Source organism: Lepisosteus oculatus, chromosome 1 (genome assembly GCF_040954835.1).
Source record: "Lepisosteus oculatus isolate fLepOcu1 chromosome 1, fLepOcu1.hap2, whole genome shotgun sequence".
In the NCBI taxonomy this organism is placed as follows: domain Eukaryota; kingdom Metazoa; phylum Chordata; class Actinopteri; order Semionotiformes; family Lepisosteidae; genus Lepisosteus; species Lepisosteus oculatus.
The window spans coordinates 4,488,484-4,560,572 of NC_090696.1; the positions used below are offsets into that span (position 1 = coordinate 4,488,484).

The 72,089-nt window shown below is 37.5% G+C and overlaps 1 protein-coding gene and 1 long non-coding RNA gene across 2 annotated transcripts; one reads left to right on the forward strand and one right to left on the reverse strand.

The window, feature by feature from the left end:
- Positions 1-2,700: 2,700 nt before the first annotated feature.
- LOC138237878 (uncharacterized) lies at positions 2,701-38,231 on the reverse strand. The gene is made up of 3 exons (XR_011189204.1): positions 38,147-38,231; positions 15,113-15,328; positions 2,701-3,247 (listed from the first exon to the last, which is right to left on the reverse strand). It is a non-coding gene; the product is annotated as an uncharacterized lncRNA (long non-coding RNA).
- A 10,925-nt stretch (positions 38,232-49,156) lies between these two features.
- nanos1 (nanos homolog 1) lies at positions 49,157-51,840 on the forward strand. The gene has a single exon (XM_015343803.2). It carries the CDS (start codon positions 49,350-49,352, stop codon positions 50,028-50,030), a length of 681 nt encoding a protein of 226 aa, XP_015199289.2. The 5' UTR covers positions 49,157-49,349; the 3' UTR covers positions 50,031-51,840.
- The last annotated feature ends 20,249 nt before the right edge of the window (positions 51,841-72,089 follow it).

Genomic DNA, 72,089 nt, shown 5'->3' on the forward strand with positions numbered 1-72,089 from the left:
GAAAGATGGCCTCTCAGAAATGTCTCAGGAGTTAAATGAGTATCTTGTTCATTCACATGTGCTGTGTTTTTTAAGGCGCTGTGTTGACATACTGTAACAAAACAGCAGTTTGAGAAAACAGTCTTATTTCTCTCTCAGGCCAGTATAAGGAATATGTGGTCATTTACAAATTTGAGTTTAAGAGGTTCTTGCCCAAAGTATATTTAGCAAGTTTATAAAGTAGCTGTTTACTGGTATTCATGCATGGCCTGTTTTACTACAGGTGTTACATTACGGAATGAAAATGTAACCTGTTATCTTAAGAGAAAAATGCTAAACTCTTACATGAATGCTGCTTGCAAAGATACAGTATTTTTCCAGGAAAGGAATACAGTTTAGTTCTTAACAGGGTGATGTTCTAGATTCATAACATACTTTAAAATAGTAAATCAGATATTAAGTAAAATAGCTGGACAGGAGTTATTGAAGACTGGGCTTATTAAGAAATCATTGCATATTAAGTAATTTACAAATAAATACTGAACAGTCTTAATCCATACAGTATACTGCTTCATGCAGTGGCAAATTGTATACAGTACATAGCTCTTCTAATGACAATGCATTCCAGAAATCTGTTTTATTTTTGGTTAATTTGAAGGTTAATAGCTTTCATAGTGACGAATGTTTTGGAAGATTGCACTATTAGATTAAACCCAATGACATTTTACCTGAATCAAAAAACAATTCTAGAATAATAAAAATAGTCCCAACCTACTAATTTATTTTGAGATAGTTGATTTCAATTAATGGAAATTGAAATAAATTTCATTTTAGAAATATAGTAAAGATTAACTTTCAGAACCTGGTTAGTCGGTGAAACACATTGACAGCTGTGTCCCCATCTCTTACCTGTGACTCTCTGGAACAGGGACAAACAGTCCTTGTCTGGAAGGGGGAAGAATTGGCAGGTATTTTTCCAGCTCAGCTCTTATCATCCCAAATCAGCTCTCCATTGGCTTAATGGCTTAACTCATCCTGGCTCATCAGGTACTGCTGCTTTGAAAACACTTGGAAAACCTGCCACAGGCACACCTGCCCTCCAAGACCGAGACCAAACTTTCTGCCTGCAATCCAGGCCCTGTGGTTATACAATTAACTCCAAAATAACTCCTGTACTGCTCCTGGGTCTTCTGCCTGGTATGCACGTGTGGCTGGAATGAATTCAAGCCATTTCAGAAAGTCTGTTCTCTACATAGCATGGCAATGAGTGAAGATGTACTGTGCAACTGTTTAGCACCATTAACTGTTGACTCAAAGCAATATTGCTGTTCCAGTTTATTTACATACTCCTACATTTTGCTCCTGTAAAGACCATCTTGTCACAGATGACAGACAAGCCGTGCGTGCCAGTTTCTTAGCACCACAGCTCCTCAAAGCCACAGCACCAAGGAAAGCACACAGCCCTAGGCTGCCTTATGCATGCTAACCATTGCCTGCATTTATCAACAATTCAATTATATTCATGAAACATTCATAGAACACATAGAAGTGCTGTTCTTTGCCAGACTGTAGCACCGCATTATCAGAGAAAACATACTGTGATAAGGGGCTAATCTGGCCAGGCCCTAAATATTAAACTCTTAATATTGTTGCTGACTCCAGAGACATACGGTAGTATCATATGTTGTATCATACTTTTCATACTTTCCCTTGCTAAGGAGGTTAAGTGCCTGATAACAAAATATTTGTCTTTGTATTCTCTTCACTTTCATGAACAGGTCTTAGCAGAGCTATCAGTTACCACATGTTAGATTTAGACATGAATATGTAGCCTAGCACCAAGAATAAGGCCAGCAAATTTGATAAATTACAAGACGTTGATCTTTATATAGATATATTTCACAAAATCAAAATTTAGAATTAAATATTTTTGAAAACCACTTCTACTGTGCTTTTGCTTTTGGAACAGATATCAACTTTGACCACAGATGTCACTTTCTTTTTTCACCTTGGGAAAAACACTTCCTTCTTCAAGTCTTTTTGCCCGCCCTGCTCTAGTTCTTTCAAAAGAAGTGAAAAGGCAAATGAACTCATCAGATATCCTCCTGAGAGACAGTACACAGGACTGTATAAATCTTGATCAACATAGAAATGCCCAATCTTAACATGACTGGCACATAAAAAAGCCATCTTTTCAAGGAGAACCTGAAATGGCAGAACAAAGGGTGATGTAATGTTGAAAAGGCGGCTCATTAGAAGGTTGGAACATAGGAACAGTTTAATCCAGACCATCTTCAAGGAAGTAGGCAGCCAGCAAAAGTTGCTTTGTATCTGTTGGTGAAGAACTATCTATTTCAGTGGCTCTGAAAAAGGGGTAGGTATAATGAAATGATTGGTGTTCTGAAGACTCCCCTTCAGTATTGTTTAGGTCAATGTGAAATCTAGGGCAGAACAAAGACTAAATGTAATATTTTCAGTAGTGCTATTTAACACGACTTTTTAACATGCAATTAGGGTACTCACGAGGCTCACGTACAATTTTTTCATTGTATTACATACACTGCATTATTTACATTTTTTTTTTTACATTTTAATATTGTTCATTGAGAAGATTACCACAGGAGCACTGCAGTGGCACTTCAAACCTATCTTAAAGAAATTGACAAATGTATAAGTAATACATAAATCTATAAACTGAACAGCCTAATCCATGCTGACCTAAACACTACAAATAAAAGGCACTTTAATAATAAATTAGGCTACTTTGAGAAGAACAAAAATTCTATATTACAGATCACCAGAAATTGCTTTTCCTATCATCTAATGAATGATAGAATAAAAACCCACAGTTTATTAACAGAGAAACACCAAAAGCTTCAAGTAGAAACTAAATGGAAGTAGTAGACTGCATATGAGGGAATTAAGCACTGCAAGGATGAGGGTCCCCATCATAGCCCTGCTCCAAGAAACAACCATGGATTTTGCCCATCGCTGGTTTTAACACATTATATCCTTCCTCTTAAAAAAAACTGAATAAGAAGCTCTAATTTGGAAATTAACTCAGCTTTACTGTTCAGCCACTAGAGACATGAGGACTGAGTGTCCATTTGTTTAGATGGTGTCAGGGAACCAATAGCCAGAATAGGAGGATCCTTCTGCGTAGCCGTGAATCCTGCAGAATGTGGAGCAGCACAGGGACAATATCCAAAACACGTAATTCAGGGGCTTGGTCGATTGGAAAAGCAATGAGTCTGGTAACCAGGGAAATCTGAAAAAGACAATCCAAAAAACAAAATCCAAAGATTAGGAACCAGGAGATCAGTCAAAAGGTTTAGAAACACACAAGAAAATACTACAGGAGGCTTCTCAATAGTGAGCAAGGGTTGGTGTGTGATTGAACTTTAAATACTGAAGGTAAAGGGATGTGGTTTGATAATTGGTCCGGGACTGAGAATTTGTGGAATCTGGTGCATGTGGGAATGTGATGTGTTTAATTAGGATTGAGATTGTGAAACAGTGGGTTTGGGAATGTAATGGCATTTGTGAGGGAGAGTGTGGGGCGTGACAGATGGAGTTCTCACAGTAGAGCTAGCATTCATTGGAGAAATGCTGCAGCTCTCACCGATAACAGTGTGAGCTAACAATATTATGATATTTCATGAATTGGCTGTTACACAGCTAGACAAGGATCTCTCAGCTGCCGTTACACAAGTGGAAATTGTAGCACATAAGACTGTTAATTTGCAAAACATTACTAACAGAGGTCTTAAAATTTAAAGGTAATCAAATTCATCGGTGGAAGGAGGTTATCCCAGTGAGTGTCACAGTCTCGCAAAACCTCAAAAGCACATAATCCTGTATCTCAGTTCTTTTGCAAAAGAATACAGCTGTTCATTATTCTACATAATTGTTTTCTATGCAACTATTTGTAGTTACATAGCATATCACAGTATAAGTATCTGGTAACTTACTTCCTTTTTCCAGAAAGTTTCAGTTTGACAAGACAAAAATGCGTCTTGTCAAACTGAAACTTCCAAGCACTTGTCTTTGGAGTACTTTCACATACTCGTCCCTTTGGGAAGCCTGGTTAACGAGACAGCAGTGAATTTCATTACTGGGCACACGAGAGGTGGCTTGGCATCGCTGTGCTGTGCATTCAGAGGCTGTCCCAGGATATGGAATGACATACTCAATGATCTCCTGGGAAGAGGACTGAAAGCCGTTTAAAGAAAGAAAAGATTTTTGCAGCAGACAGGATCAAGACTATATAAAGCATAGATTTGAAGATCAGATCTCTCTATCACTGACTTTCATTTAATGAATTCAAAACTGCTATGTGCTGCTCTATCATCTACCTAATCTAAGAATCTTACATGAAAAAAACAAATTAGCTGAAATCATTTCTCAGCAGTTCAGTACATGATTTATAGATCCGTGTTGACATACTGTCGTTGAGTGCTGAGTGAAAATTCCACAAGCTGGAAATATTGTTTAGTTTTGGAAGGAAATTAGTGAAAACCCAGTTAAGCATGTATTAAACAGAAATAAACCAAATCTTTCATTTACATATTGGAACATACATCAGCTGTAGTCACACCACAAGGAAGATTGATATGTTCAGCTATTGAAACCTTGTATCCATGAGCCATGGAATATGTAGCTTTATCTTATGTCCTAATTTCTGTAATTATCATTAACTTTGATGCATACTTGGATTGTTCTAATAAAGATCTGTTGCTCAGCAAAATGAAAATTGCTAAGGAATTAACTGGGACCCAATGGTTTTTCCAGGTTAAGGAAATTGTTGAACACAGATGTGTATTCCAGATTCTCTTGAAAAATAGTTTTGGAAATTTTGGCCTCTTTTCTCTCTTCACAAGGGAAAAGCTTGTGAGTCTATTTCCTCTTCCTATTTTGTGCTTGCTTTCAGATCTCTATGCCTAGAAAATGAATGTTCATTACATGCACAGGGGGAGAGTATTGAATTATTGCAGTTACAGTTATTGCAGTTCACTAATTGAGAATTAGCAAGAGCACACTGCCCAGTGCTAGTCTCCTCTGAGTGTGACTAGTACTGCACTGAAAAGCAAAATAACATGGTGTTTCTTTTCAAAAATGCAGGGGCAAGGTCTTAATTCTCTGACTACTCTAATCACTGGATGAGCCCACCTACCATACAATAATGAGACAGAATAACTGATATTTTCAACTGTATTGACTGTTGTGTTGTGCCCTTAATATGGATTGTCACAGATATACTGTATAGAAATACAGTAATGGATGTGCCCTTAAAGTACAAAAATACAGCCACACCAAGTGAATCGACTCTTTTGAAAGTATAGTATTGTGTGTCCACTACTGTCCAGATGTCTTTGGACATTACAATGCAACTCCATATCACATATACTATAGTATAAAGCAATGATATTTTATTAAAAAGATTAATGAATGAATTGGACAAAATATTCTATCCATATAACAGGAAATTAGTCTGCTTTGTGCTTTTTTTAGTTTAGTTTTTTTTTCATTTGAAATTGACATGATGTGGGCACAATAACCTTAATACAGCAGCATGCACTTACAGTACATGTACAGTACTAGGCCTGCACAGGTTTGCTTTGCACCACAACTGCATCTAGAATTCGCAATTCTTCCAAATAAAAAACACCATGTAACACCATGTTCTATGAAAAACACATTAAGTACAAACAAAAAAAGTTCAAAATGACACCAAAAAAGTCAGATTTGAAAGCACTGTTCTAGTCTTGTTCAGTTCTTTCCTCATTCCCCTGTTGTGTATCATCACACATAACATTTGAATCTCCTTTTCACACACTCTCTTCCCTGAAGAGCTCTAAAACCTAGCATGTAACAGTAATTCCCCCTCTTCTTATTTGTTCTATGGGAAATATTACCTAATGTAATTGTACACACAATCTAATAGGTATAGATAGGTTCAACCCAGGGGACTGTTTCTCATTTAGTAGGAAACAAGGACACATCATCACAATTGAAAACCTAAGGGGAGTTAGTTAAAGGCTGAGAATAGGAAACTTCTTTGTTCGTTGTTTACTGACAGTTTATGTCTGAAATAGATCATCTTGTTTTATACAACAGCCACTGGAATGGTGTTATAAGTCTCCAGCTAAACGATTAAACAGACATTCCCTTCAGATGGGAATAACACAAGACAAAAGAGTACCCAGGATCTGCCACTTCCAATGAAATCATTAGGTTCTGCTTAAACCAGCATCTCGGAAATATCACACGTAGCTGCTAAAGGTCAGTCATTTTCAGGTAGTTATTTTATTTGTAATAGTCTTCATCAGAATAAATATTTCCACTATGTAGGAATTCTACAATAAACAATGACAAGGGTGGCTGTCATTGCCGCACATACTGTAGCATCGTCTCCTCAGGAGAGGCCATTTTTCACAATTTGAACTGACACAATGTACATGGCTGGTGAATACACTTAACTATATGACTAGGGCTGTTATGAAAATTAATTTATTTTCATGTGGTGCAGCATCAGCAAAACTACAAAGTTACTGCACTGTTTATCTTGGTGAATGACCTTTACCCATACCACAAAAACTCTCTTATTCCCTACCTGCTTATTGTTTATTACACAATAGAGCTTTTGCGGTTTTATTCTGTGTGTACATAATTCTGCCAAGATGACAAATAAATGAACATAACCACATTTTTGCCCTATATGGTCACCAAGCCTTAAACTTTTCTTGTAAATATCAGGACACTTTATGTCTCAGATTTACTGTTTCTTGCTACAATGAACAAAGGTAATTGATTTATAACAAGGTTCCATTGATTCATGTTATGATGTTTTGGTCACTCTATATATTTTAAGATTAAGTAATAAGTATTTCAACTCTGTGAACTCTGAACAGCAGTTGTGACTTCACTGAAATACCACAAATGGATTGGGCTTCAAAACAATTTTTTTATGCATAATGGGCTTTACAAACAGCTAATTTTCACTCCTTTAGCCTTTACTTCTTCATCATTTAGCAAATTGGGAGTATATTTCATCAACTGGCTATTCAGCACAGACTGGTGTGTGTGTCTGAGGTGCAGTGTTGGTTACAGTGCACTATAAATCTCAGGTGTTATATTTTAGGTTTTGAATGTGTGAAAAAAGGAAATGAGGTGAAATGCAAGAAAGAATAACTGGGACTCAGGGAGATGTAAAATGCTTGTTGCACTGCTTTGTTTATTTTAGTTATATTTGTGCTGGGATCCTTCCTGTATATGTCGATGGTATTAATATTTTGTGCTTTTTTAAAAACGCTTTTTAAGTTCAATGTTTTCATTCACATAAGTTTCTTTGAAGTGGATTTCAGTACTTTGACATGTGTCAGTGAATTAAACAAGTGTGCCTATTGGCTCAAAAGATTCCATTAAATTTGCATTTATTAGGGGTCACAAAACTAATGTTTTCTACTACACTGTTTACAACATGTAGCACATTCATGTTGGACTTTTTTTAGCATTCAGAAAATTAAATCCCAGATACTGTATCACACACACTTAACAAAAACTTTATTTCAACAGGGCTCAATTGTAGGAGTTACTGATTACAGTACATATGCACGAGCAGGCTAAATATCTGGCAGTATCAGTCACAATGGCTCTAGCACTTAGGTTTATTTGACTAATTCTTAATAGTGCATCAGGAGGCAAACAATTTTTAACAAAATTAACGTCAGCAAGGTAAAATGAAAACTCAGATAAATGTAATTTAACTTACTGAATACAATAGCCCCAGTATACATAGGAGTAGTCTACTACCTTCTAGTTTGATCCCAGAAGCAAAGCAAGGAGGATCCTGGTCAGCACTGGAATTAGAAAATTCCACAGCAAACAAGGCTGCCTTTGAAAGTGGTGTTGGTGGACCAGTAGGTGGCGTTCCTCACAGGGTATGGCTCTGGTTAAACTCCACACTGTGCTTCAGCAAACTGGCTTCCCTAATTTTCCCCAAAATTCAGCTGGTGAAGGAATTTCTCACTTTTGCACTTAATCTGCAAAGGTGAGGCTGCAGGCACATATCGGCCTCTTCATACCACTCAGGTGGAGGGTAAACTTCAGTGGTAGATGAAGAGTTTTCCTTTTGTAAATAAGCAAATAAAACTGTATAAAGCAAAATACAGTATTGATTTCTAAAAAAAGAATAAAGCCAGACAGTGAAATTCTTCATTTGAAAAACTTAGATTTTATTAACTCGGGAAATTTGAAAGATGTGATTCAGATGCTAGACATTTACAGTTTTGTGGAAGATGAAGAATGCACAAGTGTAAAGAACAATATGAATCAAACCACTTCCACAGGTACCTTAAAAATGTTAAGTACCTTTAACCTGAAATTTCATCTTGTAAACACGTTTGGTAAAGAATGAAAGCAGCCTGTGGGAGATTCCCATTTTAAATCATATTTACTTGCAATTCTAGTGACTCAATAATTACAATTAACTGCTGTTGTTGTTTATTACGACCTATGGCTGCTATAGATGCAAACAATGCAATCCTTGAGTTGCACAAGATGATGGCAGGAGACCATTTTTTTAAAGTTCCTCTGATTTTAGATGTCCTTGAGTGACATGTATACATATGCAGACAATAGTTCAGTGTTTCTCAAATCTTATAACCTTTGCCTTGCCTTATTTCCAGGAGTGTGTTTTTGCAACTTGGATGTTTATCCAAATGTTTTGCTTTCAATCACGTGATCAGCATCATAAGGAATATTTTGCTCTGGTCAAAGCAGAGCAGCACTAGAAATGACCTAATAAACCATGTTCCCTGCTAGAGTACACAAAGTATTATATTACAAGTGTGATAGTCAAAATGTGTGTGTGTGTTGATGTTGCAAGCTCCTTCTGCTTCTGTGCTAATGCACAACATCAGTTTATCTGGGATTGCAGACTAGATATCTCTACTTTCAGTGGTTTGATACCCACCCAAGCACACAGCGTCACAGACATTTATGTTATCATATTACTCATGAGCATCTTTCACAAAAGCCTATGTAAATAATACTGCTCTAAAACTATCTGTTGCCCAAGCCTCTCCTAAAAAAGTCATTTATAACACAACACTCAGTTACTCCATTTACATGAGGTTTCAAATGTCAACTCTTGAGCTGTTCACAGGTTTTGACATCAGTCCAAAGACATCTGTTCGGTTTTCAGCAATGCTTAAGCTTGCCTTCTAAATGTCTTTGTTTTCTCCAAAGTCAGATAAAACATTTCTTTGTAAATTTCTCTCCGTGTCTTTTTCCTTTTGTGTCACTATGAATTATTGGACCTCTTGAAAATGATCAGACAAGGTGTTTCGTTTTGCTCATTGTTTTTAGAGCTTCAAATATTTTTCTATACATTTTGATGAGATAGAGTGTTGCAAAAAATACAAGTAGATCATTTTGTAAGTCTCTGTGTGCTAGTAATTAATGAATTAGTCATAGAAGATGAATGAGATAATATGATATGAAGATTAATATGATATTCAACAGAAATGCTTTATTGTTGAATCAAGGGTAGACAATTTGATCAACACTAGCATTAATCATATGTGTGGATAAAATGTGAAACACCAGGATGGAGAAGAAACATGATAAGATAATAAGGTGTTCATAATGAAATTGCAAACATTTCTAAAATAGTAAACTAAATGGAAGAAAAAAATAAAGGATCCTTTGTATACATGTTGCCAGTACTGGACAGTATGCTCTGTTTCTCCATTACAGCCCATGTGCTCTCCTGAATATCACAATGACCATCATTGGATCAATACGACTGTACTTCAGTATTTTCCCTGTGATGAGGTTTGGGCAGGTATTTACATGTACGTCAGCATGCATAGGCTGCAAAGGAATGAGTAAAGGTTAATTTCATGCCGGACATCAAAGAAAGTTGAAGAATCTCCATGGCCGAAATGTTGTGTTGTTTACCTTTCAGCAAGGAATGGACCTCTACCTGTTCCTTTGCCCTATAATGTCCACAATGAGCAACCCATCAAGCTCATTTTTGTCGGATGCCTAAAAGTGTCAGGTAATGAGAAAGGCCTTGCTTGGAATATCTATGACTACGTACAATATTACTACATACTTACTAAGTGTTCTAACTTCCTGAACCATCATAATGCTTCAGAGGCTGGTATCCTTCATAAGAACATACGAATAGACCTGTTACAGACAAGAGGAGGACATTAGGCCCCTTTCTAGTCTGTCTGGTAATCATAGTTAATTGATCCAAGGATCACATCCAGTTGTTTCTTGAAGGAAACCAAGGATTAAAAAAAAGGCTGGGAAACATGTTCCATAATCCCACAGCCCCACAGTTATCCCCATCTGGACAGCCCTGGGCCATCTCAGTAATATTTTCTTACCTTCTGAGAAAATTTTATTTTAGGGAACAGTGCTAAAAAAACATAGATGGGGGAAACAAAGTCAGGTATCGAAATTTGAACGTCACTACTATAATAAAACAAAACAATACTAAGATAAAACAAAACACGTTGCCCCCTAAACCCCCGAATCATTCAATGAAATGGCAGACATGCAGCTGGTTTCACTGGAATTAAAGTTGCTATTGTAAAATGAGAATGGTTGCTTAAAAGTATAGAAGTGGTTAGTCATAGCTTGGTCCACAACCCCACAGGGTCTAAACATTATATAACAGCCATGAATCAGCATATGGGCTTTATGTTTTTAGAAAATCTGTTCAGTGCATTGTTGGGGTCTTCAGTGGACTAATCCCAAGGTATTAGTCCATTCATCAATTACTTCACGCTTGCTAAAGCCACAGCCATCAATGTGGTTACTAGGAGATTGCCTGAAGTGTAATGGAATGCTTTGCTTTTCTTCTGTCTGAGAAAGTGTATAAAGACTGAAAGGGAGCCCTGGAAGCTGTCTTTTATCAGCTCCAGAGCAAGAATTAGGTCAGGATTAATATAAGGTATGGTATCTCTCCTCTCTGCTTAGCACATAATTATGTGTCCAGAGAACTGTAGGATAGACCGAGTCTACTAATAATCTTTCTGGAAAAATAAAATATATTAAATTATACAGCATATACCAAGATAATTTTGTTGTTCACATGGCTGAGCAGCCCATTTTGTCAAGTCCTATTGTTTTAAACGTATCTCTCTTATAAATTATATTACAACTGTGTCAGGTTTAAACCAATTAAGACAACTGCCAGTCTCAGTTCAATTTAATTATCTTTTGCTTGTATGTTTTAATTAAGCTTTCAAATATGGTAATATAATCAAAGGGAAAATGTGCAGAAGAAAATATCTTTACAGTGGCAGGGAGAAATTGTTTAATTATGCCACAGAACTGACTTATTTAGTCTGTGCTAAATCATGATAATAAATGAATAATTGTGTTGCATTATTTGACATGTCAATGTATTAATGACATAGAAGACAAATAGATAAAATACCAATGATTGCATACAATGCAATTTAAAACAAATTATATTTTTATTCTCTTGGAGAAACAATGACTCGTTTCAGCATTTTTAAAAACAAGATTAGATGAAGGCAAGGCCAATGAGTTTTTAAAATTTTAAAGGGGAATCTTACTGCCAATGTGGGAAAAATAAAAGAAAAATCCAATTTTGAATAAAGAAACAAAACAGGAGCAGCATCTGTTATGAGCCCTTGAAACCACCACCCTCCTCTTAGGAATCCATGTCTTATCTGCTGCTCTGTGATGAAGATTCTACACTGCTCTGTGCAATAAGTACAGACATTTAAATACCTAAGCCTCTGAAAGCCTACTGTATGTGCAGATCATTTAGTTGTAACATGCATATGCGTCATCAGTCAGAACAAATTTTAGATAGCAAGCACCTCATGTATGTTAATCATGTTTGATAAATGCACATTAAAAAAACATATGGTTTAAGTTAATAATGTTTATTTCTGTACTTCCTTTGGTTAAAGATAATTTGTTATACAGCTCTTGATATATAGCCACCTGAAAGTGTACTTTACATTGGAAAACTAGGCACATTCATAATAATATTTTTTTGCATTTGTACATATGAAGCGCAATGGTTTGTTAATCATTTGAGTAATATTGTCCCTTGGTTTAGGAAACTACTGAGCTCATGTCATGATTTCAACTCCATGTGTTCAGTGTTGGAGGTATTTTAGTTGACTTCAGATTGCAAAAATTATAGTCTAAGAATCTATATTAAGTACCAAAAAATGGCTTTAATGCTGGAACAGCAAAAGATGTGACTACATCCTAATTGTGCAATGAGAATCCCCTGTTTGCTATTGGCATGTTTAGAGGTGGCTGGTCTGTGAGACAAGCTACGCAAATAATGAAATGTTCTCTGTGAGGGATGACCTATGTCCTGGAAATACTGTACACTGTACAATGGCCCAGGAACATTAGAACCACCTGATCCAGCTGCATAATTGTTTTCAGACTACAGTGGCTACAGCACAAGAAACTTCAGAAGAAATAACCTGCACTCCAGCAAAATTACCTCAGCTTGCCGTGTGCATGACAATGATTTGCATGCTTAGCGGGCAGTTGTGGGGCAACAGTGGTAACTGAGAAATGAATTCACAGTCTTGTGTGGGCCAGAAGACATCTGAAGTGGAGCCAACCATTTTTAGGTTGCATGTTTAGGTTTGTAATGTCAAAAGGCAGAACCCATTAACAATGTTCAGCCCTGTACACCTAGGGGGCGCTCTATTTCTGTCCTGTTCCTAGTTCCCTGTGATTGTTCATGTCTTTCCGGTGTGTCTTCTTGTGGAGCCTATTTACTTCCTGTGTCTGCTCTGCTCTTTGCTCAGCGTTGAGGGTACGGATGTCCTGAGACCCGCCTAGCACCAGGTCGCCCCACATCCGTGGCCTGAGGGCACAGGATTCTATACCGACATCGTCCGACCCCCTGAGCCTGGGCTAACCTCCGTGTTGCCCCTTTTACCCCTACGCATAGGGTCTCTACTGCTCTCCTGGCCTTTCCACGGCTTGCCCTTTCCGACATCTGTGACAAACAAACTGTGAATCCAGGGAAGGGTCATTTCCAGAATGCCCAGCAGAGTAGAAGCTGTTCAAAGACAGACATGTAGCAGGAGCAGGGGGTAGCATGTTCTGAAGAGAGCCGTATCAATAAGATGTCCCAAATACTGAGCTCAAGTAACAAAGAACCAACAGCAGGAAAAGCAACTGCTTCTATCTTTCAAAATCAAGCGTAGCCAATTACTAAGGTGAAAAATGTTCAATTATGTAAGAAATGATAGCCTTTGAATGTTTAATAGGTACATTTGTCGATTTTTGAAATGTAATAAATTCAGCAGCACAACATACGCTGAGACCAGGTTTCTTTCTTTTCATTATGTAGAGCCCTGCCACTGGCAGCAGTTTGCAAGGTTTTATGTTACTCCTGTGACAGGCTGTGCTGAAATCTGTCTCTTACAGGGCTGATATACAAAATCCGTCAACCTGCTACAGATTCAATTCTAGCTCTGTAAGAATAAATCAGGAATTTGAGAACATCCATAACACCTGTCTATAGCACCCAGCCTTTCAATGGGGAACATGTGCTCCGTAAGTATTGTGTGGCATTTGGAATGAACGTGTGCTTTGCTCATACTTTGTTCAATAGTACAGTATGCCCTGTACCCAGTCATATTATTATACTATGAGGTAATGTGATTCATGCCTTTGATTAGACAGATGATTAATTCTGTGTTTCTACCTAGAAGAAGGAATTAGTTGAGCAATTGGATTTTAGCTTCACAATTGGTTGTATCAATTTCTATGTTGTCAGGATAGAAAGCATTATGAAAGCAAATGTTTCCAGCAAGCATCATGGCACACAAATCTTTGTTTTCACAGATTAAGGGAACAACTAAAACTAATCCTGCTGTCCCGAAAGCCACATGTAATTCTCATGCTGGTTTTAAGCGTATGAAAAGAAGAACATTGCAAGAAAAAAATATTATAATTTGTATTCCAAAGAATATAAATATACTGTATATAAGAATCAAAACAGAAATGCTTGTGTTGTGTTTCTGTACAGAACTCTTTCTAAAATCACTCACCACTTTCTACGTGTGAAATCCAAGATCCGTCTCTATAAGCATATGGAAAAAGCCCTTCGGTTTGATGGTGATAAATAAAGGTGATTTCAAATTGCTTCAAATCATTTTCATTATGAGGGAGAGATGAGGTATACTCTTTTTACAAAACAAGTGGATGTCCTTGTTACATGCATTAATTTCATTGAGAACTATGAAACAACAGTGCCCACCCTTAGCCACAGGTGCAGTGGCTCTGTGGCTCAGGATCTGTGGCTGAAAGGTTGCTGGTTCGTATCCTGAGCCCGGCAGAGGAATCCTACTCCGTTGGGCCCCTGAGCAAGGCCCTTAACCCCAACTGCTCCAGGGGTGCCGTATAAATGGCTGATCCTGCTCTCTGACCCCAAGTTTCTCTCTCCCTGTCTGTGTGTCTCATGGACAGCAAGCTGGGGTATGTGAAAAGACAAATTCCTAATGTAAGAAATTGTATATGGCCAATAAATCTTATCTTGCATGCATTCAGTATGTGAGATTTTCCAGTATAATCACCATTAAAAACTACTTCTATAACAGTTTATTTGGCACGTCCGTCATCACTGAAAATGTGTTGCTGCAAAGCAACATATTAAGCCTGAACGTCTTAAATGGGTGAAGAAGCCCCTTACTGAACTTTCAGGTTGAAAGATTTGGTCAGTTCAGACAGGTGGCTGCTACAATAGTACCAGTGGAGTAGGGATTTAGCTCAGGTTCAAAGTGACAGCTTTTAAAATCCCTGAACTGGAAACACAGCCCTTTTGAAAAGGGCTTTTAGAAAGAACAGCCTTTAACATCCCAGCATATCGAATTCCCCTCTTTGCCAATGATTGTTAAAACTGGACAGACAGTCTGCTGTGTGCTGTTCGCAGTTTGTGATACTGCCCCCTCCATACACTTAGGAAGGATTTTAAAACCAGGTAGTGGTGTTCTGCTAGGAAAGTGTCACGATTGTAATCCCTTCCCCTTAAGGGCGCTCTGGCTCGTTCACATTTTAGTTGATTTTGTGCACCTGCTCCCTTCAAAAGCCAGATGCTCACTCTGTTCCTGGCTGTGCGCTGAAACATGGACGCCCGGTGGATTACGTGGCTCTGGACTTTGGCCTGTACTGGATTCCCTTCGGACTCCTTTTTGGACTGTTTATCTGGACCCCCGAGCACCTTTGTCAGGGCCCCCTGTTCGTCAACCATCCCAGTTCCTCGTCTCCTCCCCGTGTCTGTTCACTCCCTTCTGGATTGTGCTGTCTGCATAGGGTCCTGAAAGAGAAAAAGAAACAAAGTGTTGAAAACATGAGTGCCACAACACATGATCAGGAATGAGAAACTTTGTGTTTAAATCTACAATTTTAGATAGTTCCCTGCTAGTGTACACTTGAAGAAGGCTCCAGAGCAGAAACATTGTGTTTCTGTGCTGTTTTCATCCCTTGTATGCATAATTGTTAAAACTACATTTTTGTCAAATAATTTGTAAAATTATTACGTCCTTGACTGATCAACAGAGTTATAATCACAGCTGTTGTCCAGCCTTTGTAATTATTTTCCTTTTACTTCTTGTTGATTTCAACATACATGTGGATTGTCCCTACTGCTTGCCTCTCTTACTGCTCCCTACCATCTCTTCCTTTTGCTTTTTGGATTGCTGTGGTTTTACTCAGTATTTCCACTGCCCAACACATAACCATGGTCTGACATTAGACTTCATTAATTCATGTAATAGGTTTATTCCATGAAAAAAAAACACGCTTTGGCTGTGGAGCCTTCTTCTGGTATGAAGAAGTATCTGGTGAATCCACTCATTTTGGAGGAGGAGATCAGGAAGACTCCATTTGGTGCAGCTCCACCTGTTTTGCTTCAGGATTGTGTTGCTCATGGCAATGAAACACTGGCACAAAATATCAATAATTTATCTCCTACTGAAACTCTTCTTTTGCTCATTCTTCCCTCCGGTAAGCAAACAAGCTACGTAACATGAAGACAGGGGGTCAAGACAATCGTTAGAAGTGTTTGTGGAGAAAGACAGGGACAACTGCTCATATACAGGATTATGAACAATATCACTTTCTCTCTAGAAATATACTTCACGCACTCCGATCATTAAAGTAAAAACACCAGCCTTATACAGCTACTGTTGTTATGTAAAAAAGTGAGGACTGATAATGGAATTTATTTTCTTCAACTAAAAACAGAACTTGAGTAAACAGTTTCTAGCTCTTTAACTTTCTAATTTGCAAATTAATATATTTGAATGATTTTGTTACAATTTCAGGATCGGCAGTGTTATTTTCTGTAATTGGTCTCAACATAATCACGTGATGGAAAGGATGAAAGCTCATTTAATAGCGTACCTATAACAACATCACAGTGCTGCTAATTTGTGTTATTCTGCTTTTATGTTCAGTTTTGTTTTTGCTGTTTAGTTTTTTGAAGTTTGAAGTAATTTCTTAAAATGACTGCAGAGTCCAAAAAGCATGGGTGAGGCATCTGCAGTCACCATTTTGTAAGTACACCTGACTTACAGAGGAAGAAAAAAATGTTTGTGGTCTTGGCACATAAATATCCAATAAACCTCAACAAACCAAAGTCAAAATGCAGCTTAAGCAATCAGGATGCAGTCCTTTAGTGAAGATGGTGACTGATACCTTAGTCATTGCACTTTTATTCTATCAAGTTCAGTACATTGATACGATCTGTGAGCTGTTCATGCTGCCGAAGATGCCATTTGAGTTACTGCATCAATTCACACATACAGTGAGTCTGAAATCACCAGCCCTGTGCCTGGTGTTTGTGAAAGAGTATATACAGGTATGATATATAATATGTATAGAATGGGACTATACAGTACACGTAATGTGCATTTGTTTGAATCACTGTGCCATTGTTGTCTACAGAGTATTGCTAAATGTGAACATGTGAATTTAACATCTAAAAAAATATTATGTCCTTTACGGCTCTGGATAAACTGCCATTTTTATTTTCTTTAGGTGAACTTAGGTTAGGTCATTATTTTGAAAATGACCTTTGTATACTGTACGCTATAATACAGTTCACTGGAACACAGTGCAGTCGATGGGATAGGTTTCTTTGTGTGGATATTTTCTTCCGTGTTCTTATGGAACAGTATATTGCGCAAATAAAAATTATGACGTTTTCAGTTTTTCTTGCAATATTTACCAGCAGGTTATGTTATCATTTGGGTGCCAAAGACTCAGTCACTCACAGAACATAATTTAGAACTTGAAAGAAATAAAAACATACTTGCAAGAAAGGTTACTTACTGTATGTTATGTTTTTTATCATTTAATAACACAAACATGTAAAGGTAATATCGTTATATCTCCTTTGTATTTCTTCACAATCTTCACAATCAGAAACCAAGTGTTTAATCCAAAATGTCCCTGGAAAGTTGTGACTTTCTGTACTGTATGTAGACATACGATTGAGTCTAATTATTGGATTTTGACCCTGACACTATTAGAAAAGCATAGATTGCGCAGGTGAAACTGAAAGCTTTTTGTAACTTACTGGGAGCTCTATAGTGATTTCTATTGCCACTTAACAGTGTTTATTCCAATGGAGAATATTCAAAGGAGAATATAATAATTTTGTGTTGCTTTTCTGAACCATTAGATGACTCACAGATAGAATCTCAGTATCAAGCTTAAAGTAAAATGTCCCCTAAAAATAAAAAAGGAAACCAATTTATTTTTTTAGAATATACAAAAAATACAGCAAAGTGCATTACAGCGATTAACATACAGCATTTCTCAATATGATTCTTTATTAAACAAAATGTCCTTCTTTCAAGGTTAAATGTAATCATTTGATTTATAAGTTCACGTTCTATACGTTGCTATTTTTGATCACATCAATAAAAAGAGTCTTACATATTTCCTAGATTCTTACATATGTTTCCAGATGGTCTGGGAAGAAACAATCATGTTTGTCTGACATAAATTAGTACACTTACACACTCTACACAATTCCAAACATATATCAGTACATTACAATCATGGGAAAATTCAGATAATATAGTACAAAGCCTCTGTAACTGCAATGAAAAAGATGGGGTCACTAGGTGCTTGCTCTTGGCTTTCAATTTTCCTATCAATGAATACGTAATCCTTTTCAGTATTCCTGTCCAGGCTTCACACATAAATATCAGACACTGTGAGATAGATGACAGGCCTGGCCTAAACAAATCAGAGTCATGCACAGCCCCAGCTTGCCCTTTTCCTTGAGCTTTCAGTTGAGCAAACCAGATTTAAGGTTGCAAAGGAACAAGCATGAGGTTTATTCCATACTGAAAAAAAGAAGAAAGCAAACACAACGTTTCGGCCGTGGAGCCTTCTTCAGGTGTGTGCGTGGAATAAACCTCTTACTTGTACCTTTGCAGCCTACGCATGCTGACGCAGCTACCCACCTGAACTACTAAAGATTTAAGGTTTACATTAATACCTTAAATCAGATGAATCACAATCCAAATCAAAGTGTTGATTGGGCAGCAGACTAACTAAATGAATTAACTCAATGAATAGCTCATGTCACATGACATGATGACCTTTCAAATCAGATCAAATCTCTCCAACTCACACAGCCTGCAAGAGAGCCATGGGTAGAGAGCCACTGCGTACAAAGAACAGCGTCACATTGAAGTGAAAGGATCACAGTTTGCCGAGCGTTTAGATCCCACCACCCAATTTATTTTTAATTAGATGACTGATATTTATTCGGGTCCATTCTCGAGCCACAAGGGGAGTTTCTCAAACTGGCTGCTGACCACTGGAGGCAAGTCCATTTCCACTCTGCACCTGGGCCCGTGGAGGAGAGTTCAGACAAGTCTACGAGGTGATTAACCGAATGTAAGCCTTCTCCAAACGCAGCCTATCTACAGCTATTTCCATGCACAGCTCCACTCCTGCACTGTCTCTTTTAACAGACATACACTTCGAAGCTCCCAAGAATTAGGGCATGAGCAAGTTTTGAACAGTTTTTACTGTGTCAGCAGCACAGTAGAAAGTGGATGCAAGGTGATGTTGCCCTGACAAACTGCTATTTGGTAACAGGAGAAGAACAAAGATGAATCTCTAATCTGTCTCCAGTAGCACTGTTGCTGTCAATAATAGCAGCAGCAGAGGCAGATGCTGTAGTGTATTTGAAGAGCCCCCATTAGCCGACAGCTTAGTGATTATCCAGACCAGATATCCGAGGTACAAATATTTCCCTGTGACTGCGAATGTCAGACACTCCAGCAGCATACAAATGGTTCTTTCTTAACGGAGCTGTGTCCCGGCTTACTCTGAAATATCCCTATATAATCTTTGTCTTATTCCCACTGACCTCCAAACCGAATCCACCTTAAACCTGTGGAAGACTCCTGCCAAATACCCACCATCAATCATGTCCTTCCAGTCCCCAGGACACTGGCATTGACTACACCACAGTGCGGCACATACCCACATGTTGACACCTGAGAACTGGTCCCGAAAGAACACGATTTACCCTTTTCTCCCAGAAGGCATCATGGCATGCTTTATTACTATTACAGGATAACTGCTGTTATGGTTTGGAGTTGTTTTTAGCAAGGGCAGTAGTATTGATATGGTTGCTAGGCCATTTTTTAAAGGATTCACAGCCAGCAGAATATATCATTTCAACACTATTTGTACGGGAGAAAAGGCAGAAAGATTGCATACTATTGATTGCACCCATTATCATTTTGGAAACAGAACCCATTGGAATTATAAGAAATTCTGGAATGGCTTTGAGAACAATACTGTGCCAAATCTGTAGATAGCAGCCATACACTTTCCAGATTTTTCTCGGCATTAAAATATACATATGCAATATATAGCTGCCTTAATGTTCTACGGTTCATTGCATATTACTTTCAATTATACAAACAGAATAGAAGGGAATATATGAATAGTTAATGAGTGATATCCACATTACAAGCAGTCATAACAAGATATCTGTGACATGAGATTATAAAATTTCATTTCACCGAAACTGTATATTAGAAAGTTAAACTAGCACATAATTGTTTTTTCTAGGGCTGAATCTCTTTCACCATCAATCATGAATATGAAATTAAAAATGTAGGAGATGTTTAATTAATTGTTATATACTTCTGTTTACATGACAACAGCAATATCCGTTCAGTTCTCCCTGGGAGCAGTTAATCATTTAAGGTTTTACACAGGAATTCATTCATGCCCCCTTGGCTCCCACTCCCCTGGGTGTACTCCACAGGTACTGTATGTACTGTACTAAAAGAAACAGTGTAGGTGTCAAGGAATAAATACATCAAAATATTCCTCCAACCACATGCTGCAGTAAGAAGAAGAAAAGTGGAAAGGCCTCTTTGCAAGAGTTTAAAATAAATTCATTATATGATCAGTTTATTTAATTTTAATTGATCTTTTAAAACTCAACCACCACATCTCTCTCTGTGTGTGTGTTTGTGGTTTACTGTATATGGATGTCAAAATCAAGGGAACATCCTGGGAAACTTACTGAAATACAACTAAATAGGTGAGAGAATTATCTTTAAATATTCATTCACATGGAAGCCTATAAGAGTCCGGAAAAGCACATTTTGTTAACATTGGTTGCAGAGGGTCTGGACGGCCTTAGAACCTTTCTAATGTAATTTGGCTGCAATTTCTTTGGACCAGATCTCACCTTACAGTAAGTAAAAGCACCAATGCCCATTCTCTGGGCATCGTGTCACACAACCTTCAGTGTATATTACAATTACTTTATGTTAAGTTATTCCTAGACAATTTCCATTACATATTTATACTAGTAGTATTATTCTTCTGTACTCAACTGAGCATCTCATCTTATAGCATTCAGTGAGGACACATGCTCTTTTTTTTAGTTTTAAGTAATTTAGCTGTGGGTTAGGGTCATTACCATAAGGACATTACCATAAAGAAAAATATACTATTACTTTTATTCTGCAACCTTAAATGTATGTTGCTAAAGCTCTGTGCTATTTGTAGGCACTAGATAAGGGAGCTTGGTTAGTGAGTTATCATTGTTCACGAAAATTTACAATATTAGAAAATATTTCCACGTTTACTCTTCACTGGCAGGCGTTTTTAGAAAAGTTAGTTTCTTCTAATCTGATAAACTAATATGAAGAGCAGAAGCTACAGAAGTAAATGTTTCTGGGACAGGAAAGCAAAATGGTGAAATTTATAAACCATTATAAATCCTTGTACATTTTTTACCACAGTAAATTCTCACAGTATTTTCCAGTTTTACCCATGTTTTTGGATGACCTTCATCAATCGTTAATTTCTGTATACACACATCTAAATGAGTATATTTTACTTGAACATGATAATGATTAATATGGCTAACAAAATGCATTACTATAGTTATATTAACATCCCTCTAGTCTCTAATTATGACAATACCAAAATACTGTATTTTTTAGTATTCTTTCAGTGTTCTTTTTACTGATTATATTACCTAAAAGAATTCTCTCCCACAATGCAGAAATATTAAAAATATTTCTTTATGAAAACAGCTGGTTGAACTGAGGAAGGCAATGCTAGAGGAGTGCATCCTGATTCAAACAATAGCTGTGTACAACTCAGTTTAAACATTCGCTTTTCTTTAATATCCTCTCCACATTCCTCTCAATCAAAGAGAAGCTTTCAAGCCTGTCGAGCTCACAGAAGTCTTTTCAAAAGGCCAATGTAGAATCCAACCCAGGATTTATTCCAGCACAGATCAATCTGGTTTACAATGCTTATTAGTTTAAAAGTGCTTTCTGTTATTTTAAATTGGTAGCTCACACAACTACAGAAAAAGTGGAACAGGAATAAAATATTGTTTTACTACAGGGGCATATTTATAAAAATATTTATCAAAGAAGTCTCTCAAAATCGTAATTCTCAATCATTATTTGAGGGTAAACACTAATACATTCCATTTATGAATAAATAATGAAAAAAGACTAAGTATTTTCTTATGTATGAGATCTTAGCAATATTTTTTCTATCTCCAAATAATACAAATTTAAGAAAGGTTACAAAAAAAAAACAGGGCAGTTGGCTCAACTAGTCGATTTGGTAGTTACTAGCCAATCGAACCAAGAATCAATCAGTTTCAACGACATGGCTGGGAAGCCTGTTCTATATCCCTACAGCACTGTGTGTAAAGATGTGGTCTTGATTTTAAAAGTTTACATTTGTGTTCTCGGTTTCATGCTTCAGTGTTAATGCTGAAGAATTCCATTTGCGGACATTGAACACCGTGAATCAGGTCCTGTTGTAGACTCCTCTGTCCGTTAATGCTCACGTTTTCAGTCTTATCAGAGTAGGAAAATTTTATAAACCCAGGAATTTGCCGGTTACTCTTCTCTTTACTGATTCCAGAGCAGCAATATCTTTTTTTTGTTTTGTTTGGAAGTGACCAAAGGTTATACAATATTGTAAATGTTTTACTAGTGCATTGTACATTTTTAACATCTCTTGATTTCATTCTGAACAAAATAAGCAGGATACACATACTATGATTTACAAATATATACACTCATCATTTGTCTACATTAAATACCATCTGTCAGGCGTTTCACCTGTCTTGAATTCTATCTATACCTTTTGGATTTTTTTTTACATCTCTTCCTCATTTGCTAGTCCTCCCTGTGGTATTCCAGCTATACTCATAGTGCTTGTGTCTTCTTTCCATTAACCAGAAGTGAGACATAAACATACACTATCTTGAATGTCTGCTGAATGCAATTTCAAATTGAATCTTTTATGAAGACCTTTGTCAAAAGCCTTCTGAAAATCTAAACATATCATATCACATATTCTGTGTGTCCATTACTGTTTTTGCTTGTGTCAAGAACCCTGCTTATTAATTTTATAATCTGATATATAATAGAAGTAAAACGTATTGATCTGTAATTACTCGGTTCGGTTTTGTCACCCTTTTCTGGAATGGGCACGGCATTTACAGTTTTCAGTTTTCCAGTCAATGTGTATTTCTTAACAGCCCATGAATAACATCTCGTTTCTGTAAGTACCATTGATAGAACACCCTGTGATTGAGGCATGGTGTGGATTTCTGTAAATACCTCAGTGATTTTTTTCAATACATCGGTTGTTTCCCTTTATGTATTTTCCATTATTATCCTGGATCTACTGTACTTCACATTTGACTGTTGCTTTGCTTTTATAGTACTGAAAAAAGCATTTACCTATTAATTCTAACCATATGCCATATTCTAATTTTTCTTTCTGTCTCTCTATCACCCTTCCTAAAATAGTTTTTCTTTTACACTTGCTTCATTATATCCCTGTTCTTTAACTGGATCTGCATTTGCATGCAAACAATCTCATACTGTATATGATTTACACAAATCTCTAAACTTACACAAAACCTTGATTGGATTTTTTTAAAGTCTTGTTTGTATGAACACGTTTAGAGAGCAACACAAAAGACGAGTTTCAGCATTGCTGCCTCACAGTGCTGGGGCCCTGTGGTCAGTTTGGGACTTCTGTGTGTTCTCCATGTGTTTGCATTTGTTTCCTCTGAGTGCTCCAGTTTCCTCCCACAGTTGGAAGATATACTGGTAGGTTCATTGTCTTCTGGGAAAATTGGCGCGAATGTAAATGTGTGCATGTTTGTGTCTGCCTGCCCTGCTATGGACTGCAGTCCCATCCAGGGTGTCTACAGCCTTGCACCAACAGCTGGTCGGGATCTGGCTCCTCTGTGATCCTGTATTGGATGAATCAGTTAGACAATGGTTGGATGCAATGTTATGCAAATTAATATCGAAGGAATAGATTCAATTGTAAGCCTTCAGTTAATATTTAAAAGCCATACCTTCTAAGATCTATTAAACGATAAAGAGAATGGAAATACAAAGCACATTGTACAAAGTATCCACAGCGGCCTCACTATCAGGCCAGGATTACAGACTACTCAAGAGACAGGAAAATAAAGAGTAAGCAGAACATTAACAAAATGTTATATGTTGTCACTTTTCTGAAGGAAAGAATAGTCATGTTGTTAAAATAATTTCAAAGAATAGGGAAAATCTAAATGTCTTTTTACAAATGACTAGCAACTATTAAATCTTATAACAACAGAAAGCTAATCTTAAAATGAAACCATTTTAGATGCTAGAGGCGATTTTGAATGAATATTCTAAGATACATGCATACTCCTTGGCTTGTACCAGAGCAGGAAATTTAGCAAAAAATATTTTTTTGAATCATTTAGTGGGCTAAAATGGACAAGTGGACTTAGAGATGCTGGCACTTTCAGAATACAAGGACTCTCAATACATAAAAATAAATCCAAGTTTGTTTTATTGCAACCCTGTCATCTTCAAGAAGCATGGTAAGATGTATGTCATGGTCCAAAAATAACCACTTGGCCAATCCCCCCTCAAAGTTAATAGTAGATTCTCCCCCTGCAGCAACATGTTACAGTGTCAGTCTGCAATGAAAGTCTCCCTGTAGCTAACATGGTACGTGCCACCTTGCAGGTACCATCTCTTCTGCTCAGATAATATTAATACCAGCTGAACATTCCAGCCATCGTTAGAAAGGGATGCCAAGGATTACTGATCCCACTGATGTGAACTGGCAGCCAACACCAGTTTTTCTGAGAGCAGACCTCCAAAGGTGACAGTCTCAGATGAGCCTGTAAATATCCAAATCCTTTTGGCTCGGAATCAAAACCGAATTAATTTAAACGGCATTCTACACCCTGTGTTTGTTGTATCTTCATTTTATAGTGTAGATATTATATACAATTACAAAATTGATGGTGTAAAAATGGTATAAGACCAATTTAAAGAACAAGGATAGCTACAGATAGTATACTGATATGAATACTTAAATGTGTAGTTTTCTCGTCTTTCTCATGTATATTCTAATTGCATGAGATCCTACAAAACTGAATGCTTTATTATTTTACTTTCTGAAAAATTAATTCTCTTCAGAACGGAACTCATTGCATGCCAAATCATAAAGGAAGTGATTTTGCGTGAATACTCTTCCGTTTTGTAGCAAATGTGCCGCCTGATTGACAGCAAAGGAAGCAGGAAAGGTGAGTTCAAAGCAAAACAAACGTTTTTTATGTCAAAGGAAAGCAGCTTGGCAGCTGAAAAAAGCACAGAGTTGTTCTTCTGTTTCACCCTCACACCCCTGCCTTCAGCAGGGATCACATTCCTACTTGCACAGTCGGACTGACTTCGCTGCTTGAAAATACAGCCAGTCTCAAAAAGTAGCAGGTCATTTGCAAAATCGGATCTAATCACGACATCCTCTCTCTTAAAGGCCTCTCCTTCAATCAAAAAGGAAAAAGAGCTGTTTGCTGAAATAGGTTCCCTGATTTATGGTGCAATAATTGAAATAAAATTAAGGGCTACAGTTACGATGGTTAGTGTGGACGGTATGAATTGCATCTCTATATTCAGGTACCTCGGGCAGCACAAACACTTTCTTAAAGGGGAACTGCAGTCCCAATTTCTCAGACCGGTTATTAAATCTCTGTAACAAAATAAATTCATTGACGGCAACGCAAAATCTAAGCATGTTTACAATGTAATGGGGTCAGTTTCTTGTCACCGGAAGTTTTGTTTCCTTATTCTGAATCGCGGACAATGCTGGCAGTATAGCCCTGCACAGACATTGAAACTTTGTCTCTTCTTTGATGTAAATTGGAGGTTGTACAAGGTACTAGGTAGTTTCATTGTAGTGTGAAATACACTCATCACTACCAATTCATTATAACCCCGAAATAAAAAAAAAGCATTGCAGTTCCCCTTTAAGTCCAGGAGAGGAAAATGAGGGTGGAAGTGTTAAGGTCTGGACCTCTGTTGCTGGTTTATCTTTGACAGCAAAAAATGGCAACAAGAAGAGTCATTTAAGGTGTAAATCCAATCTTTTATTTTCTGCTTTGTTGCAGGAATATTTTATAAAAGGAGCTTTTCACTGCACAGAGGGAATTATGCAGAACCTGGGGCAGGTTTTAGTTTCAGCCTACTCCCTTGTTATTCAATCTCTAAGTGCATTCCGTTTGCATTAAGGAGTTGCAAGATTTGTCGACAATAACAAGGAGTACAAAGCATGACATGAGGACCTCATCCCTTTTCTTTAGATGCACTGAGGGAGAAAGCAAAGACTGATGGGACTACAGAGGTAATGCTGTGTTTGCCAGAAGTGTTAATTGGGCATGCCAAGAGGAAACAAATAACAGAATGTCAGGCATATTTGCCAGTTATACACATAATGATCTACACAGAAATTTGAAAACATTTAAATTAGCATGGAAGGAGGGAGAATAAAAAATAGAAAAGGAGAGACAGGGAGGGTCTCCCACCCCAAGGGAAATACAAAACATCAGAGTGCCAGATAATTAGGTGTTTATAAGTAAATGTCAGGAATATTAGGACACATAATACACAAATTAGAAGCTGCTGGATTGGCACCCAATAATGATGTAATTAGAATCACTGAATCACAGAATGATGTTGATGAATACAGCATGAGTAAATGTACAGTATTCAAGTGGAAGAGAAGAATGTGTAGTACTGTGTGTCAGAAAGAGCATTTGGAGACAGGTACATAAATCAGATAAACAGAAGTTTCAGAATCTATATGGATCTCGCTTACAAAACTCTTTAGAAATGCATAGTGTTCTGAGTGTGCTGTAGACCACTAAATCCAGATATCAATGCAGTTTGATATATTGACATCAGGAATACAAATTTGTTCCTCTCTACTCTTTCATAAAATCATAAGGCTACTGTTCATACAAGTTATTAGTGTAAAGAAAAAAGCAAAAATATTTCAGGATTATTGTAGAATTTTGTTGCTGCATAAAGAGTAGAACAATGCAGAATTTCTAATACTGTTGACACAGCAGTACAGTATATGTGTAAAGAATGATGTGGAAATAATGGGGGATTTTACTTTTTCTTACATTGATTGAGAAAAACCATCAGGAATGTCTCAATTGGTAGACATGGCTAACCATGACACCTGCTTTCTTACAAGGCTTGAAGGATAACAGTTCTGTCCAACACAAAGGTTTATTTTTTGAGGATAACACATTAGGAAGAGAATCTAAGAAAATCCCAACAGAGCAAGATACAGCAGAGAATGGATAACAGCATTTTAAAAGATATTCTGCACAGAACAGCCACATCATAGGTATGAGTAAATCAAAGTAAAAAAAAGCAGCAATCTTAATGGTTTAATCAATTAATAAAGAAAAAAATAACAAGAAAGAAAATTTAAGAGTTAAATGTCTCAAGGATATTACTGGGGAATTTTTAAGACAATTAAAAAATTCCTACTCCACTAAATTAATGTATTATACCCAGGAGCAATATCTAATATATTCTTGGTTCCATCATGTAAGCAATCAACAACATTCCTGAGAAAATATTACATTCTATATCAAGTGAAATTTCAGATACAAGAGAGCAGCTGAGCTAACAAGTAGAGGCCACTGGTGGAAGATTTTCAACATCTGATGCAAAAACGAACCCTCAAGATTCAAACAGTAGTGAGCTGTGGTCCACTCAGAGAAGTTCAGCAGGCCGGATTTGGCCCACGGACCGTAGTTTGCCAACCCATGAACTAAAGGATCTAGAGTGGCCAAATATGCTTCTGAAATCTCACTCTCAAAATCCATCATCCTGTGAAAGTCTCAGCTAGTGCAGGATTTGTCCTACAGATATGTCACCTGCATGATCCCCAGTTAGGAACATAACAGACACATATCTGTGGCAGGGAACCTGCACAACAAGGTCTTCTCAATGGAACTTGTGATCATCCTCCCATTGATCATAAAGTATTGATGCTTTAGCACTGCTCTCTGTTCAGAATTGTAATATGAGGAACACGCTGGCTTAGACTCTTGTACCGAGGCATGTGTACAGAAGATAACTCTGTCTAAAATGGTCTATGGTATGAGGGACTAGACAAGTTGAAAAATGATTGTTACTTTGAAAAGTAGAAAACAAATCCCCAAATTCTACATTTATCAAAGCAAAACACTCAAAAGGATAAAAAATTAAATTACTGAGTACATTACTGAGTGTGCCAATGAGGGAAAATGGATCTCAGAAATAATGAGTAATTTAAGCTGAGAAAACAGACCCAAGTTGAAGAAAATACACGCTAATTACCTGCAAGCACAGATATACTTGGTATATTATCATTTCTCTACACATCTATATTAAAGCTTGAAAATGTTTCAGTTTTAAATCCAAAAAGTCATCAATTTAACCTGCTCAGTTCCACTTCACAATACTATTTCAGTTTCAAATAAAGATTTTATTTTACAAAAGATGAAAGGAAAAAAGTACAAGAAATGTTGATTCACTCCCATGTGGTTTGCAATTCCTGCTACAGTATTAAATCGCTTATCATTTATTTATCTGAGTTCCATTATATCATGGCAAATTATTTTTCCTTGATGTTCAAGAGAATAAGTATACTAATCTTCATTAGTTTCTTTTGATGTGCTTTCCTGCACTCATTAGTGAGTAGGTACACATATTATATTTGGTTTGATTCTTAGCTTGCTTGTTAGTGCATGGTCAAGGGGTAAACATAGATTGTAAAAAATCACCTCTTGGTCAAGATATTTGTAATTAGCTAACAATAGACAGAAACTTTAGCACAAAATGTTGTGTGATGGTTCTTTGATTAGACAGAACCTTTCATAAAATTACAAATGTTTACAAATGCTTACAAATTCTTGTAAGCAAGAGATTGATTCAAAATGTAGCTTTGATACCATGCTGAGATCTTCCAGGTCCAATAACTATTAGCATAAATAGATACAAAGTACAAAAACAAATGTAGTTTTGGAAGCCATTGGAAGATTTTCTTAAGATGCAGAAAAGAAAGATGTACTGCAGTATGGTCACAAAACAGCATGTAAAGTATTTGCAGTAATACATTAGAATTATAAATTCAAAACAACACTTAACAGAAAAAAGAGATGTTCTGAATATTTGTTTGATTCTTGTTTAATGAATGTTGAATTGGAAACACAAGAAAATACGAATAAACCTAAATCAATCAGTGAATAAATATTAGAATTTGCATTTCTTGTTACTTTTATGAGATTCATGGAACAAACAAGGCTTAATCAGTCTCTTTATCTTAAAACAGAAGGCAGTAATTTCCCCTCTCCTCTCAACTTCTCTTCTAAACTCTGTTTATGTTGTTAAATCTTTCTTTAAGTATTAAAATACTGGACAACTATTATTTGCGCAAAGTAAATGTGAGTATTATGTAAACAGGTCTACTGGACAATTTCTCCCAAAAAGCTTACATTAAATATTTCTGTGTGATTGATTACTACGAGACACCAGATCTCCACATATGAGCCCCAGATCCACATATTTCTTAGGCAGATGGGCAGTGTTGTGGACATACACAGGGGAGCCATTGTTAGGGTAAGGTCTCAGTGGGGACCAGGGAATAGGATTGATAGGTCAATGAAGTGGGGCCTTTGAACTGCAACTCCCTTCCTTACACTTGGCCTTGAGACCCCATTATTCTCCTGCAAGTCCGGAATAAAGGCAAACCCATTCCATATATCTTCCTCGTCGGGGTTCAATCAGGTCAGGAAATGAGGTGATGTCTTTTGGAGGTTTGATAGGGATTCACGTATATTTGTGCTTACTAACAGAAATGCATTTGTTTGTATTGAAATGAGAAGCATATCCAGTTAAAATCCTGTGGATGTGTTGATCCTGCGCTTCACTGATCCCCACACTGGGTAGAATCAGTGTCATTTGCCAATGTTTTAAATGCTTATTTGTGAGGTTAACAGAAAGTTCACAGAAAAAGCAAAATGATTTACATGGTATGCACACACATGCACTTTATATATACATTCCTGAAAAGGTCTCATCATCGAAATTTGTTTTTTTTTCTCCCTTTTTACTTTTTGGCATGGAATTAACCTCTTAATTTTGTTAAACATATACATTACTGTGTAAAAGTCTTAGACATCTTATAGACTACGAAAAGCTACAATTTATAGGATGTGAGCATCACAATTTGTTTAAATTTGTTTAAATCCTCCACCAGTTGTTGGCTTTTCTACTGTAACAGATTTCACTGTTATTAATCCAGCTCCGCCTGGGTGAAAAGAAACACAGCTTGTTATTTAATCATCTTTCATTCACATTGATCAGCGTCTTCAAAACTGTGATCACCCTAACTCGGTAATCAAAGTAAAGTATTGATGAGCTGCCAACATGAAGTGTTTTAATGTTTAGACCACTGTCAGATGTTCTTTTTCATTAACATAATTTGTCCTTCTGTACACATTCATAAAGCTGTGAGGCTTCTTTTGTCCTACCAAAATGAAGATTTATCAAGATTAACTGTTACCTTACAAAAAGTCTAGCATTTCAGTGGAAACCACAGAATTATGTTTACTGTAGTAAAAAGACGGAAAAGCTTTAAATGAACAGAACAATGCAAAATGTCTACATATTTTTTCCATAGCAAAAGTGTATATATTAAGATTTGTATGTATATATACTTGTCACTGAAATTTGTCACCAATATGCACATTATATATTAGTTAGTAATAAAAAAGTAGTTGTTGCTTGTAAAAGACAGGAGCTCCAGAAAGAAAAGATACTGTATAGATCTGGTGCTAATGGGCTTGCAATATCCTGCTTTCATAACAGGCAAGGTGACTTTACACATGAGGTATTCAATCACCTCAGTGTTGCAATGTCTTAAAGTACTCAGCCGCTATGAAGCTTGTTCCAGCAGCACTGTCCTTCAATTTAAGTTCCAAGAAAAATCATTTAGAAGGTAAGCCTTTCCTCACCGTTTCAGCCAAGGCAACAAAGAGGCTATTGTGTCAGCGTCAGATTCAATGTGTATGATAAAGCATTTTGTGAGCAGCTAAGCTGCAACAAAGGTAGACACAAACAATGTATTAAAACAAGCACATCTTTCAAATACTTCTTTAAATTGGGACTTAGACATGTCTATGCAGTGCACTTCCAGAATGTGGAATGTGTATATTGAATACACTTTACACAGCATGTAATTATCCCTACACTTTTAGCCTAAGAGTACAGCAAAGCAGAACATGCTCTGGATGTGATGTTATAAAGGGTGCAATTGTGTAACTGTGCATCTGGCTTTATGCAACAAATTGATAAATTCTGTAATAGGCTTTTGGGTATTTTACAGGATTCCATGCATTTATTTTGATGAAAGAAGAGATTACTCAAATTATTAAGGTTCACTCTGGCTTTTACAGTTTATTATCCACTGTACTGAAATATTACAGGTTTAGAGCTTTATTATGCTGTAGTTCAGATGAACCAGCTTGAGAGCTTCTTATAATATTGTTTTTAAGGTTTTAATAAAATAATAAATGCTTTTCAAAGAAGAAAAAATCTATAGAAAAGAAACCAAAGAAACATTAAAACTTGTTCTTGCTTTTCATATTTGAACCCATTATTCCCCAAGACTGTTTTGGGAACATGACAGAAAATGCATTTAAAACCTATATTTAATTAACTTACTGCAGGGAATGAAATATGTGCTACAGGTATTATTACTGTACATAGGCACTGTTTATACCACATACAGTAAAAGAATAGGCTATGTTTCATAAAAAGAACACCCACGGATAGAGGCCCATTCCAATCGTAACTGATGCCTTAAATACATACAGACAACTAATCAATGGATTCTGTACCCCGGGAAGACAATCATGTGTATCTGGCTGTGTTCTGTGTTGGAAAAAGATGGACACAAAGAACAATGGGAAAGTTTGTTCTAGCTGATCTGTCAGCTGAACCTTTAATTGAATTAATTGCATTGCGTTGTATAGATTCATACTCAAATCCAAGCACAGGAAGGCAAAGGAACTATTCCTGAAAGCTCTCTTTGTCGTGGAACAGACAGTTTAATGTAATCTAATTTAAAAAAATTGTTTTCAGAATGATAACTTCAGATAAGTAATTGAGAGCTCAGTTATGAAGAGCCATTATGCCAATGTTGAAATGAAAGCTGAAGGTATTAGGGTTCTTAATTTGTATGAGTTATGCTGTAAGGCTACTGTGCTCTGTGTGCATATTTGAAAGAGTTGTTTCATACCGATGGGTATACTAAGATGAAATAAGACATTTGCACATTTTCCAATAATCAAAATGTACACCTGAGGACTCTAGTTACGTAAACATGTGAGAGGTAGCAATAGCATGTTTTAATTGATATTATTCTTTTGAATGGCTATTTTAAAATTATTTTCTTATCATCTTCAAACAACTTGTATCTTGGTGACACTGATGTAATTCCAAGCATATGAAAATGTTTTATACATAAACTTCTTTGGGTTAAATGCAACAGATTAACTAGCATTTTTTCTAATTAAATATCCAATATTATATAATTTATAATACAATATTATAAAGTACAAAGTATAAAAATGCCATTTAAAAGATGGGTTGTTATTAAAACTGACACAAATTTAAAGCAAATGGCAAATTGATGGGTTTGGAGAAATAAAGGAAAATATATTTAAAAAAATCAATAATTCCTCACTGCTTATATTTTCATATTAAACATTGTCAAGGAACCTGCGGTACTGATCAATCATTGTACAATTAGTATTCATTTTAAAGTAGAAGGTGTTTTTTTCTTTCTCTGTACATTTTTGCAAAAACTTCATCCATCCATTTACTAACTGCTTCATCCAATTTGGTATTATGGTGAAGCCTAAGCCTATCCTAGCAAGTAACGGGCACAAAGCAGGGTACACACAGACATCCTTACACTTACAGCAGGACGGAAGCCAATTAACCTAAAGCATGTTTCTGGACACTGGAGTACTCGGAGGAAACAGTAGACTTCAATTAAATAAAATAATTATTATGTATATAGTAACTTAATCTCTTAAAATGTACTGATTTTAGTGGCCTTAGCAAGACACAACCTTAAACCCACAGGCATATCAAGTACATTACAGGTTAGATAGAGAACTGTGCTGATGCATGCAAGTTTTAAAAATTGAGTTATTCTAAAAAAGAGTTTTTGCTCAGCAAAGTCTTACAGGAGAGCTGGGAGAGGTCTCTGAAATGGAATTCAGAGTATATCACAGAGTCTACATCATTCCCCTTGACTAGCAACAGTTCAGTGTACAACACGTACTGCAGCAGATAGCCTCTTTCACCTTTGACCATTCGGATGCCCAGTTACCAGAAATGCAACACTTCAATTCAACCATCAGGTAAGTAAAACCTCAGCATATTGTTACTGCTATTCTGACATATTTTGTATGTCTTTAGTTTCAATTATATCGATTTTCAGCCTGTAAAGAGCTTCCCCCTATTCTTAAAGTCAATGTCTCCACTCAGACAATTTTATAACGCTGCTAATTCAACGGTTTGACATCCCAGGACTAGTTTTGGTCAAAGGTGGTAGGTGCTGCCTGATTTATGACCAACACCTAAAATGAGGGCACGTGTGGGGTTTCCCCAAGAACCCCGACAGCAAGCTGACCTCCGGTTGTTGCCCAATTTCATCTGCTAACTGAGGCTTGTGTGGTCGGTCGCGGCACCCTGTGACATCAATCGCGCCAGTGCAGAGGGCAGATGGGCGGACGGTTGCAGGCTGCTCTCCACAGCCAGGCAGATGAACCTATCCCCAGGGGAGCCGCTGGGGTGGCCCCCCTCATCAATGAAGTGCTGTGATCCAGAAATAACTAGTGCAGAGTCAGACACATTCATTTATATTATGCAATTAAAGCAGGGGAGGGGTTGAGAGAAGCATGTGCCAGGCTGTCAGTGCACGATACAGCTGGCACGTGGCTGACCAAAAGAGATCGTTTAATTAGGGGATTTGTTAATTCGCCATTCTACTTGACAATGATTTATGGGGTGAGGCCCATGATAATTGCTGGTTCTATGTGGGCCATTAACTCTATTTTGAGGTAATATTTTAAAGTATAATTCTTTTTGTTTGTGCAGCCATAGCCAGAAATGATTTGCAGCCCTGACGGCTCTTTGTCTGTGCAGGATACTCTGGAGATACCTTAGGCTAAAATAAAGTCTGCACAATGTCTAGTATGGTATATTGTTTCTGTGTTTCTATTTCTCGCTGTTTTGCTTTACAAAATCATATATATGCAACAAATATTGTATAGATTAATATACAATATATATTTTCTGCATACTACCCAGGCGAGGACAAACACAGAAACTAGCATAATTCCAAGGTACCATTTGTAAGGGGCACTAAGAAAACAGGACAGTACATTGAAGTAAACCTCCTTAGGAGAAAACTGAGCAGGGCAGGATGATTCATAGATATACAAAGGGATCTGTGCACATGGTTTGTAGATATACAAAGCCATATGTGCCATTATTTTGGACATTTCCCTTCACAGGGTAATGGTGCCTGTGTGTTATTTGTTACATTGGATTGAATTATTGTTGCTGTCAGTACAATTCAATATTCCCATAATTCAGCAAAATCAAAACGCGCATTTATATTTCAGATAAGGTTTAGCATGTCATTGCCACATTATTTCAAAAGTAAATAGGCATACCATTGCCAGACAATTACAGAAAAAAATCTAAGGGAAAAGAATTTTGAAACTTCATATTTTGAAATGCATTTGGTATAATGAAATTCTACAATATATCAGAGAACAACCCAGCTGAAGACAGTCTCTATCAAGTAGAATTCAGAGAGAATAAAATCTTGTAGAATATACAACAGTACAATACAGAAACCATCTCCATTTGCTTTGAAACAGTTTTCTCCATATTGTAGGATAAGGTCATGTATAATACATAGTTTAATTTGTCAGTGTATACAGAAAAAATAAGTTGAAGTACAATAATGTTGCAAGACACACAGTATGTCCACGCAGAAATAAAAAATGAAAACTTTATTGTACATTGTGGGCATCTTTTGTATCTTTTTTATTTTAATACATTTTTGTTATGTGGGACACCTTACCACATCGTGGAACCCAGGCAAAGAAATAACTTCATTTTCACATTAAAAGCAAGTTCAGCAGTAGACCTGTATTCTAAATATAGGTAGACCTTTGTGGGGGTCCATATCCAGCCAATACAGGGTGGTATCAGAAGCTGTACCTTGGGCTATTTACTGGAGTGCCATAAGAACATTAGGGAGGTTGCAAAGGAGAGAAGGCCATTCTAGCCTGTTAGGTAGATGGTGGCTAATTGATGTAATGTTCTCTTCCATCCATTTCTTGAAATAAGCCAGTGTATTTATCAACATCAGAATATGTTTGGCATATTTATTTACTGTTATTTATGATGTATTGTTTTCTGTTTTGTAAATGTGCTGTCTACATTGTGTGGCGTTGTCTGCTGTACAGTGTTGTCTGCTGTACTGTGCACGTCCGGAGACACAAATAGGAATTCCAACGTACATGTAATGGCAATAAATGTATGTAAGGCAATAAACTCCTTTCTCTGTATATTGAAAGTGCACTGTCACATTGTTAAGGACATTATTAGATACACCTACACAAGAAATGGTTAGTAACCATTAAGCCCAATGCTACATATTCTTTAAGTAACAGTGTGAGTAGAGAGTAGAGGAGTTTACTGCCATATGTACATGTATATTGGAATTCTTATTCGTGCTGATCTCTCAGGATGCGCTCAGTACAGCAGATGACACAGCACAACAGATAACGCCACACAACGTAGACAGTACATGACACAATGGTACATAGTAAATAGTAAGAACCTCTCTAGACTTGGCACAGGCACACTTTTTCTTTCCAAAACATAAGGGCAGTCGGGGACTAGAGCATTTCGAGATGATCAAAGACAGGACTTCTCGCAAACCAAGAACTCTTGTTTTCTTGGAGGACCTCCCCAAACCTGAAGAAGGTAGGCGTAGGCTGCATTAATATTGCATGAAATCATGTCAATAAACATTAGGTGCATGTAGAGTAATGTGAAGAGTTCCTGGTTTAATTACACAGTATATACTGTATATATTCTGACAGTCAAAACTACTGAGCCACCTGGACAATTTAATGGAAAATACAGCAAGAAAGAAAGAGCTGGTATTAATTTGTTTACCTTCTCTCAAGTAGAATACAATATATTATATGTTCTTTCAGCTTTCACAGCCATACATACTACAGGTAAACATTCTGTCAAATAATTTTACCAGAGTACCTCTTGTGTCTGTTCAGTCCTAATGACCTCCCAAGCTCTTTGATTTTTCCCTTCTCTCTGCTATTAGGCACAATGCATTTCAATGGGGATAAGACCATGAAAGTCACTTTGTTTTTGAACCTGTTCTTTTATTTTGTGATTTAGGTATTTTAAATTGACTGTGATTGTGTTTTTTGGATAGCTTGCAGGTAGCAAGAGAAACTCTATAGCCACAAGGCACTTTTCCTGACTCTGAGTGCTGAATGACTTTGAAGAATGGCATAATATTTTACCTTTTTATTTGACCTCTTATTAATAAATCACAGCAGTAAACCGAAGCCTTTATGATACCACCTACATATTTCACTGCAGCCCCTCCATAACATTATGCAGTTTCTTGCCTCTTTGAGCTTAAAAACACAAATTAAATTTCATCAGACCACAGCCCTGACACTTTTTACTGTCTTTAATTCCCAGGTTGTTACTAAAGTGCTTTTAATGTTGTATTTAGTGTATCTAGATTACTTCTTTTCCTCAGCAAAGGTTGACTCGGCATATATGCTTCTCTTTACTGTTATACCTGATATATAACCGAAATTAGGAGTAAGCTGAGTTCTTGGTAGGAGATAATTTTCTTTTAAACAACAATACAGACTTGGCTTTCTCTTTTGCAACAGTATCTTTTTACGCAAAGATTTATAGTGGGCACATTCTATCTCCTTATTTGGTATGTATGACAACTTGTGCTTTTAAGACAGCAGCTTAAATAAAGCTTCCCCTTCTACAAAGGATTCCATTAAGAGTTCCAGGTGCCCCACCAAGTTTTTATACATGCACGTCTCATTGAAAAGCTGCCAGAATGATTTTTGGGATTTTATAAGCAAATTCAGCTGTGAAATTAAAAAAGGTCTTTTGTAATCCTTTTCCACGAGGATATGAGGACATGACTTGAAATATTATTTAAAATGGGTCAATTAAATACAGATGGAAAAGACAAACATAGTCAAGATAGAACAGACACAACTGGGGCAATTTAAACTATTCTTAAGATCAGAGTTACCAATAAATCAGGCCATTCATTATATAATATTCTGGATGTCAAGCTTCAATTTATTTTTTCTCATATTGTATTTTTATTACATTGAACTCCTTATGAACTCAACTGCTTTCTAGTTCATGCGAAATGTATGTAGTCAGGCCTAGGATTCAGACAAACAGGCCAATAAAAAGTGATTTTATACAGCAAGCAGTAATGACTTTTAAAAAGTCAGGGCTGAATCAAAATGAGTATTTTAATTAATGTATCCCCTTCTACCTCATTACTTCTGAGGTAATCAGTTACTATCCTCATGCTGATTGGAAATCTGGGACTTTGTTTCACAGAGATAGCTGAATATTAATAGTATCTTCATTATAAGTAAATGAGTTCCACCTCCATGCTTCACAGGGGGATCATTCCTTTATTAAGTTATTTAACAGTGCACAGGATGTGTAAATGGAAAATGATTGCAATGAAATAGCATAAATAAATGTCACACTCCACAGTAAGGAAGAAAACTCAAAGAGCTATGTGCTTTTTATTCCTTTGAAATCTTTAGCCAGAGATTTGAAGAACCTCAAATGTACATTATGATGACCTTGAATCCTTTCACCATCTCGTAAAAAAAATTTGAAAAGTTACCAAAGGGCAACCTTCAGTATAGACCACTGCAGCCACCAGGTTTTAAAAACAGTAAAGAGAAGACAACCACTTAACCTTTAAGGTGCTGTAGTGCTGTTCCTCAGCACTGTTGATTAGGTCTGATCTGTGCACATACAGTATATTTCACTAGCTGGCTAGCACAGCCTATTGCACTGAACAGTGCACAGAAGAACACAAGAACACTTACAAGTGAGAAGAAGCCATTCAACCCATCTGGCCCGTTCGGGAGTTAGTAATCAATGGATCCAAGGTTCTCTTCCAGCCGTTTCCTGAAAGAAAGTTCCATCAGGTTCAACAACATGGCTGGGTAGCTTGATCCACACACCCATAGCCCTTTGGGAAAATAAGTGCCTCCAGTCTCCGTTTTAAAAGTACAACCATGCATTTTCCAGCTCTCCTATCGGGTTCATTCTGAAAAGGGCTCTGTGTTGATTTGAGCTGTCACTGCCTTTGAGGACACTGAATACTTGTATCCAGTCCCTTCATCTTCTGTGTTCAAAGGGGTTCGGTTCCTTCAGCCTGTCAGTGTAGGAAGATTGTGAAGAAGCTGTCCAACACTATGTAACCACAAAAGAGTCTTGCATTGAGAAAGACCTGCATTCAGTAGTATGAGAAGTACAGCATGTGTTGCAATTAATATTAATTAATTCAAAGACAGCATTGCCCAATCATCCATTCAGTCTTTGGACTGTAGGAGCAAACTAGAGCACCCAGATGTCCAGGTGTGGAATTGAACCCAGGGCCCCAGCACTGAAATACAGACCAAATACTGGACTTACATTTTGTGTGGATTTTCTTCCTCAGGAATGTCATGTGGCATGAAACACAGCAATGCACATGGAATATTAAATATTAAAAACAAGTTTTTTGTAAAAAAAAGTAGGCATTTTTGCCTTAGGAAGTCTATTCCAATTTGAGAAAATTAGTTTGACTTCCCCACTCAGACTTCCCAGCCAAGTGGTTGAGGGTTAAATTCTAAGCTGGACAATATCTGAGATTCATGTACTGTAGCTACTGAACTACAAAACAGGACAGATGGCCTCTTCTCATTTTGTATGTTCTTACAGTAAATTTCCATTTACAACTTGGTGTCAAGAAAATCTGACTAAATCACATATACTTCAATAAAGTAAGATTTGATCACAGAAAAAAACAACATTAGTTTTGCATTTATAGGCCTTTCATCCTTCCCACTGCTTAAAGTTAACATTGAATCTCTTATTAAGACAGACAAAAAATCCTGCACACAGTTAAAAGTCTAACCTGTGTGGAGGCACAAATACATATTTGGAATTATTTAAAACTTACATTTTGAAAGCTCAGTGCATTCATTTTGTACAACAAGGTTTTGCATTGTAAAAAAAACAGCCTCCATGAACATTATGTTTACTATGAGGTCCAGACTCCTCAACAGAAACCTTTGTTCAAAATCCAAATCGAAACATCATTTTTGCTTTACCCAGTTCAGGGTTACAAGGAGCCAAAACCTATCCCAGGAAGCAATCCCAGGTGCACAAGGCAGGGTGCAGCCTGGACAGGAAGGCTGCCCATCACAGGCACACAGACACACATATGGTACAACCTCACACCAGGGCCAGTTTTCCCAGATGCAAATTATCCTAGCAGTATGGTTTTGGGCTGTGGAAGAAAACTCACACAAACACAGGGGAGGAAGAAACCCCATGCAGATACCACCCCAGGTCCAGAGACACTGCTAACCACTGTGCCATCCTGCCCCCGTCCCCCCTATTGAAAACACACTAATCTTCAAGTCAATTTAAAGCTATCGTGTGTTTCAGATTTTTATGTACATCCTTTTTTTTTTTACTTTTTTAAACAATGTTTCACCCAAATGTTTCCTGTACTCAAGATTTAAAAGCTGGCAGGGTTTGTGCGCAACAATCAGGTTGGTTACAGAAGCAAGGACTTGAGTGGACTGGAAAACAAAAGAGCCTGTGGATTGTGATGAATGGATATGGCCATGACTGGTGTAGTACACTCTGCAGGGGCTCTTCCATTGAGAACATGAGAACATACTCTAAAAACAAGCTCCTTCCTTCGATTAAAATAAAATACTTCAGCTGTTAGTTAAAATTGTTCTTGCTCATACACACTATTTATACTGTATATATTTACATATACAAAAAGGGTTATTAAAAACAAAATCTACAGTAATCCATCAAACACAATCAAATCTTATTACTTACACAGAAATAATTGTGTATGGGGGGTGGCAAGGCACACATTCATTCTGGTTTTAAATTAGTAATTCAATTTGTGCATCTGCCTTAATTTGCATCAGCACAAACACCAATTTAATGCATATTAATGATGACAAATGGCTGTATGCTGATCCTTTTACAGGCACAACAGCCCCAGTCTTGCACAAAGAAGTAAATCAGGGTCTACTGAAGTGAACCACAATTCACAAAGAGAAGGATTCAGTCATGTATAAGTGTGCATCCTTCTTAAACTAACCAAGAATATTAACCATACAAAAACATATATTAGTTATATACACTTTTATATATATAAATTGTTAGTTATTTTATAACCATTATATTATATCTAACAAAATGTCAAATGTAGAAAAACAAAGTATATGTTACAAACTTGGTTCAATTCATTAATTATTATTGGAACATCCTCATCTTTTTAACAACGGACAAGTTTTCATTGTTTTCTATTAGATATCATGGGATTTCTTCCACATTTTCATAGTGAGAACTATTCCACTTATCCATTACTAGAATGATGCTTCATTTTCAATGAAGTTTCATTTTCATACACAAGCAAAAAAAAATATTTTAGGCCATATTTCATGTTTTAAATTTCAAATTTCAATTGATGCTCCAAAAGGGACATTTAAGCAAATAATTGACAAGAAAAGTGTGGTTTTTACTTCTCTTCTAAATCTTTTCACTGTGTTCTCATTTCCCTTCCCTCGTGTCATTCTGAATTTACCACACTTACTGGAAGAGGTTTTTCATTATACTTTAAGATTCTTAGATAACTATTTCTTCATCTCTCCAGAAACAATTCCAAATCCCATGTTTTAAAAGTGCAAAGGATTGCTGGGGTCACATCTGCATAGCTTTCACGGCAATCAGAACATATTAGCTGTAGGTAGTAGACAGATATAATCACTTTCTATTTCATATTACATTTTTCACAGCCCTTCAGTATACTGCCAACATTAAAGTATATTAGCATTTAGATCTGAAGAGTGCAGTACAAATAATGTTCATCTCCGTATGTGACAGATGAGCCACAACTAACACAACCTCCACAAACTCACACAGCTTTCCTGCTCAATATATGGAATAGCAGCATTCTACTCATCCCCACTCCTCAGAGTCCGATTATTTTATGGAAAAACATGGTCTTCCAGGAACTTTTACATAACTACAGTACCCGAAGAGGAACAGAAAGCGTACTGATATAGTAAAACACACATCCTTACAATTTCTTTGATGCATATTTGTTTAAAGCACCTATATTTTCTTCTGATTCTAGATCTACGTGTTTTAGTTTTGGTTGTTGGCGTGATGTATCTAACAGAGAATATTGTTTCTTTTATTTAGGATTTCTGAGATATATGATATTCTGCTTGCAAAGCTAAGGAGACCATTATTTACCTGTGCAATTGTATGTTTTCCTTAAAACATATATACTAATTCATGGATAAATCTTTTGCCTACTGAATGGATATGTTCTAATGTAATTGAGTGTGTATATCTGATGTCTTGTTAAATAGGGTTTAGTGGTTATTTATGCTTCTGCTTTATTTCTTAATTTGCAGACGTTTTGGAAAAAATGTATTTTTACAAAGTATTTCAGATAAAAAGATCATTCTTACTATACTTGACACAATCAAACACATAAATGTTGTTTGGACTAATATTGCGGTCAACACTGTTTTAAATAATGCACTTTGTAAATGAGTTCTACTTAATCAATTTACACAGCCAGAATGCATGCTGGTTCTACATCTTTGAAGGTATAATCTCATTTTGGATTCCAATATATGTCCATGTATTCTCATTCCCTGTGAAAATTAAACATATTTATTGTAAGAATATCAATTAATCACAGCCAGTCACAACAAAATTAAGAAATAATTCACTCATTAATATTGCAGTCAAGCAACAGAGAAATAAAAATAGACCATCCCATGGGTTATATTCTGCAGTGTGTCTTCATTTTTTTCTCAGAGGCCCCACTGAGGTGCTGCAGTTAAAAAGACCATAAAACTCTGGCACAATCACAAAGATATTAATCAGCATCAGACAGCGTTCTGCATACACTTTACTTAATATTATACTGTGGGATACTGACTTAATAACCTTTTAATTTAATGCAGATTTTTCCCACCTTCAAAAATGTATATCACTGAAACATGGAGGCTGTTGTGACACAGATAGTAAGTCAAAGTAAATGCGTTGTAGTGGACTGGCTAGTCCATTTGGTTTGGTCAGTGTTCATCTCACTGAGCCCCACTGCTTGAGCTTTATGCTAATATCTCCACCACTAGAAAGAAGACTGTTAATTAAAAAAACACAAAGCACTATTAGCTTTCACTGATATTACCAGAAATACAAAATGAATGTATTCCTTGCTTGTTTAAAGATTTTTCATCCGAAATTCCTTACATCTCTTTTACATCTAGGAGGTGACACACAGCATTTCCCACTAAGTGCAGCACACACCTCGACAGCCTTGTGTGCCTGCATTCCACTTGTGTCTTACAAATGACATTAGCTCTACTCTTAAAAATAGTAATGTTTGTAGTGAATTGCTTCCTCACATTGTCTAGAAGATGTTAATGACATGGCAACATATACACCTAAGAATTTTTAATATGTAGTCTCTTTTAACTCACTGTTTCAGATTTTGTATTTAGACTATCGTTCCAGTATTTGCCACATCTGCAAATTTGACTAGTTTACTAATTACACCAGAATATAAATCCTTAATATGATTTAGAAAGACCAGTGGTCCTAAAACAGATCCCAGTGGTATTCCACTAATAGCATTACCCCCAATTTAAGCATTCATCCCCTATCTGTACACTTTATTTTTATTTATTTATTAAGCAAATCTCATTCCAAACACATATTTCCCTGAATGCCGAAGAAGGCACCCAGCCAAAACACTGTTTTTTTTCTTCTCTTTTCAGCATGGAATAAACCTTTACAGCTCAAAAACAGTATCCCAAATGACACAATAAATTAATTAGAAATAATTTAAGGTAAAAAAAAACACTTTATAAAATGAATATAAAACAACAGGATCCAGTTAATGAAGGGGAGTACAATGAATTGAGGTAGGTAAAAATAAATATTAAAAAAGGCCAAGGAGAGATGGGATATTGCAATAAGGGCTAAAATAAATAATCTGGTTCTTTCAGTACTACAGCAGAAAAAAAAACATTAAGGATGAATAAATGAATATTTCATACAGGTGTACACTAAGGAAGGAATCAACAATATGCCCCAGGCAGCAGAAGGACAAAGTTCTTTATTAAACAGTATTAGCATAAAAGAGGCAGAAGTGTTTTTGATATCAGAGACCCTCAAAAGTAATCAATCCTAGAGACCCAGTCGCATTCTACTAACGGTATTCAAGGAAACAAGAGATCTTGTTCATATGGCATTGACACAACTCTTCCAACAATCATGCAAGACAAAGGTAGTGCCCAAGGACTGGAGAACTGTTAATGTAAAGTCCATACATAAACATAATGACTAAACGGAATAAAGTAATTATAGACCACAAAGTTTGACTTGTAAGGGTATTCAAACAATTATTAGAAACAAAATTGAAGATCATCTGTATATTCCTAGGATAGAGGACAAAGGACATAGGATTTTAGGTGATAGTCAATGCTGATTTAGAAAAGGTAGGTCTTGTTTAACTAATTTGTTAGAGTTCTTTGAATAAGAAACAACAGTGATTGAGACACACAGGCATATAATGTGGTGTATTTACTGAAGATATTGAGAATACATCTCATAAACTTCCTCAGAAAAGGCTCTCAAATTATAATAGATAGGCATTGAGGGAGTGTGTGTTCCTGGACTGAGTATTAATAAACAGAAGATAGGGAGTATAGTAAGGAGTGAATACACACACTAGGCAATGTAATCAGTGGAACAAGTAAAGGTTTATTCCATGCTGTAAAGAAAAGAGGTACAGTACAGTGTTTCGGCTGTTGAGCCTTCTTCAGGTGGAATCAGTGGAGGTTCACGGTAGTTTTATTAGAACCAGGACTCCACCAAAAATCTTGATTCTGGTATAGTTATTAAACTATTCAAGCTTGCAAAATAGGAAGATTATTAAACACTGTATAAGTAAGAATGGAAATGTATATAGATACAATTCAAAACTGGGTGGTCAACACCTGCAGGATAATGCTTATGTCAACACACACAGGTATCAAAAAGCAACTGTAAATGGGAAGTGTTTGTATAGACACATTATTTACATCTACTGCAACACTGTGTCACCGTGTTCTAGAAGTGATATTGCTGTTCTGTTCTAGAGTCAATCCAGAGAACAGCAACTGGATACATCCCGGGACTTATGGGTATGTCCTTAAGGCGGATCTTGTTAGTCCTGAACAGAGAAGACTATAAGAGGATGTGATCCAAGTGTTTACAGTCCTCAAGGGCACTAGCAAAGTCAACCGAGCAGACGACTTCAGAAGCAGCAGTGAAACATGAACCAGGGGACTCAAGTGGACACTATGTGGAAGAGCGCTGAAAAAACAGGAGGCACATCTTACGTAAAAGGTTGTGGGAGTCTGAAATAAGGTACCCAGCCACACTGTCCAAGCCAATACTTGCTGACTTCGAGAATCAGATGGATGAGATCCTTGGATACATTAACTATCTACCAAATGAACTAAATGGGCCAAATGGCCTCCTCTTGATTGTTTCTTATATTCTTTCTTCTTTCAAATAAGACCAATTTTAGTTTTTGAAACATCTTTCACTGTGAGCAAACTGCTCATTTACTATGGAGTGAGAAGTGTGCTCACTTTAAGCCTTAAATTGCCTAAAATAAATGGGTCTAGAAACTTGATGGATGACCCGTTCTAGTCAAATTCCTAGCAATTTGTTATTTACACTTTTATAAATCTACTTTATCTCTGTAAACTTTAGCATTACATCTGAATTTAGGTCTCTTGAATTTAGGTCTCTTGAGCACCCTGTATCTATTTCTTCTTTTTTTCAGTTAAGCATAAAGTAATCACCTAATTTTGGAAGAACTGCATAAACTTGTGGGCTCTTTTGCCTCTAAAAAAATAGTTTCAGACAAAAAAAACCCTTTCTGATGAGTATTAAGAGAGATGCTTTTCTTTAGTTCCTAACTATGGCTCATTACCTGTGTACTGTGTACTAAGACAAATCTGCAGTCATATTCAGGCAATAGTGTAGAGCAGGGGTTGGGCTCTGGATGCTATATTAAAAGGCATGGCTTCATAACCTGGCTCTGACACTGCTGTCCTGCCTTCAGCAATGCACTTTGCTCAGTTTTGCTCCAGCATGTGTACCGCTGTATATGTAAATACCAGAATCATTACAATTTGTTCTCAATGGCCTTACCTGCTAAAATCAAAGAATAAAAAAAACACTTCATCGCTTGAGCCACAGTTCTTATCTCAACTCACATTTAGATTTTGGTAATCAAAATGTCACTTAAAAAAATGAAATGAACTAACTTGAAAATGCCCTGACATCTGCAGTCCTGACCTCCACTGTTTGCAGATAAGAGCCACATTTCATTAGAGAGGACCTGGAATATGATGACAAACACACTCTCTGACAAGACACGGCAATGCAAACTAAGTTTGAATGGGTTATATTTCTGAAGATGGATATTACAATTAAGAATTTAAATTAAAGCAAAAACAAACTCTCATTCAGTTAGAAAAATTCAGTGGCTTAAGGAGGATCTGTCTTGCGCCTGAAAGGAGAATGTGATGAAGAATCCCAGCAAGATTTCTTAAGATACCTTCACCCCCATCACATTGGATCAGCAGCTCACAGTCTAACTGGTTGCTACATGCCTTGACAGTTTCTAAACCAGTCGGTTACATTAGGAATATGAGCTCAGTTTGCAAACACAATCCATCAGATTCTAACACTTGAATGCATGTTAGCTTCAGATCATGGCAAGTGCAATTTTTGTATAATTATTTATAGTGCCTTTCACTTCAAAGCACCTCAAAAAAGAACAAAACATAGTTTAATAACTTAAAAATGTGTAACTACAGTATATTTAATACAACTACTAGTAATCCATTTAACAGTTATTTTTCTGGCATTTATTTAGTATTTTCCACTTTACAGGTCATGGGGATCCCCTCCACCACCACCAATGTGCAGCTCCACCTGGATGATGCGACGGCAGCCATAGTGCACCAGTACACTCCCCACACATCAGCTATCAGTGGGGAGGAGAGCAGAGTAATGTAGCCAATTTATAGATGGGGATTATTAGGAGGCCATGATTGATAAAGGCCATGGTGAAATTTGGCCAGGACGCTGGGGTTACATCCCTACTCTTTTTGAGAAATGCCCTGGGATTTTTAAAGACCATGGAGAGTCAGGACCTTGGTTTTACATCTCATCCGAAGGCAGGCGCCTTGTCTACAGTATAGAGTCCCATTACTACACTGAGGCATTAGGACCCACACAGACCGCAGGGTGAGCGCTCCCTACCCCACCTCTTCCAACAGCAACCTGAGCTTTCCCAGGAGGTGTCCCATCCAGGTACTGGATGCTTAGTTTCAGTGGGTTGTCAGTGGTGAGTTGTAAAAGTTAAACAAGAGCATGCATGTGGCTGAGCCAGGAAAGGCATGCATTGGGTGGCTCACGCCTGGTTGAGCACTGCTGCAGTGAACTGGGCTGAAGTCAGTACACCACACAACAGTGACTCCTGTGGCTTGCCAGGAGCCTGCAGGCTTTCACTGTTGGCAGTAGAAGGCTCTTCTGTTTGCCTTCCCACACTGTTTCATTGGCCTTGGGGGTTTGCCGTGGGAGTGACAAATGATGACCTGACAAGCCCTGGTGTGGTTCGGGGGAAGTGTTCAAAGGCTGCGGTAGAAAATTGCGCTGATCAAGGATCAGACAGTCCCCAGAAACCATGTCTACAAACTGGTGATTCCCCCATTTAACTTGGAGAGTGCAGCACAGCAGGAGCATAAGATTTTAAGACCAAAAAAAGCTTTTAAAGTAGTTGAATTTATTTGTTTATGAAATAAAAACCTATTGCTAAAAAACAGACAAAAGTGACAGAACCCATAGCTGTCGCAATTTTTTTAAAGCTGAATAACTCTGAAAACATAAAGGTACAACGATGTAGCATTGAATGAGTACTTAGGTAAAAGCCTGTCATATTACAGCACTGAAAACACATTACAGTACCTTTTAAGATGTCACACTGTGTTCTCACTTTCTGCTTTGCATACATAGACACCCAGTGGTGGATCACTACAACTTACTGGCAGTATTTGTCCAGAGAAGGAGATCAGTTTGGAATTTTCCACACATTGTTGCAACACTTTTGTTTCAAGTGCGGGAACGAGCACTGCAAGTCGCTTTCTATATCTCATGCGGGCTCGTTCCCATCGGGAGACAGGCCGTCGTGATGAAACCCTGATGCTAAGCGCTCAGAGGGTTTCTAAAGAGTGAGCCAGCTTTCCTTTAGTAATTCAGCCTCTAGCTTGTACAACAATGAACCCCCATGGCTGCAGCTTTTCATTCCGTGCCAAAATCACTGCACTACAACGCAAATGGACACCAGCATCGACGTGCTTCGATTTAACTATTCTCCCACACCATTAAACACCACGAGAACAATAACAATTATGAGACGACAGGCACTAATAAAAATAATTCCTACATGAGCCAAAAGGACAGTAGTTGTATATCTACTCAAAGTCTGGCAAAAGAACACAAATTCAGGATAACCTCGTAGATGCCCTTTCAAGACGAATTACAAAAAAAACATAAAGCTATTTATATTTTCACTTGAGCTCCAAAGACACATTTGTATTGTGAAATGTAAGGGTGTTTCGAAGCCCTTCTTTTCTGCTGTTGTGTATGAACGGATTTATATCCAAGCCTAGACCACAGGGTACTATGTACTGAGAGGCAGCATACCACGTATGATAATCAGCCCGCTTTACCGACAAAATACATTTTCTGGGAACAAAGGATTTTGTGTCTCTTATTTCCATAGGCCCTCTGCAGAAATCTTGGATGGCGATGGGGCCCATCAGACAAATTGCACGGCTCAAGAAAAACACAAACATTTGCACGGGACGGCAAAAAACACTTTTCTCTCTCAAACTCCCTGGAAAAGCTTATTCTTGCATTGTAAGAATGCGTGATGCATCTATGGCTTTTGGTTTGGGGTTAACAATAAGCGTGACGACAAGAGCGTGTGTTTATGAAGATGCGGTATTTATCGCCCATGTGAACTCCGGTAATTGCTGTAGGTATGCTCGGAAGAAGCAGTCCAGTGAATTGGCAATCTGACCCCCTGTGAATCTTACTGGCGTCTCCTAGTCTGGTTCGCTCTCCTGTATTTGGTATTTAGGGCTTGAGACATGGAGCGTTAAAAAACGGATTCACTTGTTACCGGATCGGGAGCTAGTTAATGGTACTGTTACGGGTTTTTGTTGTTATGAAATGCACTGCGATTGTACAATTGTCTATACTTCATGTAAAATAAAATAAAAACCCGAATCTGTTTACTATTAATATAGTCAAATTCAGATTTCACTGTGGAATGTTATGCATATCGCCTGCACTGAACTGCAAAAATACTCAATAAACATAATTAAAAATGCGGCTACCACAGCTATTATTCTGTTTATTGCGTTGTTGTTGTTGTTGTTGTTGACAATTACGATGAGAAGCTTACACTTCAGAGTCTCGCGTGGAGTTCCTGTCATGCTGGGGGGAAAAAAAAAACACAAAAAACAACAGCGTTCAAAAGGCTTGCTTCGACAGCAGCCTCGCTAGGGGTGTAGGACATTTTACTGTCCTGCCGTCTCCTCCTATCGCGAAAACTCCGCTTCACAGTTTGGATGGAACCCATCCTCCATAGGAAGAAATGTGCTCGACCATAAACTTGGATTGAAAGGCGAGCCCCGCCCTCGCTGCGAGCTTTTCCATCCCACCGGAGCCTTAAAAACGCCAGGCTGGAAGTCGGGCTCGCAGAAGCACGGTCGGGAAAGGCACTGGGTCCAGCTGCGCTCTAGCGCGCACAGAGAAAAGTAAAGTCTGCCGAACTTAAGTCTTTAAATTCCGGGATTCTGTTTTGTGACAAAGCCAAATCTTGTCAACGCAGAGAAAAAAAGAAAGAAAGGCAGCATGGATTTTCTAAATCACAACTATTTGAACGCTCGCACCTCTTACGATTACACCTTTAATTTCTGGAATGACTACCTGGGTCTGTCGACGTTGGTCACGAAAAACAGCAAAAACAGCGTACCCCAAAGTCAGAACTCCATCACGGAGTCCCTGAAAGCGACGCTGGGCTTGGGCGATTCCCCTACCTGCTCGTGTATACTCGGGGGCAGCGGGGAAGGTGGGCATTTGGACTGCTGCTGTCCCTCGTCCAGTCCCCCGCCTCCCTCCATCCTCGACCTGAAGGAGCGCTTCTCCATTTTCAGCCCCTTCCCGGGCCAGGGCGCTGGCGTCCCCCCGCAAGACAGGGACCCCGGCTTTGCCGGCAGCTTCGCCGGTTTCGACCTCTTCGGCATGGAGAGGAAAGTCCGAAAACCCGCCCCCAGGAGCAAGCAGGAGCCCAAGATCTGCGTCTTCTGCAGGAATAACGGGGCGCCGGAGGAGGTGTACGGCTCCCATGTGCTAAAGACACCCGACGGGAGGGTTGTGTGCCCCATTCTCAGAGCCTACACCTGCCCCCTATGCAGTGCCAATGGGGATAATGCCCACACGATAAAATACTGCCCGCTTTCCAAAGATCAGCCAGCCCAGCGGCCACTGAAGGGAGGGAGGGCAGTGGGTGGTAAGAGACTCAAAATATTCTAAATAATTACAAATAAAATAGATCATAAACTTAAATTACGAGAATTGCACTGAAACCTCTTTTTTTTCCCCCTCGAATGACTGTTTCAATTACGGCTTTCCCTGGTCCTAACTGCTACGGTGTTGTTTTCTTCACTTCTAAAAGAAAACCAATAACTTTCCAAAACCTGTAACCTTTTTTTAAGAAAAATATAGTTATGTCTATTTTTATTTTGAAGTCATCGTTATGTTGCCCACGTTTGTACGCAGTTATTGGACAAAGTTATTGGGATGCACCTTCATTCGTAACCATGAAGTGGTATTTTGTTTTTGTGAGAGGGAAAGAGCTATCGATTTTGAAAATATTATTTTTGAGAGACACATAGCTATATTTCCCAAGTACGTTTTATTTTATTATTTTTTTCGAATTTGTAAGCTAAGCTTACTTTGTTTTCTCTTGCTTGACTGATGAACCAAAGTTTATTTCGACCTATTTAAAAGAGAATGTTTTTCATTCTGTTATTTAACAACTGATGTCGGATGTCAACCCCCCCTTTATTTTCGGTCTGTTGGGTATTTTTTTTTCAGTCGCCTTTTTCAATCCACAATGCTCTTTCAAGTCGTGTTCTCGAGTTAAAGGCCGTGACATTTCATATCGGTGAGAAGAAAGAGCTACTTTACACAAAGGGCGCTCTGTTAAACCCCGGTTTGCTTTTAGTAACTTCGTAAACTTCTTAGCAGTTGCTTTGCCAAATTACTGTTGCGTTTTGTAATACTAGCTGATTCACCGTGTCCGCCCGTCCCCCTCCCCTCTTTTTCCGGTCATAAATACCCAAATCAAAGCTACTCCTAATGTTTACAAACTCGATAGAAGGTAAGACACTGGATTTTCTGTCTTTTAGAGTTTCATTCAGTTCCGTTTTCTTTACCGCTTCTTTCAGCTTTAAGGGTTAATCCCCTGTTAGTGCCAGAGGAACTTGGATTGCTTTTCATTATTTCGGTAAATTTCTCAAAGCAAATATACTAAGATAGTATTGTTACCCGACTTCCACAGCACGAATGGAACTATTGAATGTCATATATATATATAAAGCTTTTAAACAATGTATTATCCCTTTTTTTGTCCGCATTGTGTACAATTCTAAATCCAAAAAGACGCAAACTTGTAGTGAATGTACTGAAGAAATAAATTGAGAAGTGACTCTAGGAGGACTGCACATTTCATACGGTTTTGTTTACCAAAGGAATACAATTTTAATTAAATGAAAAAAAATGTAATAGATTTGCTGTATTGTATATAAAAGTGTGTAATGATTATTCAGTATTTTAACATTATAATAACTGACTTAAGAGGGTACTACCTCAACAGAATTTTCAAATAATTACAAATTTGTACTTATATGTAAAATGTCAACATTTGCAGTTTATAAAAATAGTGCTGCCATTTATAATAAGGGTTTTTAATAGTATTTTTTGGATCTTTGTATAACATAATTGTATTTTTTTTGCCTTCTACATTTTGGGAGTGAATTACAGATAAGCTCTAAGCATTGTTTGCCAAAAGGCAGGTGTTGTAAATACTATCTGTGACTTTTTGAAGTTGTTAAATGTTCCATGTTTTTTTTTGGAGAGAGAGAAATGAGAGAGAGAGAGTGGGTTATGTTTATGAAAATAGACATTTTACCAGTTTTAACTGAAGTTTTTAATTAAAAAGAAACACTGTTGAATTTTGTTATTTATATTTTGTCACCATTTTCTGTATGCTGCAGTGCAGAATTTAAAAAAATGAATTCACCACAGAAATAAACAGCTTATCCAATATTTTAACTCATAACCTGATGTCTGTTTGTTTTATTTAATGCACAAAAATGAAGGTAAATTGTTACTGAACTCATGGTACTTGCCAATGTGTTATTATTTAAATACAGTATAAGATTATTTCATATTAAAATGCGTCATCTTTTAGTACATTCTTTCAGCATTGATGAGGGATTGGTTGGCCCAAGCACCACTTCTTAACCTACGGGCAGTATCTGAGAGGAGTTACTGGCAAAGAAGAACAAAGCTCTAGTGTCACCTCAGAAATGTTTATCTTTCTGAAGTCGCCCACTGAAGAATTTGTACGTCTCGGTTCCTCTCAGATGAGCTGTGTTCTACATAAAGCCCCCTGAATGACTGGAGATCAACAGCCTTCAGCTTTGAGGGGGGCCTGTTCTTTTGGCAGACTGAAAACCTCAGGAACCAAAATAACTTTACCCCTAAAAAGAACAAAACAAGGAAGGCTGAGTATTGCTCTGATTCGTCGGCTGGCTTGTTTGGTCACCTGAGAACTACGCTCTCTAGATGTACTGGTCTATCGACCAATTAATTTATGAATAAGTGTAACAGGGGTGTATATATAGAAGAGCACAGCAGCCTTGCAAGTATCCATTCAAATCTGAAAAGGCTGCTGAAGTATTTAGCACATTAGTAATGTTTTGACAGCAGAACTGTTGCCTTATTCTAGCCATCCACATGAATTATATGTTATATATAGTTAACTTATTAAAATATGCATCCAGCCTGTCCTATCTTCCATTTTATATTCCATTTAGAAATGGTATTTATTGTTTATGCAGTTAAAAGCACAACTCATTATACAACCCTACTTTAAAACATTCTAAAAATTCCCTTTTCTCTGGAGTGACTTTCATTGGTTTTTCCAAATATTTTGTGGTGTAGTCTTATATAAAAAATATTTTCTGTCATACACAATGCATCAGAAACTGCTAAAAGTGCTTCAACCACAGAAATCAGCCGTGACGAACAAAATACACATTTGTGCTTAACAGACCATGTATTAAAGGCTACATGTCTTCAAGTATTTAAAAACTTTCTTCAGAGGAAAAGGTTGTTTGATTTGGCAGCCATCTGAAATATAAACTAATACATGGCTATCATTTTAGATAGAGTTTACAGGTCCTTTTGTCATTTATTATAACAATATACTAGTAATCATCACCCTGCTTGATAAACTGTTTTTTTAATTGGGGTAAGTGAACTATGAGGATGTTCACTAAGATTTTATATAAAAGCACACCTATAGATAGCTAAAAAATATTTTTTACTTTTGCTTACTCTTGAGCTGAACTTCACTAAGAAATCCAACTTTCAATGTACACATACAGTATAATTACCCACACCTTGACTTTAAAGTCATTTTGTGATTGGAATTGCATTGCCTGGTCCTAATTCTGATTTATTTGAAAAAGCCCACAGAGCTCAAAGAGCATGAGTACTGTAGCCAGGGAGACCCATGCGTAAACACCTGGTCTGGTGCTGCTTGACAGGAGTTAGGAGCTCCAAGGTCTGAGCTTCAGAGAAGGATTAGGTGCCATCAGTGTTGGATGGCTTCAGCTCTGGCACCCTGACAGCTGCTGATTCTGCGGTTCATCTCTTGGTTGTAATCATCTTGGACCACGGATGACCCCCCCCCCCTGCTGTTTGACTTCCTGGGTCAAAGTTGGAGGAAATGTCTTACAGTATTAGCAGTGTGTTTTTGGAAGATGTACAAGTGTTGTTTTCATCTCCTCAGCTCTGCTGGAATGGTAGTGTTGGTGGAAGTGGGGTTTTTGTAACAAGATTAATCGAAAGACGTCCATCATTTCCAGTTTGGCAGCTATGGGAAATAATGGGAAACCTGGGAAATAACAAGCAATTAAAAATACATCCACGAAAAACGACTGGCTTTTGTTAGGCATAAAAACCCCCATCAGAAAACACTTTGAAATCCACATGCTTAATTTTCACTTCTATGTCCATATTCTTCACGGAGCTCTTGTGACATGTTTGTGTTAACCCATGCACCATGGGCAAGGCTTTGAAACATGGGCAGCTGATTCTTGAGTTTTCTTTAAGCCGTAAATGTAAGACAACATGTGTAGAGAAGCAACGATATGCATCAGCACAATACTGCAGCACCAGGATAACACTGACATAATGTAGTCTAGGTATTATGCTGCTGTCTGGAAAGCCTATTCAAAAGAGGTTTTGGATAAGTCCATGCTTAAAGGGTGCTAGAGGGATGCAAAAAGTGAAAATAAGGTAACGTATATGATACTGGCAAAATCATTTCAACAGGCGAGTTTTGAACCAGCATGCAACGGTGCTGTTGAAAGGAAACAAAACAACTCATGTAATTACCTTTCCATATTTCCCCAGTCTCTTCTTTAATACATCACACACGTGTTTCCAAGGAAAATACTTCATCAGCGAAAATATATTTCTTCCCTTGCTGCTTTCCACTAGTTACACAGCAATAACAATGTCTGTAAAATCAATAGGATCTGAAACTGTGTACGAAACACATGGCTGAAAGTTTTACTTTTACAGACCACTGCTGCCTTTCTCTCAAGGATCCACCTGACATCTGGGGTTTCAGTGGAACATATTGGATGGCAGCAGACCGTGAAAGCGATTAAGATGGGAGGCCTTTTCCGCAAACTGTGTTTCCTTCTGGGACATGTGTTACCATTGCATTAATTTCCAAGACTTTTATATTTCAATGGGGGTTTAATCAATTGTTCTTCAGAAAGAGAATCTGCATATTTGTCTGTCTTCGGAGGGAAGGTGCTGCTCAAAATTAAAACAAAAGATACTTTAATTAAATGCACAGATACCCAGGTAAAGAAGGAGCATCTGTTTATTCTGATGCCCTAGACATCACAGACAAAATAGCAGTGAGGTTACAGTTTTCTGGTTCCACTGTTTCCCTTTCGCAAGGTAACAGTTTTGCTCAGATTGAATGAAACAGATCAGAAGGCCTATATACAGTGTAACACTGTTTAGAGTACAGCATCTGTCTTTGTGAGTCTTGGGAAAAGGGCTGATTTCACAAGAATGAGTAGTTTGATAGATCGAGATACTCAGTAATAATTACAGCTAATTCTAAAGAACATTGCCCACTTGTTTTGCAGACAAATACAAACAGCAACACATTAGATCCAGTTCTTGGCTTCAGTGTTGCAAATAGAGCATGATTGATAGTTGTCTTTCCCAGTCAGATAGCATAGACGTGAAAGCATCAATCTGTTCAAGGAACCAACAATTCATTTGGGATTTTAAAGAAACCAGCAAGGGTTGTTCAGTTCCAATAAAAAAGGAAAATGTTAAATGAAATGATTGACTTCCAGTTATCTGAAGTCTAAGAGGTTATAGACAGTGTTTTCTGCCTTTAAGGGGTATTCAAATAGAAGGTTCTGATAGGATGATGTCATCTTCCTGGGGGCAGTATGGAGTTGATTAATAATGGACCTGTGTACTAACCATGGTCAAGCATGCTAAATAAATAATACAATTATGAACATACTGAATTATGTACTTTGACACGCATGAAGACTCAGACACTTAGGAAGTCGGAGTCCCTGTATACACCCTGCATAGCGTCTACAGAAACACGAGGAGGACTGTACATGCCTGCCTAATCAAATGACACATAGTAAAAATGGTAGAAAAGAACTACACAGTTTCAATTTACTGTATGTGCCCAGCATTCATAGTTTGGTAATATACTAGTGGACCTGTTACCTGCTGGATAAATATTGATTGTAATGACTCACATTCAATGGACTGACTTCCATCAGGTCATCTAGAGCCTGTTAACATCCTGTTGTGCAAATCTGTTTCTCTGTACTACAATTACAGAGGGACAGAGTAGCTGTGTGGTTAAAAAATATAAATATCTTTCCGACAGACATAGCAGGTCACAGCTTATTATTTTCAACAATACACAACTGAAATGATGAGAGAGCTAGAGACGTAAATTGGGACAGAAACAAGGATAAGATAACCAACACTTTTGCTTATTACTGCGCAAAAATAAACTGGCTTTTGCACTCGGCAAGCTTTGAATTCTACAGAGGGTTTGTTCAATATCTGGAAAAGAGAGAAGAATCCACTTGGAAGTTCTTGTGTCAATCTTCCTCAGTTTCTCAGAGCATCATTTATGTGCGGTATCTGGACGTTTACAGCACTGATCGTTTTTCGATTTAATGCATTTGTTGTGGATTGCTACCCACAACAGTCAACAAGAAATAAACTCCAAGTGAAATGCTAAGAGACCCTGTCATCATGTTGGACAAAATCAGAGCAGTTCAAAACAGTCATTGACCTTTACAGAGTGACACGCCAGTCAGAAAATAGGGGGGAGCCATAAGTGTTATAAGGTTTATTATTACAACTGCTGAATCCTACCGCTTATATTATGCTCACTTTGAAGTATTGTCGTGAAACTGACGCGGAATTCAGACAGGCCTCAAAATTGGGTGAGGTAGGATTTCACAGACATCATTAAGAAAACCGGCAGAATCGAAAAAGATTAATTTGCTGGTAAATCTTGATCTCAGCTGCTTCCTTTCTGCTAGAAAACAGAATATCCTTGATATTATCCCAGTTTGCTGCTATTTTACTGAGGTATTTCACATGATTTTCATAAATCGATTTAAGCATTTACCATTGAGCATACCTTATCATATCATATTCAAGAACATAGCTGGCAAATGTTTCTTTGTATCAATATCATCACAAAGTACTAAGCCGATACTTAGAACATCAATGCATTTTCTAACCCACTTATCCAGTAGAGGGTTGTGTGGGGAACTGGAGTCTATCCTGACAATGGGTGCACGATGGGATACACCCTGGATGGGAGGCATGTCTACCACAGGACACACAAACAGACACATACACTCCCACCAGCGACAATTTCACTGAAGAAAACCCACTAGTGTGTCTTTGGACTGTGGGAAGAAGCCGGAGCACTCGGAGGACACCCAGGCGAGCACAATACGAGCAGGAACTGAGCTGTGCTGCAATGTAGCAGTACCAACTACTGTGCCACCATGTTGCCCAAGCTAAGAACTTGGAAACCTTTAATGAATTACATCATCATAATCCCACTCACCACAAATTAGCTAATAGTGTGGAGAACAGGGTGATGAAGCCAGTTCAGAGATGGGGATTATTAGGAGGCCATGATTGGTAAGGGCCAGGGGGAAAACACCCCTACTCTTTTCAAGAAATGCCTTGAGAATTTAAATGAGCACAGAGAATCAAAATCTTGGTTTACATCTCATTCAAAATTCAAAGGACAGTGCCTTTTTTTTTTTACAGTATAGCATCCCTGTCACTATACTGGAGCATTAGGACCCACACAGACTGCAGGGTGAGCACCCCCTACTGGCCCCACTAATATCTCTTCCTGGGGCAATCTTAGCTTTCCCAGGAGGTCTCCCATCCAGGTACTGACCAGGCTCACACCTGCTGAACTTCACTAAGCTGCCAGTTGTAAGTCACAAGGTGATTCTTACATACAAAACCTTCATGTAGCCTTGTTTATTTTCGCTACTGTATCTCAACATCCCAGCAAAGCAGGTCAAGAGTTCAGTAGCAACATCAAGAAAGTGTTGTACAAATTCAGATCCATATTCTTATCTTGCTTTCCTCTTTAATGATCTCAATCTTATGAAACTGTATTTATTACAAAGGCAATCTGTTTGCCTTTGATTTGACATTTGTTGCTGCATATTTTACCTTTGATGTCAAGTACAAAGCCGGTGGCCCCATCTCTCTTAGACTGCTCAATCAAATATGATCACTGCATTTCCCATAAGATCTTGTGAGAAGTGCTCCTGTGATACTTACTTCAAAACATATATTGATATGGACTTCAAATGAGATTCAAAACCAACCACTAAATATTGTTTTTTATAGAAATGACACTGTAATTGTATATACTTCTCACTATAATCATGTATAGTTTTCAAAGAAATAATTTCTGCTTTTAAAGAATGATGCCAATCAAAAACAGAGATGCATAGTTGAGGTTCATCAGAAGTATAACCGGGAGACAACTATTAATCCAGGTTATTCAAAACAAGCTTCAAGGGATACAGAGTGAGTTTACTATGCGTACTGTATAACCATGGATATATGCACTTCAACATATGTTGAATTATATTTGTCTTAGAATTAGATTGAATTATCCATATATTTTCTCTTGTCAGTTGTAAGGAATTTACACAGATTTTCAGAGTCTGATGGTTTTTAAGCTTTTTAACTTTGTAATACCAACATTGGTCGGAAGTCTTTTTTCCTTCCAATGCTTTTTAAAACATGTGTTGCAATACTGGCCAAAACTCAAAACTCCATACCAATCTGGATGTCAGTGAAATGTAGTTTGTGGAAATATATTCCTTTTAGTGTTTATTTTCTGCTATTCAGAAATAAATATATAATACGTATTAATGTAGTTAGTTATTCATATACCAGAGCTAATACCAATATTTTGTCTAATAGTTTTTAATAATATGCACAATGTAAACATAATTTTCTGCCATTAAGGATGTGTTAAGTTCTTAGGGGAAAAAGATTGACATACTGTAATAAAGAGATAATCTCAGAGTACTGTCGCAGTAGTTATAATAATTAAATTGTATTTTTGCATCACACTTTTCATCCCAAAGTGCTTTACAGATGGAAGAGAATCCATTTTATCCACTAATGAAGAGCAGAACCCACCTGGTAATACAACTGCAGCAGCACTGCACAGCGGATCAGGTGCAGCTTCACCTGTTGAATTAAAGGGAAAGTTTAGGAAGACAGGTGTTGTGCAAACCCAGAATGGATTGTAGCCAGGATACCAGTGAACGACCAAATATTTATAATGCAAATACATTTGACTTTTTTAAGGAGATCATAATTGCACAGATTCTAAATTGTATAAGTATTCAACCCCAACTTTGACACCCGAAGAAGGCTCCTCAGCCGAAACGTTGTGTTTCTTTTCTCCTCTTTTCAGCAGGGAATAAACCTTGACTAGTTCCTAAGTATTCAACTCCTTTGCTACTAAAACCCTAAGTCAGTTTGGGTGCAAAAGAATAGTTTGAATGTTCACTGTATTATTGTAGTGATATCTGTCTGCATTTGATTTAAAAACATAAGAAAGGCTGTAAAGGAGAAGAACGTTTAACCCATCATGCAGGTTTGGTAGTTTAGGACTTACTGTAAGTGAAGCTAAAAGTTAATCTATCCATGTTTGTATAGCATGTTGAAAATGGATTTTAAACATGTGACTGGGGTGCCTGTTACAGATATCCACAGATATGTGTGTGAAGAGAGGTTGTCCCTTTTACATTTTAGCTTTAGTCTGGGACAGCATCAAACCAGGGAAATATCTATACCCCTTAGGAACAAATATTCTTGAATAAAATCTCCTTTAGACTGAAGAGATTTTAGATTATAGATCTGTATTCTGGAACTGAAAATTATTCTTGTTGCACTTCTTTGAACTGTTTTTGAAACTATTATTGGTTTATGGTATTGTGACCAAAACAAGCACAGTTGTAAGGAAGGCTCTACAAGGGCAAAGTTTATACATAATTACGCTGGATGTAGAGTCCACACTCTTTGTTATATACCCCAAGAAATATACCCCTTTCATATGTAGCTTTCTGCATCTGTATTTTTATTTCATCATTGCATCTGTAACTGTATGGTGTATATTCCTGTTACCAGTATGAATCAATTTGCACTTTATGTTAAAGTCTAGCTTAACCTAAGAACAAATGCATCTTTCTCTATTACCACAGTTAAATATTAAATTTCAAGCCACAGGTCACATAGTGATACCACAAACAGACAATGAAGGCAAAGGAACTTTCAAAAGAAGTCAGGGATGAAGTGTTAGAGAGGCACATATCAGGAGAAGGTTACATACTGTACAGTATCCCATAGTGAAGTCCATCGATAAGAAACAGAATATACACCATACCACTCTAGACACATCTAGTTGTCCTTCCAAACTTAGCAGCCAGTTAAGTGATACAGTAAATAACCTGCTGAATGTTGCCATTGTGTAGCCAACAGTGACTGAATCAAGTCCAACACAGCAAATCACCCAGTTAGAACCATCCCTGAATATTAATAACACATGGTCAGAATGATCATTTCTATGCGGTGATACAGAAATCAACGCCCACACCAAACACAAAACCTGGGTAATATTTTCAATACTCTCAGATTGCATTTCTGATACAAATTGTGTTTTATCTTATTATTAACTTAATTGAGATAAGAGCAGGCCAGGTTATTTATTGGGTTTCTCCCATCAGTAAAACCAAACCTGTACCGTAACCTTGTGAATTGATGTCCCTGTGATCTGAAATGGTGGATTTGGGGTTAATCTTGTTTTGACTTTTAAACTTAATATGCAGAATACTATTAAAAAAATTTCACTTTAGAAATATTGCTAGGCTTGGTTTTGGTCTTCGGTCATTGTAATGGCCTGCTTTCAGGAATCTCTAAAACTACACCTGTTGTATCACAATGTTTAATAAGATAAGATCACCTTATTGGCCATATACAATTTCTTGCATTAGGAATTCATCTTTTCACGTACCCCAGCTTGCTCTCCTTGAGACACACAGACAGGGTGAGGAGCTTGGGGTCAGAGCACAGGGTCAGCCATAGTACAGCACCCCTGGAGCAGCTGGGGTTAAGGGCCTTGCTCAGGGGCCCAACAGAGTAGGATTCCACTGCTGGCCATCAGATTTGAACCGGCAACCTTCCAGCCACAGGTGCACATCCTTAGCCACAGAGCCACCACTCCACCCCACTCCCACCCTAGCCCCGCCCTCTTTACCACGCAGTCTGTCCAGAATTCATGGTATTCTCACTAGGGTCATGTCTCTCCTGTCTTGGAATCCTTGATCTGGCTTACTGTCATGTTTTCAATTGATTTTAAAATCTTTCTTACTTGACAGATCCTCAGTATCTGGTGGCCATGTTATCTGTTTACTTCCCCACCCTTTTTCAGCCAGCTTTAGTTTATTACGTACTGTATTCCCATTGCTGGTCTGTTCTCGCTGGGTCACAGGGTCTTTTGATACTAAGCCCCAGAGCTCGAACTATCCAATGTGGCTCAGCCACATCGTATACTTTTAGGTTGAGCCAAAAAGCTTCATGTCTTTGTAACTAATTTATTATCCTTACCTGCCTAGTTTTTTATTTAATTCTAAGGTGAGTGGTCCTTTTTATGTATTGTGAAACACTTTGAGATGATTGCTTTTAAAGCTACTCTATAAAGTGTGCTATAAAAATGAAGCTTTGCCGAAAATACACTTTGTCAGCATTAATAGTAGTTTTGCTGATGTTGTTTCAGTAGTGAAAAAACTGCATTTTTCTACTGTATCCCTCTACTTCCCTCTAGAGTCAAACTACAAGCACTTCAATTTCCATGCATGCTGTTTATTGATTATTTGAAAAGGAATGTGTTTATATTAATTGCTTATTTTTCCAAACTCACACCATAAACAACTGACAGTGCAACTGGAGTGACCATACACATGTATAAGAAATAGTCACTCCTGTTTTAAGATGTGGGGATTGCTTTACAAACTGGTTTAAAGAAGAGTAAAAAAAATCAACAAAGCAAAATATTATCCTATTTTAGAAATTATAATCTGTATTATGATATATTGAATGCTCGTAAAGCAAAATAAAATGATCTTCAAACAAGTTTTCAGTAGTAAATGCTTTAGTTTTATAAACCTCTACTAATGTTGTGTTGACAAAATACCACTATATAATGATGAAATGATGATGCGACAGTATGAATTGGTCTTCTAAGTAATAATGAAAACCTTCATGAAGAAATGCTATTAAAGGCCTTAACTTTCCTAATAATGTAAGATTTCAGGAATTGAAATCTTAAATTATTAGGAAAGACAGACACAAAATTGTTTTTGAAAGACAGACTGAGTTCTCATAATTAACTGTACACATAAAGACGTAATTATTAATTTTAACAGGTGATCAAATGATGATGAACAAATGATGGTGAGAAGGACACTGAATCAGACTACCATAGTGAGTCTGTTTTTCCTTCTGTTTATGTCCAGTTGCTCATATTTCAGTTAGCACAACCCAATGAGGGCAGTCCTGAAACTAGCTAATTAGCACAGGGTTCATAACAATTAGAAATCTAATTTAAGACTGGACCAGGACTGTAAATTTCTGAACCAAGGTCTGAGTGACGTTATCTCCCAGTTAAGAGAAAAAGTTTCAACGGTCTGGCTGTCTGAGAGTTTTCTTTTTCCACTCACCAAAGTGTCTCAGAGAACTCCTTGCTTCTGTTTGGTGACACAAACAACACTTTAAGATGTGTTGTTAAACTAGAAAGGATTGGGAGAGAAACTAAGAGACATCCAAGGAAAGTCATTAAACCATTGACCAGGTAATTAAGTGCTGATACCTAAATTCTAAGAGATTCAGAAACAAGTTAAATGAGCCAGAAGCTACCACATTAGCAGACAATTATGATGTTGTTGGAATCACAGAAACACACCTGGAGTGCAAATAGAGGTAAATATAACAAGTGAACACACACTGTTTCCAGGAAAGACAGGGGGAGGTACCTGTTTACCCCTGCAGTGGAAACTAGAGCCTCTGAATCTGTAGTGGTCGGTCTCATTTAAAAACATCAGGGTTATGCTATAGACCACCAAATGCAGATCTTAATTGAAACTCTATACTGTATAATGACGTTTTTATGGAAGACTTCAGCTTTCCTCACATCACCTGGGAAAGACCTATAGGAATTTTAAGCAGCAAAAACTGAAATAGTTTAATTAAATTAACAAGAGAGAATGTTTAGATAGATCTTGTCTTTTTAATCAATCAAGCATGTAGCAAACAAACTGTAATCATAATAAGATATGCTTTGAAGTATATTTTAGAGCTATGCTGGCTGAGTCTACAGAAGCAGTATACAATTTCCAGGAAGCAGACTGTAAAGAAATGAAAAGTTTAAGAGAAGTCAAAGGGAACAGCACAGATATGTAATCAGTTGAAAATGAACTGCAACAGCACAATCAGACACTGTCTGAAACACAGAACACATTTTTTTTTTGCAAGAGTGAGTAAAGAAAAGGGTGGCATTTAATGTATTTCAACAAATCTGTTAGGAAAACTAAGTGAAAAGAAAGCACTTTATAAACTGATGAAAAAGCTGTATCCAGTAAAAAGAAAAGGAGTGCAATGAATTGCAAACACTTACAAGGTAATAGAAATGCCAGAAGAAATTGAAAGGAATATTGCATTAGAGCCCAAAATAAAAAGTTATTTCAGGGCTACTATAGCAAAAGAACCATAAAGCAATATACCGGACAATAATGATCAACTTGTAGACAATGCAAAGAAAGTGGTTGGTGTACTAATTGAGTATTTCATTAAGAAATTTAATCAACAATATGCCTCAAAACAGCAACATTCTTTATTAAATAGTATAGAATAGTACAAGGATAAAAAGGAACGAGTGTTTTGGGTGCTAAAAGCACTCAAGATGAATAAATCTGCAGGTCCTGATGGTATTGTGCCAGTTATACTCAAAGAAACAAGAGAGGTTATTCAGAATCCACTCATGCAACGCTTCCAACAGTTACTTAATGTCACGCCCTCTACAGTTAGAGGACGCTCCTACTTTGTCCTGTTCCTAGTTTCCCTGTGCTTTGCTTGTCCTTCCAGTGTGTCTCTGTCTGGGGGTATATATTTCCGGGTCACGCTTTCCTCCTCACTCAGCATTGGGGGTTCGGATGTCTTGAGACCCGCCTGGCACCAGGTCATCTCTTCCACGGCCTGAGGGCATAGGTTTCTACCCGACATCATCTGACCTCCTGAGCCCGGGCTAACCTCCATCTCACCGGCACGGCTTGTCCCTTCCAACATCCGTGACACTTAAGCCATGGGTAGTATCATGGTCTGGAGAATTGATAATGATAAGATAACTGAACCAATTAATTTTAAACCAGTAGTACTTCTTGAACAGTTATGGTTCCACCTATATGGAAATATTCATAGTCAACAGTCAATAGTTCTTTAAACAAGCAACAACAATAATGGATACATACACAGAGCACATGATAAAATGTATTTAGATTTAGACAGAATGCCTTTCATAAAGTAACTAATAAAAAAAATCATACTCAAATTGAAGATGATATGCCACCAAGTGTTTGGATTGAGAACTGGTTTATAAATAGGAAACAACGAAGGCCTGTATAATGAGCAGTGAAAGAGTGGAAACTGCTTTCTGTGGACATATATTTAGCTTTTAAAACCAAGAACAGAGACACAACTCTATAAAAAAAACAGTGGAACCACATAGAAAATACATTTAAAACAGAAAAGAACATTCAAAACTCAAAACAGCAGACACTTCATTAGCCAAAGGCTTGTGGGAGTATGGAACCAGCTATCTAACCACCTTGTTGAAGCCAGTACTTTGGCTTCATTCAGGAAATGGCTGCATGAGATGCTCAAATCAATCAATCAAAATGAACTAGATTGGGCAAATGGCCTTGTTTGATTTGTATCCTGTGTCTATCTTTTCTTTTAATAATTTTGCCATACATTTTTAGTGTGTTATTATATTTGTTACTGATGTGACCAAAACGAGCACTGTTTACAAATTTTGTTTGACTTTTCTAAACAAGTAATATTGAAATAAATGTTCGGGATTGTTTGCACATTTGTTTTAATTATATAAAGGATCTCAGGTCTGAGGTTTTTGGGTATGTGTATCCTAGCCTATTATTCTCATGGCTGGTAAAAGGGAATGAAGAAAATAAAATCACATATCCACTCAGAGCTCTAGAGACAAAACAGTAAACAATCACATTCTTCTGACATAGAATGTACATTCTAGAATATACATAGATATTTAAAAATATACTGGACACTTAAAGAAAATACATTTTCAGTACCTTCACTTATAGATTTTAATATCAAGATTGCTACAGTAGTTTCACATATAGCGCCCACTTTACTCTGTTGTCCTCCCCTCTGATACCTGAAGTACAAAGTTGAAGAACTTGATGACATTGGTGTAAGAAGACCACTAGAGATCACATTTATGAAGTAGCAACTTCATATTTTTGTTTTCACATTAAACCTATATGCTGTTATAAACTTTCCACGGGAGTTACAGCTTTGGGGATTTGCTGAAAAATGTATTGTGGAATTCTCGGTTCCTTATTTTTGATGTTAATGCGCCCTCTGCTGGCCAAGCGTGCGGTTTTCCTCATTAGGCACTGAAGTGCCTAATACAGGGGAAAATTTTGGAACTTCAGGTTACAACCCAAACCACAACACAAGGCTAGTTCTCATTCCAATTTGCAGTAGCCTTGAATGTTGAGGTCCTAATCACAAAACAATTTTAGTTTGATTGACATTTTAATAAAGAGAGAAATCATTTTAAAAATGAGAATCTCATTGAACAATACCGTAGGTGTCATGAGGTGACCTTAAACTGAGGTAAACACATTTGAATGCAGAAAAGAGCACCTTAACACAACTGTTTATTTTCCCGATACGCTCACAATATAGAATGGCTGAGGCTTAAAATTAGCAAATAAATAAAATGTAATAAAAAGGTAGAGTCAAAACTCTCTAAGGGGCACAATTATACAGGATCATTTAGTCTCAGAGGTTGGTGAGATTATATTCCAGTAACAGCCATGTTTTCTTAATAATAACCTGAATTCCCCAATACAAAACACATGAGAAAACATAGGTGGTGGAAAAAAAAACAATGTGAACGGTGAAGGCTTTTGTGTGAAGTCCACTTGGATCTCCATACTGTTACTGAATTACCATAACAAGGGTAATGTTATTAGACGCCTGAACCCAGAGTTTCCAGAGCTGCAGTACATGAACACCAACAGTTTTATTTTGTCAAAACGACAGTGCAGTCTGTATCTTTGAGCTCACACGTATTGTCTATGGATGCTGCCCTGCATCTAATTTAAATGTGCTGATATGAGCTGTGGGTCCTGCAGTCTGTAGAGAAGTGGATGTTGGCAGTGTGCATTTCAAAGGAAACATTAAATTACGCCTGGTTTCTCCCACACTGTTATGGACATCCCTGGTGGAGTGCTGAGCTGATGTGTAGCTGGAGATTCCAAAACTACAAGATAGAAAAAAAATAATACATTTCCAAATTTTAAAAATGACATTGATCATATGCGTGTTTAAAAAGTTTGATGTTGCTACACAGCCAGGATTGGATTGTCAGGAGCTTAGCTGTGATGCTGAGCTGCTTACTGATGTTCCCGTCACGATCGCTACTCCTCCTCTTAAGGGAGCTCCAGCCCTTCCTTGTTCTGCCCCATTACCTGCACCTGTTTCCTATTTCCGTTCCCCCTTAAAAGCCAGACGCAGACGTCACTCGAGGTTCCTCATTGAATTCCGCTTCGTGAGAGCCCGGGGGTCCTGCTGCATTCGGCTCCATTGTGTTTTTAACCTTCTGTTCCTGATTCCCCGCCCCGGTTCATGGTTTTATTCCCTGGTTGGATCCCCTGGCCTTGGACTCTACCTTCTGTCTTAGATTACCCGTTTGGATTTTCTCATGGATAGTTTGCCCCGGATTCACTCTCCCTGGATACCTGCGCCCCCTGCCTCCATACCCTCTCCTGCATGACGTTTTCCTAGCGTTTCCTCACTCCCTTCCGGATCGTGTTGTCTGCATAGGGCCCGGAAAGAAGTGTTCGTGATAGTTCCAGGTTCTAGCTGTTGCTTAGCTTGTCAGTCAGAAGCTTCTTCTCTCCCTCTCTCGTTGTAGATTGTGTAACACAGGATCTCCCCTCTGTCCCCAGGGCAACCCAGAAAGCCTCAGTTTTTTGGTCTTCAAACAGTCATCTTACCAATTGTCTTGTGCCAACGGGTCAGGTAACTGAGGGCAGCAATTTATTACTCACATCATAGACAAGCATTTCCATCTCATCTGAACCTACTGCTGTCTTACGGTTGTCAACATTTAAGGCAGCAAAATGCAACAACTTTAGTGTTTAGATTAGTGTTCTTCCTGGGTCAGTAATGACATCATTTAATCACTCGTGCCCTTTGATAGGTCTGACAGCTTATCCAGCAGAGGCACTGTACACACAGAACAGTACAAGAACCCCATGGACCCCAGTTCCCCAAAACCATTGTCCCAAAGGAAAAGCCTTTCATTACCACACAGCTCAGAGGTGGCATGTAGGGGGCTGTAGTACAGGGTACGAGTACACAATTCATTGTTACACCAGGCCATCTGCAAGCAGCCAGTTGATCATTCGGAGATCTCTCTCTCTGAGTTGCTCTTGTGACATGAGCATACTGTATCATATCATGTCGATTGCTCTATGGCTGGGCAACTAGGTAACTCAACTGATAGACAATGGCAAAGGCTTGACTTCTATAAACTATGAACTCACAATCCCATGTGGCTAGTACTTCAGTATTTGTCATCTCATCATTTATGCAGTGTGTCCCATCATGAATGGTGGATAATTTAGTGCTTTCTGCTGCATTTCCTAATTTCTTAATGAATTCTAACAGGATTTCCAGTACTGACTTTCTACTATGATATATTTATATTGTTGCTAGTCGACCAGATTAATGATTGTACACTTATATTTGTAAGAGAAGTGTAAGAAAATTAAGGCACTGTACAACAGCATAGCTAGTATACCCATAACAGACTCAGAAAGAGAGACAAAAGACTCATCAAACTGAAATCCTGATAGTAATATCAAGAGCAGAATTGAATCATACCTTAAAAGTAAAAGTGGACAGGTAGGTTTTTAATCAGGGTTGAAAAATGTTGACAGTCATGGAATCATCTTTGGCAATGAGCTCCACAGGCATGCTGCAACACAAGCGAACGCTCTGCAGTCTATTGTGTGGACCTGGTCTTTGCAGGAATGAAAAGGCCTGGTTCAGACATTCTCAGATGAAGTCTTGGATCATAATCCCACAAAAAAACCCTTAAAATAACATGGAGTTAGACCATTCAGAGTCCTATAAATGAGCACAAGAACCCACTATACTAGAGAAGTCTTCTCCACATTTCACTGGACTCTAGTGCAAGTGACACAGGTCAGGAGTTGAATGATATTAGTCTGCAGCTGAAACCATATTGGTGCCTCTTAAATGCCCCAGTAGATTTCCCAATAAGAAAGACAGTACTGGGCTATCTACTGTAATCTACATCAGATCTAGGAACCAGGATTCACTTCTACTGGAGTTTGATTATTCTCCCTATTTTCTTGTGGGTTTTTTTGGCACGTCCTGTGTGGTTTGAATTGTCCATCTAGTCTATATTCACTTGAGAACAGCAGCTGGGCTCTCCCCTGTATAATTTGTCTGACAGTTTAATGGTCCATTTTATCTACAACCAGTTCTGGTTGAGGCACTAGATAGACAGTTCAGCCTCATCTAGATAAACCCGATATTGCATTTTGCGCCAAGTGTGTCTTACAATTATCACAAACATGGTGTATTTTAAGTAGTTGTGTGAGCTCTAAAAAACTGCCAGAAACACTAAATTTATTTACACTGATTATTGAATGTTACATCATTCTTAAGAATAAATGTGTTGCATTGTTCATTAATTCAGTACAGCATAGCACAGTAATAAAAATATAATAAACTTTATTTTATATAGAGCCTTTAAATGTGGGTTCTCAAAGCACTTTACAGAATGACAACAACAATAAATAAAAAGAATAAACACGATAAAACACAATTACAATACACAGAGGAGACCGTGGATGGTGGTACTAAGTACAGTAGGAGCAGAGGGGTGAAGAATGGAACCAGTTCAGTAAAGGCTCTTCTAAAGAAGAAGGTTTTGAGTCTGGATTTGTAGGAGTTTAGAGAAGGTGACTCTCTGATATCCTTGGGGAGAGAGTTCCAGAGCTTGTGGGGCATAACAGGAGAAGGCCCTGTCACCCATACAATGTAGATGGGCCTGGGGGACAGTCAGGAGACCAGAATTAGAAGAGCGAAGGTTGCGAGGTGGGGAGTAGGGCGATAATAGTTCAGACAGGTACTGAGGTGCCAAGCCATGCAGAGCCTTATATCAGTAGTGCCTTTATCAGCCTTATATCAGTAGTGCCTGATAAAGGGGATTCAAGATGTGAGCAATTTAATCTGCTCCATCCAGTAAGAAAAAACATATTATCTGGAAAGTTTCAGACACAATGCTGATATTCAGCTGCACAAAATCATTCCCTTTGTAGATATTGCCATCCCTGAGCTCAAAGGCAGCCTAGCAATTTTGAAAGAAAACAGGATGAGAATCTGAAAACCGAGATGTTTTTGATTAAACAAATCACGGCAGAGGCATCCTGAGTCCTTACTCATTCTTATTAATTGAAATGAGACTGTTTTCTTTGGGCTTACCAGTTCCAACTTACATCTGGTCTGATGTAAATTGGATCCAGTGCCTGTTTTACAGTATTTTAGCTAAAATGTTCAATTTCAATTCAATTCAATTTATTTTTATAAAGCACCTTTCACAACAAGGTTGCCCCAGGGCGCTTAACAATGCAAAATATGACAGTATTCAGATTTCAGTTACATTCAGATGTTAATCACTTATGCTGCACATTTATGATATGTAATGTTGAATTAGATATTTTTATATTTCTTTAAGTATCTATAACACTGCCAGTCTCAACAAATAAGCTGTTCCTTTCATTTCCAAATGCCATTTGTCAGGGATCATACAGTATGCAGTAATGAGTAATGCAATGTTTTTACCTTAAAGACTTTAGGCTTAGAACCTAAAAATGAATACATTTTACATTGATATCTATCAACATAAGTCTTTTTTAAACAAGTCTGACATTATAAAGGTGTTGCTAAACACCTGGACTGTTCTAACCCTAATATTGGTATCAATACCAAGGCACTGTTAATGTACTGTATGTATATGGCAGTATATGATACTTTTTTGGGTAGATATGAAAAAGGAAAATATAGAATGTATTAATGTTGAATGTACTTTGTATTCTTATAAAAAATTAAGCTATTTATAAAATGTAATATGTTTAATATGAAAACTGTAGTATCTGCACAGTCCTTGTATTAGTTGTATTTCTGGAGGACTTGAATGGATGCGATAAGTTAATTGATTATTATGAAATATTTTTCTTACACTAGACATCACCATTCACAATGTACAGTACTTAGCTGGAGACTGGACTGAACCTTTTCATGTTTTTTGCATTTTCTTCATGTTTTACTCTTGCCTACCACTAGAGGGCGGGGTTGTCTTTCCAGCTGCCTACAAAAGGTTATACACACGAGCTATTCTCGTTATAAAAACAAAATGAACTTACTACTTGAAACTGCAATGCATTTATTATGAGGAAAAATACTTTTTGCAGTAGCAGCAATGACATTTTATTCAACAGACATAACATATATAAATTCGTGATATTAATTAAAGTTTGTGTGTGCCACAGCGTTGCAGTGTTAGCATTGTTGAGTTCTATTCCTGGGGTGCTGTCTGCACAGAGTTTGTGAGATCTCCCCATGTTTGTGTGGGTTTCCTCTGGGTGCTCTGGTTTCCTTCCAAAGGCATACTGGTAGGCTAACTGGCTTCTAGGAAAACTGGCTCCTATGTGATTATGAGCGTCTGTGCCTATTTTGCAATGAACTGGGGTCCCAGTTCATCTGCGGTGCACCTGGCTGCACAGAAGTGAAGATGGAGCACGATGACGTGTCTGGTTGTCATGGTTCACTGAAGGACAGTGTCTGTAACAGATGGCCAGGTAAGAAGCTGTTGTCTCTGCTCACCTCGGTCTCAAACAACACTGTGGCGACCTTGTCCAAACTCCAACGTACTGATAGCACACAGCTGTAAATCTTGATAAGGTTTATTAGTTGCCATTTGTGTGTTTTTCTTTTTAGATTTTTACCAGACATGACATTCAACCGGTTAATCAGGTTAATTGGACACCTTTGTCCAATCAGCTATTTCACTATTGAATTTATTTTACGTTTTTGCACCAAAGTCAATTGTGTGTGAAATAATCAGGTATGAATAATCAATTTATCGAAATGGTGTCTAAAGCATTAGATCAATATCCAAAATCCATACGCTTTTTTTTTCCAAAAGACTTACTTGCCTAAAAAGAGTGATGTTTCTTTCAGTGCTCAATATTGAGTTTTTATTTAACATATACATAAGGTCAGATAGGCAGTTGTTTCATCCCTTGATTCTATAGCAATTAAATATTTTAAAGCAAATTATAATGAACAGAACGAAAACGGGTCACGTTTTCAGGCAGAAATTATTTCAGAGTTGGTATTAATGATTTAGTGTCAATACACACGGTAGAAACTTCTAAAATCATTGCAGGTTCATTTTGTTATTTATTATTTTTTCACAATGACTCATGTTTGATCAGACTCTGAGCCTTTACTTCGGAAAGAAATATAGGAATATTTCATAATTATATGAATGCTCAAGAATGCGGAGTTAGTGCTATCATCTATGCTATGTCTTGCCACCAGAGGGCAGAAACGTCCATATGTAAAAAATATAGTCAGTGCTTTTTCTTTAACGGAAACGAGCAAATAATTCAAGCAGGCCTTTTAATATAGCAATGTCTAAATTAATAAAATATTGCCTTAGCTTAATTGTATTTTAATGCAATTAAATAAGTTTACTAAAGTACTAAAATTGTGTTTTAATACATTAATACAGATGTTTACAAATGATTTGACATCAACAGAAATACAGTACATCAACTCAATCCCTTTGTGATATCACTGTCAGACTAAGACTTTTGAGGCATTCTGATTGACTCAGCAAGCAAATGGACTTGGGTGGAGCCCCTGATGGACTTCTGGTCTAGATGTTACCAGTTAGTGCCTCTGCCTTTAGCTAATGTAACTGGGATTGTGCGAGCACTGGGGAAAAACTGGCTGAATGTGTTTGTGGTTGGTTTTAATGTAGCTGGAGTATCCTCAGCTTGTCACTCGAGACTGACACATGGGATTGGGCGAGTGTCAATAAGATTGCAGGTCTGTCACTGAGAGTTGCTCTGTATGATTCTGGGTTTTTTTTTTTGCAAGACACTGTTAGCCTGTACATGTGTCTGACGACACAGCTCTAGTGTGGGAGAATACACAGCACATACCCCTTGGTGCTTGCACAGGGCCTGTCTTTTTGGACCAAGAATCATCCATTTCAAACTCATAGGTTAAAAAATA

Excerpts from the sequence above, each read along its gene's own strand:
- nanos1 (XM_015343803.2), top strand. The coding sequence starts at position 49,350 with ATGGATTTTCTAAATCACAACTATTTGAACGCTCGCACCTCTTACGAT.